At 39.0% G+C, this 72089-nt stretch overlaps 7 protein-coding genes and 2 pseudogenes across 11 annotated transcripts in view; 2 read left to right on the plus strand and 7 right to left on the minus strand.

Annotated features, from left to right (window-relative positions):
• LOC126795609 (protein FAR1-RELATED SEQUENCE 5-like) overlaps positions 1-669 on the plus strand; it is a 16894-nt gene extending 16225 nt beyond the window's left edge. The window contains 1 exon segment of the mRNA XM_050522417.1: positions 505-669. Coding sequence (XP_050378374.1) covers positions 505-669 — 165 coding nt within the window.
• A 15474-nt stretch (positions 670-16143) lies between these two features.
• Positions 16144-21023, minus strand: LOC126793594 (pyrophosphate--fructose 6-phosphate 1-phosphotransferase subunit alpha). The gene is made up of 19 exons (XM_050520158.1): positions 20858-21023; positions 20126-20298; positions 19819-19931; positions 19599-19673; positions 19395-19508; positions 19247-19314; positions 19044-19127; positions 18740-18793; positions 18496-18576; positions 18297-18390; positions 18147-18220; positions 17827-17937; positions 17698-17742; positions 17562-17618; positions 17298-17402; positions 17102-17218; positions 16821-16927; positions 16561-16726; positions 16144-16363 (listed from the first exon to the last, which is right to left on the minus strand). The coding sequence occupies exons 1-19, from the start codon at positions 20945-20947 to the stop codon at positions 16235-16237; spliced, it is 1857 nt and encodes a 618-aa protein (XP_050376115.1). The 5' UTR covers positions 20948-21023; the 3' UTR covers positions 16144-16234.
• A 9533-nt stretch (positions 21024-30556) lies between these two features.
• LOC126795610 (F-box/LRR-repeat protein At4g14103-like) lies at positions 30557-33231 on the minus strand (annotated as a pseudogene).
• A 233-nt stretch (positions 33232-33464) lies between these two features.
• On the plus strand, positions 33465-35525 carry LOC126793608 (uncharacterized). Of its 2 annotated transcripts, none has more exons than XM_050520173.1 (2): positions 33465-33527; positions 34763-35525. In XM_050520173.1, exon 2 carries the CDS (start codon positions 34778-34780, stop codon positions 35210-35212), a length of 435 nt encoding a protein of 144 aa, XP_050376130.1. In that variant the 5' UTR covers positions 33465-33527; positions 34763-34777; the 3' UTR covers positions 35213-35525. The 2 variants fall into 2 exon arrangements, with proteins under 2 accessions (XP_050376130.1, XP_050376131.1); XM_050520174.1 differs by lacking the exon at positions 33465-33527 and adding an exon at positions 33553-33917.
• A 334-nt stretch (positions 35526-35859) lies between these two features.
• On the minus strand, positions 35860-37727 carry LOC126793601 (bZIP transcription factor 60). The gene is made up of 2 exons (XM_050520166.1): positions 37162-37727; positions 35860-36616 (listed from the first exon to the last, which is right to left on the minus strand). The coding sequence occupies exons 1-2, from the start codon at positions 37632-37634 to the stop codon at positions 36136-36138; spliced, it is 954 nt and encodes a 317-aa protein (XP_050376123.1). The 5' UTR covers positions 37635-37727; the 3' UTR covers positions 35860-36135.
• A 1788-nt stretch (positions 37728-39515) lies between these two features.
• LOC126795611 (WPP domain-interacting tail-anchored protein 1-like) lies at positions 39516-42108 on the minus strand (annotated as a pseudogene).
• LOC126793591 (pentatricopeptide repeat-containing protein At3g02330, mitochondrial-like) lies at positions 41926-45347 on the minus strand. The gene is given in 10 exon segments (XM_050520155.1): positions 41926-42151; positions 42458-42840; positions 42842-43462; positions 43464-43526; positions 43528-43941; positions 43943-44403; positions 44406-44476; positions 44478-45123; positions 45126-45239; positions 45242-45347. Coding segments are annotated over 9 exon segments (2520 nt in total). The 3' UTR covers positions 41926-42151; positions 42458-42816.
• Positions 45348-60602: 15255 nt separating this feature from the next.
• LOC126793603 (splicing factor U2af small subunit B-like) lies at positions 60603-63574 on the minus strand. Of its 4 annotated transcripts, XR_007672081.1 has the most exons (4): positions 62660-63574; positions 61398-61461; positions 61139-61292; positions 60603-61034 (listed from the first exon to the last, which is right to left on the minus strand). XR_007672081.1 is itself a non-coding variant. In XM_050520169.1 (2 exons), the coding sequence occupies exon 1, from the start codon at positions 63460-63462 to the stop codon at positions 62680-62682; it is 783 nt and encodes a 260-aa protein (XP_050376126.1). In that variant the 5' UTR covers positions 63463-63574; the 3' UTR covers positions 60603-60910; positions 62660-62679. The 4 variants fall into 4 exon arrangements, 2 of the variants coding, with proteins under 2 accessions (XP_050376126.1, XP_050376125.1); XR_007672082.1 differs by lacking the exon at positions 61398-61461; XM_050520169.1 differs by lacking the exons at positions 61139-61292; positions 61398-61461 and having other exon boundaries at positions 60603-60910.
• A 1570-nt stretch (positions 63575-65144) lies between these two features.
• Positions 65145-69071, minus strand: LOC126793599 (mitotic spindle checkpoint protein BUBR1). Its single transcript, XM_050520163.1, has 12 exons — positions 68915-69071; positions 68520-68732; positions 68353-68412; positions 67548-67692; positions 67274-67431; positions 67094-67178; positions 66938-67004; positions 66798-66852; positions 66042-66198; positions 65845-65930; positions 65610-65687; positions 65145-65444 (listed from the first exon to the last, which is right to left on the minus strand). The coding sequence occupies exons 2-12, from the start codon at positions 68729-68731 to the stop codon at positions 65381-65383; spliced, it is 1167 nt and encodes a 388-aa protein (XP_050376120.1). The 5' UTR covers position 68732; positions 68915-69071; the 3' UTR covers positions 65145-65380.
• Positions 69072-72089: the final 3018 nt, after the last annotated feature.

Raw genomic sequence — 72089 nt, forward strand, 5'->3', positions numbered from 1 at the left:
TCTTTTCTTTCTTTCTGAAACTGTTGTTCTGTTTTGATCAAATTAATGTTCTAGAAATGAGCTTGGAGATTAATTAATATTAAAGTCAATTGTAATAGGAATGTAGATTTCAGTTTCATAATCGATGCAGAATATATTCGTTATGACATTTTTCATATTGGTTCTTGGTTCTTGCTTAAATTTCAGAATATACACTCTAAATCTCTATCCATTGATGGTATTGAATGTAATTCTGCAAGCAATCGGAGTATAATAACTGAAAGCACATAGAAGTAGACATAATCCAATATATGTAGTTTCAGACTATTCCAGTTTATCAGGTTTAGGAGACATAATCCAATATATGTAGTTTCAGACTATTCCAGTTTATTAGGTTTATCAGTTTGATTTCTGCTTGTTGTCTTATGCGTTTGATTTACTTTGTTTTATTTCTTCTTTTCTAGTTTCACACCAACATGCATGTTTGCTTCAACTACTTACCATCCTTTCTTGTGAATGTTGTAGGATCAGGATAAGAAAATTGAGGAATTGACAGCTGAGTTGGAAATTGCTAGTCAGCGATGTGAAGCATATCAAGCAAAACTACATACTATTTTGAAGGATATGGAAGAGCACAAGTTAAAAATATCAGTGAACGTTCGGAATGTTAAGCTAAATCTCAAAATGTAGGACCTTTCCGCCCCGCTTTCATGAAAACTTACCATGACCGGTTGAAGAGTGCAATTGACTGCTGGGTTAGCTTTCACCATCTTTACTCCCCACTTTTAGTTACTGGGTACTGATAGGAAGATTATATACATTAAGGATCAGTTTTCAACCCCTCGTTGTTGTTTAGCACTTACCTATTAAAATGCAAATTATGCAGAGCTATTAACAGTAGTATAACTTGAATAAGGTGATTATATTGCTTGATATTAATATTTGATCTTGATACAAGTCTAGCCATTTATAGGAAATGAATTGGACAATTGCATTGCTGTTAGCACTATCTCTAATGATGAATCTAGCTGTTCTACCATTATGAGTAACATGTTTGTTGCTTTACACAGCTCACTCACGCTAACACTCCCCCTCAAGTTGGCGCATACACATCAACCATGCCCAACTTGTAAAGTGAGTCATAAAAAACCTTCTTGGACACTCATTTGGTGAGTATATCCGCAAGTTGCTCTTCTGTAGGAACAAACGGAAAGCAAATGATCTTAGCGTCTAACTTCTCTTTTATAAAGTGACGATCAACCTCTACATGTTTTGTACGATCATGCTGCACAGGATTCTGTGAAATATCAATAGCTGCCTTGTTGTCATAGTACAGTTGTATAGGACACTTAGGTTTAACACCCAAATCTTGTAGCAAATTCCTAAGCCACAACAACTCGCACACTCCTTGAGCCATACCTCTGTATTCTGCTTCAGCACTAGATCGAGCTACCACATTTTGTTTCTTACTCCTCCATGTAACAAGATTACCTCCAACAAAGGTAAAATACCCTGATGTAGACCTCTGATCTGTAATATTTCTAGCCCAGTCTGCATCTGTGAAGCCACAAACCTCAAAGATATTGTTGTGATTAGAAAACATTACTCCTCTCCCCGGATCTGACTTCAAGTACCTCAAGATCCTTACAACAGCATCCATGTGGTCTTCACTGGGATTATACATGAACTGACTTACTACACTTACTGCATACGCAACATCTGGTCTGGTATGTGATAGATAAATCAGGCGTCCAACTAGCCTCTGATAACGAGGTTTGTCAGTAGGGACTTGATCTGGATACTCTGCTAACCGATGGTTCTGCTCAATAGGAGTATCAATGGGAGTTGATAGAGCGTTTTGTTAAAACGTCTATAATAAACCCTGTAAAACATCATCGTTAGTATAGAATAAGCAGGGATCGTTCTTTCCGGGGAATTGAAGGGAACTCTAAACTTTTAGTGTTAACAAATAATGGGGGGTTTGAGATTGATTATTAACTACTTTAATAAAACCTAAATTACTATTTACATGATCGACTTCTCTTTAACAAACTTAAATCAAATTTACCATTACACCACATAATTACAAGTTCAAACCTATCATGCATTCTAATTTGACCAATTACATATTTTTTAGACACCAATACAATTAGAGCCTTAGGGGAACATCTAATCATGGAAGATTTCAATTAACATTTAGATTGACTTAGGGCCTAATCTAAATTTGCATGCAATCAAATTCAATAACACTTAGAGTGGAAATCAAATAAGATTACATTTAAGCACCAAATCTTTGTTGGAGACATGTTTCATGTATGGCGTCACCCACCATGGTTTCACATGCAAATTTCCAGAATTTTTACCACTTTTAATCAACACAAACCGAACCTACTTAGGGCATGATTCGATTTGTGTCAATATGGTTGATGAATCTAGCACTTAAACACAATCTTAGGGACTGCATCCAAGCACTAAATTCATATGCACATATCTGAAAATTATCTAAAAGTATGAGAAAGATGATTAGAACACAATAATAGAAATACAAACTCATTAATTATAGGAAACCATCAATTTGGCAAAGAACCAAAAATCCAATAAAACAATCTGAAAATTTTGATTCTTAATACAAAACAATAATCCCACACAAACATCATACTACAATCTTCATAGACGAAGTATTGTAAAAAAATCAAAAACGAACAAACCCGTGGAGAAGAGTTGCGAGAATCACACGTTATAGGAACCTTGGAGGTGTGTCTTCAATGGTGATTTCGGTGGAGATGGAATTTGTATATGGGGGAGAATGGCTTGCTATTTTGGTGAAGGATGTTTGAGGTAGTATTTTGGTAGAGGTTTGGCTCTTGAATGCAAATGAAAAGTGATGATATTTGAGAGGTGAAGCCATGTATATATAGAGGAAAGATGGAGGGTTTGAAATTGTTTCTTTCTTCATATAATAATATCATGCTTTAATCCCTTAAATCATGGAAAGTTTTATTCCCTAAAACATGCCATGCTTTAATTCCTAAAACATGCCATGTTTTATGCCTTTAATGATCATCTTCTATTTAATTGTTGCATGACTTGACTCCATCTCTTTTTCTTTAATTATCTCTTCAATCAAATCTGAAAATAAGAAAATAAAATCATAAGTAAGAGATAATTAGTTTCAAAACCTAACAAGGATTCCTAGTCAAACTAGGACTCTAGACCAATTATGCGTTTTTAACTCATGTAAGCACAAAAATGCATCCAATACCGCCCAAGACTCTTACTACGACTTAATGACTCAATAGTACAACAATAAGGGCTAAGAAAAGTACAAATTGAGGTAAAAACATGTTAAGAACGTCGCACAAAGTGCTCCTATCAACTACCCCACACTTGGCTTTTGCTAGTCCCTTAGCAAAATAAAACTAAATAAGACACTATTGCCCCTAAATGATTGCCTCAGAATCTCAAAACACATAGCTTTCAAGTTTAAGCATTTGAATGTAAGCACATAAATTCTAAGTTTCATAAACATGCTTCATAGTATGAATAAGTCAGATACGAGACAATAAGCATTTAACATGTTTAGTCAATCCAATCCTCCTCACAAGGTATAATCTCTTCTTTTCACTCAGATTCATGGTTATCATTCACACACAAGTATATGCAAGAGAAATGATATTAAGGCCTCAAATAACTTGCATATTTCAAAAAAATGAAAGCACTTTATGAATAACATAGGAAAACCTCATTTAACAACTAAGTGCACAAATGGACCAAAATTATATGCTCAACTTTTGTGATCATCTCCACAAACCAAGATTTGCTCATTTTAAGAATCATTAGGATCATTAGATAAGGTAAATGTTTAGGTGTAGCTAAAGGCATGGAATATCAAGGAATCACAAAGGTAATCATATAGACTTAGCAGAGTAAACATCATCCTTATGACACCACACACCATCAGGGGCCGAATATAACAAGTTGGGCACAATCATCATTCTAATCACAAAGTGAACATGGACAAAGGTCAAGTAAAAAATTTTAGACCTTCAATTACAACTCAACTCCAAATCACAAATGAAAGACAACATAACATTTTTTCTTTTCTTGCCGAGTTCATCATTTTTTTTCTTTTTCTTGTTTTTTTTTTCGGCAATGCTTGCTTAAAAGCTTGTTGATTTTTTTTTTCAAATGTCTTCCACCTCACACTTATTTCATGTATCATCACAACATCATCTCAATAAGAATTCTGCCAAATCTATAGGACAAGGTAGATGTAACTATACTAAGCATGGTGATAACATAGGTGATGAATAAAAGGCTCAATGTAGGCTCAAATGTGGTTCAACTAAGGGGTCCCAAACAAGGCACATATATGGATACGTGGTTATTTGGCTAAAGTGGTGGTATTCCTAGAAATGATCCATAAATCATTTTCAAAATTAGAGCATTTTATGACTTAAAATGTTTCAACAATCACCAAAGTGAGTTCTAGTAAATTCTAGAGTCCATTAAAAGCTATGACACATAGTTATTGAATATGCAAAGAATAATGAGGTTCATGAATAATCACGAAATTTCAAATTACATCTCATGAAAAAAAAAAGTACATATAGGCTCAAAAACTCACAGGTTGTTATGGACTTTAAACTTACCAAAACATGTATGTCATAATCAATCAATCGAAATCTCACATATTCATACCAAATCCACATCATCAATGAAACTTACAATTCAATTCGTATGAAATGCAAAACTGTAACGACCCCAAAATTTCGAGCTTAAAAACTCAAAATTCTAAAGTCGTTAAACACCAAATAATCTCAAATAAATCGAAATCATTAAAGCGTAACAGCGGATCATCTCTGAGTTCCAAATACAACTCAGTCAAACCGATTATTACAAACCAACTTTATAATTTGACATTACAATATGATGGAAAATGTAATAAACCTCACAAACTCTCACAAAGCTTACAAATAAATTCACTCAAATTCTCACACAAATCCACGCCAGAAATCTCACCACAACAGGGTACGAACAACTTCGAATCTCCGGAGTCGTCACTCAATCTCCGCTAATCAGTACCTGCGGATTTATCCCCTACACCATTGAATTGGTGCACCGGGATTGTAAACACAAACCCGGTAAGCTTATAGCTCGTATGAGTAAAATCACAATACAGTTCGCATATCAATATATACGAAAGATCACAAAACAACAAATATAAATGCCCTCATGAGTCAATAGTCAGCCCATCTGGTTGACTCAAAGAAATATGAAATAAAAACGCTCATGAGGAAATTAAGTAATACCCAAAGCATTTATAATACGGGTACCAAGAACGCTGGTACACATCTGTTACCCCTCTCGTAATACACCGTTGATATTGGATAGCCACCCGCTACCCAACATCCAAAATACACCGAGTACCCATGAGCAGATAACCACCCGTTACCTCGCATGCAGTACTAAGGCAGACAGACTAGAGCTCTAACTGTATCGTAACTTTCGCCCGGCCAAAGGCTAGGTTTCGACTTGCCAAACACGTACAATAATCTCACATCATATTGTACCAAAAATCAGGTCCGAAGACAATTCACATTTTAACAATCTCAATGTTAAAAATCACGTACAATAATCCCACATCATATTGTACAATTCAAATCACATGCTCAATATAATCACAATAAAATCATAACAGTATATTATATAGCAAACTATATATATTCGTACTTATTTACCATTTATACAATATATATATAATCCACTATATCTTATACATGTCATATTTCACTACACATGCTCATTTCTCACTTCCGTCATCGAAATGACTATTTTTAATGAATTAAAAACAGTACGTAATTTAATGAACTATATATATAATATGTACTTATTACCATTATACTGTATATATGTAGTCCACTAAATTATATACATGTTGTAATTCATTTGATAAACACACTTGCAAAAATGTTGAATCATCACGAGGGTAGATTCGTAATTCAGTGAGATTTTACTCACCTTATTGACTTGAGCGTAATTCCTCAATTTCCGATAATAATCTCTTTCCTCGATTTAGCGATCACCTTAAAAAGATAAGACAAGCATTTAGAATCGTTTCGTAAACCTTTAAATGCCAAAACAGTAATAATCGGTTACTGTTCAGCAATTTTCGGTTTTACGAAATTACTGTTCACTGTTACTATTCACGGTTACTGTACAAATATATGATTTATACGTATTTCTGTACGTATAAATAGCATATACGTAATTCTGTACGTATAAAAATTAATACGTATTTCTGTACGTATAAATATTAATACGTATTTATGTACGTATAAATATTAATATGTATTTCTGTACGTATAAATATTAATACGTATTTCTGTACGTATAAATATTAATACGTATTTCTGTACGTATAAATATTAATACGTATTTCTGTACGTATAAATATTAATACGTATTTCTGTACGTATACGTACGATTTAAATGTAAATACAACTCAGTAAATAAAATTTACTAAATTACCCTTTTACAAATTACTTTTTACATTTACTGAAAGTAATTTATAATTACATTTTACTGAAGGTAAAAATTAATTACATTTACCGTAGTAAATAAAATTTACATTTACATTTACCGTTACACAGTAAATTACCAAAATACCCTTTCAGTCAAAACTAATTACACCGCCTCACCCGGCGGCGCGTGTGGCACACGCGCCACCTCCGGCCGGCCGCGCGTGGGGCCCACGCGCCACCTCCGGCCGGCCGCGCGTGGGGCCCACGCGCCGACGCCAACCAAGGCGCGTGTGATGCCACCGCCGCCCCATTCTTCTCCTTTTCTTCTTCCTCCTCCTCCCCGCGGCCTAACGCCGCCTCGTACCCCCTCCTACTAACCTCACGCGCCGCCTAAAGCGGCGGTAACCTCCCCTCCCATCTCTCCCTCCGATCTCCACCAACAACCTCCCAAATCAACCAAAAACATCACACAACAAACACACAATCCATCCTAGCACGTATCTCACCTCAATTTGATGATGGAAAGCTCGTTTGGAGCTCGATGGTGGCGATGAAGATCGTTGCCGAAACTTGCAGAAGCTTGGCAACGTCGGGCGTCCTCACGGCGGCGAGTCTCGAGCAGGCGAGCTGAAGGGTGGCAGCTGTGGTCCTCGCGACGTGGTTGAGTCGAGCGGTGCACGTCACGGCAGCCCTGTGTGGGAGATCGCCGGGCAATTCTTCGAGGTGAGGGTGGGAGTGTTTCGGGGAGAGAGCGATCCGAGGGTGAGGGAGAGAGAGCTCGGGAAGAGGTGAGAGTGTTCGATCGTGAAGGAGAGGAAGATGGGAGAGAGCTCGGGTTGCGAAGGAGAGGAAGATGGGGTTTCGGGAGAGAGAGAGCGATCCGAGGGTGAGAGAGAAGAGAGTGCGGCGGGTTGAGAGAGAGAGAAGTGAGATGAGGGTTTCTGATTAAGGAAACCCTAATCCTATAATTACCTATTTATACTAGTTTCCAAATCGGAAACTAACTTCCGACGTTAATAACTTTTACCTCCAACGTCCGTTTCGAACGCGTCACATATCCACGAACTCGTATCGACGAGCTCTATAACTTCCGTGAAGAAAGTTTTCACAACCGAGCGACGAAGTAAAAGTCGATAAATTCATTCGGAAACGTAACGTTTTCTTATTAAACGTTCTCGGAACGTTTCCGTTCCCGTTTCGTAACATTTGCAAGCAATCATGTTCGGTTTAAATCAAACTTCACAACTTAATAGAATTTAATTCAATTCAAATAATGTTTGAAAACGAGGGTTATTACAAAAACCAGCATTTATGTATTTTCGAGACATAATCATCCTAGACTTTAGGGGCATCCTAAGACTCAATAAAGCAATAATTTTTATTTTTTATTTTTTTTAGATTTTTTTTATCATGACACAAATAATCAATGAACTTGCAACCCTACCCCACACTTAGAAAATTACATTGTCCTCAATGTAAGCTCAATAGTAAGAATGTAATTCACAAGCATAGAATAAGATCACATATCAACACATATACAAGTCAACCATAAGAGTGAAGGGATGAGAAAATTCAAACTCTCGTAGACGACTCCTCCACAGATACGGTTGAAATGGGTTGCCTCCCATGCAGCGCTTGAGTTTTATAGTCTCTCAGCCTAGACTTTCTCATGTTCATTCTCCGTTAGGCGCATCTCTCACAATTGTCTCCTCATGCGTGTGCTCCTCAAATGGCTCATAGTAGGGTTTAAGTCGATGCCCATTCACCTTGAATGTCTTTCCTGTTTTATCATTTTGAATCTCAACTGCACCATGAGCAAACACGTTAGTAACAACAAATGGGCCAACCCAACGCGAACGAAGTTTCACTGGAAACAACATAAGCCTCAAATGGAATAACAAAACTTTCTGGCCCACTTGGAACTTCTTTCCTCTAATCATTTTTTTCTTTTATTCTTCATTATTTTTTCTTTTTCTTTTTATTCTTTTTTTTTTAATTTTTTAATATATTTTTTATGTTACGAAATCTACAAGCGTAAAGTATTACTAAGTCTAATTGATTTTATTCACACACAATCCTAATATTTAAGGTACGTGGAGCAGAAAAGCTAACTGTGCAATGGACTGAAACAGCCTCAGGTAAGGGTCTTGCTTTATCCGATATACCTCAAAATGATACAATATTATTTTCTTTTGAAACTATATACATCTATTTATACAAAGTTATTTTCTAAGTTATAAAGTGAGGTGGACGTGCGGCCTGAGTACGTCGTCTAGACACAAACTCATTCCTTTATTTCAGAAGGCTGGATAGCTAGAATCAGAGATAGTCACAAGTCAGGACTCATTTGTTGGACACCACGGGGGCCACATCCTCGAAAGGATGCTTTCCCAATCGACTCCATCACCGAGATGTATGTCAGTCTATGGGCCTCTAAGATCCAATTTTGTAAACCTTGAACCAGGGTAATGAAAATAGCATACCCCTTACTCAGCTCGGAATAACTTTGTGTGTCAAATTGACCCCAAAGTGTTAATAAAAGCCGCCATCAACCCCAAGTGACCTTAGCAGGGTACAAATGGAGGGTTAAGGCTAATATTAACAAAATGGACTTTACCTATTCCGTTCACTTTATAACTTACAATAAACTAAGTATAAATAAACATTTAGTTTCCTTAAAAATTATCTAAGTGTAACAAGTATCCTATATGCATACTACAACAAAATTAAAACATTTATCACAAAAACAATATTTAAAAAAAAATTAATTAATTTTGTTACTGTTACCTATTATTGTTCACATACATTTAATTTTTTTTTCGATTTTACTATTTATTGTACACAAAATTTATTTTTACAAAGATAAAGTTTTTTTTTACTTTTTATTTTTACAATTTATAAGTATTTTTACATTTTTACACTTTACAAAAAAAAGTAAAAAAAAATTACAGATTTACTTTTTTTATAATGTAAAAAAAAACTTATAATTGTTTTTACTGAATGTTACTGTTCACCGTACTATTCACAGGAATTTATTTTTACAAATATACAATATAGTACAAAATTAACACTTCAAAGAATTGAGATTTTCTCAATTCCCCGGCAACGGCGCCAAAATGATAGAGCGTTTTGTTAAAACGTCTATAATAAACCCTGTAAAACATCATCGTTAGTATAGAATAAGCAGGGATCGTTCTTTCCGGGGAATTGAAGGGAACTCTAAACTTTTAGTGTTAACAAATAATGGGGGGTTTGAGATTGATTATTAACTACTTTAATAAAACCTAAATTACTATTTACATGATCGACTTCTCTTTAACAAACTTAAATCAAATTTACCATTACACCACATAATTACAAGTTCAAACCTATCATGCATTCTAATTTGACCAATTACATACTTTTTAGACACCAATACAATTAGAGCCTTAGGGGAACATCTAATCATGGAAGATTTCAATTAACATTTAGATTGACTTAGGGCCTAATCTAAATTTGCATGCAATCAAATTCAATAACACTTAGAGTGGAAATCAAATAAGATTACATTTAAGCACCAAATCTTTGTTGGAGACATGTTTCATGTATGGCGTCACCCACCATGGTTTCACATGCAAATTTCCAGAATTTTTACCACTTTTAATCAACACAAACCGAACCTACTTAGGGCATGATTCGATTTGTGTCAATATGGTTGATGAATCTAGCACTTAAACACAATCTTAGGGACTGCATCCAAGCACTAAATTCATATGCACATATCTGAAAATTATCTAAAAGTATGAGAAAGATGATTAGAACACAATAATAGAAATACAAACTCATTAATTATAGGAAACCATCAATTTGGCAAAGAACCAAAAATCCAATAAAACAATCTGAAAATTTTGATTCTTAATACAAAACAATAATCCCACACAAACATCATACTACAATCTTCATAGACAAAGTATTGTAAAAAAATCAAAAACGAACAAACCCGTGGAGAAGAGTTGCGAGAATCACACGTTGTAGGAACCTTGGAGGTGTGTCTTCAATGGTGATTTCGGTGCAGATGGAATTTGTATATGGGGGAGAATGGCTTGCTATTTTGGTGAAGGATGTTTGAGGTAGTATTTTGGTAGAGGTTTGGCTCTTGAATGCAAATGAGAAGTGATGATATTTGAGAGGTGAAGCCATGTATTTATAGAGGAAAGATGGAGGGTTTGAAATTGTTTCTTTCGTCATATAATAATATCATGCTTTAATCCCTTAAATCATGGAAAGTTTTATTCCCTAAAACATGCCATGTTTTAATTCCTAAAACATGCCATGTTTTATGCCTTTAATGATCATCTTCTATTTAATTGTTGCATGACTTGACTCCATCTCTTTTTCTTTAATTATCTCTTCAATCAAATCTGAAAATAAGAAAATTAAATCATAAGTAAGAGATAATTAGTTTCAAAACCTAACAAGGATTCATAGTCAAACTAGGACTCTAGACCAATTATGCGTTTTTAACTCATGTAAGCACAAAAATGCATCCAATACCGCCCAAAACTCTTACTACGACTTAATGACTCAATAGTACAACAATAAGGGCTAAGAAAAGTACAAATTGAGGTAAAAACATGTTAAGAACGTCGCACAAAGTGCTCCTATGAGGAGTGCAGTCCAACATACCTGTCTTTGTTAGTAGATCAAGGATGTACTTCCTCTGACACAGATAGATACCATTACTTCCCCGGGCTACTTCAATGCCTAAGAAGTACTTGAGTGTACCTAGGTCCTTCATCTCAAACTCTGTGGCAAGCTGTTTCTGTAATCTATCCACCTCAACAGTATCATTCCCAGTAACTACCATATCATCAACATATATAATAGGGCTGTTACCTTCCCTTGTTGATGTTTGAGAAATAACGTGTGGTCTGAATTACTTTGTCTGTAGCCAATTTTCTTCATGAATTGTGAGAATCTTCTAAACCAAGCACGAGGTGACTGTTTAAGACAATACAAAGACTTTCTCAATCTGCATACGGAATTACTTGGGGAAGCGGCCATATATCCAGGCGGAAGATCCATGTATACTTCCTCTGTTAGTTCTCCATGAAGGAATGCATTCTTAACATCAAACTGCCTAAGTGGCCAGTTCAAGTTAGCAGCGACAGAGAGCAATACCTGGATAGTTTCATCTTTGCAAGAGGTGCAAATGTCTCATCATAGTCTATGCCATATGTCTGGGTGAACCCCTTCGCTACTAGACGTGCTTTATACCGGCTTACTGACCCATCTGGATTATGTTTCACTATAAACACCCAACGACATCCTACAGTCTTCTTGCCATATGGTGGAGGTACAAGCTCCCAAGTATTGTTATTTTGTAATGCTTCCATCTCTTCCTCCATTGCTTTCCTCCATTTTGGATCTCCCAATGCATCCTGCACTTTGTTAGGTACTGATATAGTAGATATTTGATTCACAAATGACTCATATGACTTAGATAATCTTTTGGTAGATATAAAATTTGCCACCGGATACTTGGCTTTAGTCTAAAGGGTAGGTTCATATTTTTTTTGTTGGTTGTCCCCGAGTAGACCTATTTGACAAAACATATTGTCTACTATTAGCCCTAATAGAATGACTAACCTCAGATGGGTGATCTTATGTACCAGGAGAGCATTAATCAGGGGTATAAACAGTGGTACAGGAGACATGAGGGGCAGTTGTGTTGTCAGCTTCTGGTGCCTCAATCTCTTGAGTGACGACCTCCGGTGGTGCCTGTGTGGTTGACACATTGGTAATATCAACGGAACCTGTTACCATATCGACTGACTCACTTGTCTCCCCCTCTCCATGATACAGCTCTTCAAAATATGAATTCTCCCCTGAAGAGCAGTATCAGAAGAGGAAAAATAACTCATGTCCTCAAAAAAGGTAACATCCATAGTGACATAGTACTTTCGAATAGGGGAATGATAGCACCGGTATCCTTTCTGATGTCCGCCGTACCCAACAAACACACATTTAACTGCCCGGGCATCCAACTTAGAATGCTGATGTTGTGGAAGATGAACAAAAGCAACACAACCGAAAACACGGGCATGAAGATTATGAAAAGAGGGTAATGAGACATGAGATGCAAGCACCTCATAGGGAACTTTCCCCTGAAAAACACGAGATGGAAGACGATTAATAAGGTGGGCGGAAGTAATGACAGCATCACCCCAAAGGTATTTAGGTATTTGAGCACTAAAAAGAATACGTCGAGCCATATCAAGTAAATGACGATTTTTTCATTCAGAAACCCCATTTTACTCAGGTGTGTAAGGACACGTTATTTGATGAACAATCCCGTGTGTGTTAAAGAACTCCTGAAAGACATGATTCACATATTCCCCCCCCCCCCCCATTATCAGAACGAAGAACTCGAATGGTGGCATTATATTGTGTTTGGAGAGAGGTATGGAAAGCACGAAAAGCTGGAAAAACCTCATCTTTATTTTTAAGAAGAACAATCCATGAAAGATGTGTGCAATCATCAATAAATGACACAAAATATCGCATTCATGATACAATAGACTCTTTAGAGGGTCCCTAAACATCATAATGAATTAATTCAAAAGAAAGAAAAATTTTAGTAGAAGTACTAGGGGAATAAGTAGATCGATGACTCTTGCCCAAACCACATGTCTCACAACATAAACAAGACTCGTCCACACTAATAAATAAAGTAGGTATGGATTTTTTCATAACACTAAAAGATGGATGACCTAAGCGACGATGCCATAACCAAACTTCACTTAGCTTGTCAGAAGTGGAGAGTAAAGCGGTCCGAGACTGTCCCCCTGGTTTTTCCCCTGCGTATGTCAGATCCAGATGAAACAACCGGCCCCTCAGATACCCCCGACCAATTACCCGTCTGGTGAGAAGATCCTGAAATATCACATACATGGGAAAAAAAGTCACAGAGCACTGAGTGTCAGCGTTCAATTGGGGAACAGATATCAAATGATGAGATAAAGCAGGTACATAGAGTATATTGTGAAGCTCTATGGTGGGAGTAATACGAACAGACCCTATCCCTAACACGGGGAATGCCTCACCATTAGCTTTAGTAACATAGGGTATGGGTGGAGGGGACAATACGGTAAAATAAGATTTGTCATAAGTCATATGATTAGATGCACCAGAATCAATAATCCATGTATCAAAACTAACAGAGTGAGAAATATTGAAAGCCATACCAATTTGACCACGGCCAACGACGGAGGCTGTAGGTGCTACTCCAGCAGTATGATGATCATGCCCAACCACACCATAAATATCGGGTTCCAGAACTAATTCAAGAGCTGCTTTTGCCCGGGGAAGAAAATTAGGCCTCTTAGGCCTAAGGTGTTGATATAATTTCCAACAGGTCGCACGAGCTTGGTTAGTATCATGGCAATAAGAGCAAGGAGGACGAGGCTGATTCCCGAAGCCTGGTGGTGGTCCTCGTCGGTGAAGGGGAGCGGAAGTTGCTTGTGGAAGGGGTGGTGCTGGAGATCGAGCATGAACAGTGAGACTGGAAATGACAACCGGTGCCTGAAGAATACTCTCCTGCTAAGACTCATCCTTTCGGATATAGGTGAAAGCGATGAGTAGGCTAGGTGGTTCGGTCATTCAGAGTAATTCGCCTTTCGCACTAGTATGCTTTGCATCAAGACCCTTTAGGAAATGGTGAACTCGTTCAAGCTCCTTCTCCTTTTAGTACCAAACAATATCCTCTTGATTTTTTATCATGCAAGGACGTTTCACATCAATCTCAGCCCAAATATTTCTTTAGTTTGGTGAAATAGTGCGCCATCGGTTGCCCATCCTGGTGTATTGTCAAAGTTGTGCACATTAACTCATGAACCTGTATGAAATCAGAATCATTAGTATATAAGCCGGCCAATGTCTCACATATTGCATGCGCAGTGGTACATGCCTCCACCAGATCAACTATCTCATCATTCATAGCTTTCCACAAGACAGACATAAGAAGACCATCATCGTCGTCCCATTTATTATAGGCAACAATATCCTCAGGATTAGGAGCCTTAGTGACGCCGGTGACATGTCCCATCTTGTGCATGCCTCGAAGATGAGCAGCCATAAGTCGTTTCCATTTACGGAAATTGGTTCCGTTGAGTTTGGCGCCTCCAAATGAACCATTGTCAGAACCTTTGACAGATACTTCAAAGGTCGGAACATTAGGGAGCTGAGAACTCTCCTCTTCGTGTCCAGAACCCATTGAAAATGAAACAATGTAAAAAATCAGCGATTAGACAGCAAAAAAACACAAGAAATGGAGAACAATCTGTCGCCGGTGCACTTGCACTGTCGGTGAGTATGCACTGACTGAATCTAGCCGGATCGGGTCGGGTTGGGTTGACTAGGTCGGGTCGAGTTGACCGGGTCGGGTCGGATCCGTGTCAAATCTGTCCGGGTCGGATATGGTCGGGCCGGGTCGAAATGTTTCTAGGCCGGGTGGTGTTGAAATTTGACCCGGGTGGTATTTAGGGTTGAATCTCCGACAAAATTCTCAAACCCCTCCGAAAAATTCCCAAACCCCTCTTGCTTCTGCCTTTGCCCGATTCGATCCGAAAAATTGCTCAAGAGCTCGGGCGGCGCGGTGGAGCCGGAAATCGGTGCGGTGGAGAGCTCGATGCGGGAAAATAAAAGGCGGGTCGAATGGCGACGTCGGGGGCAGTAGCAGCGGAGAAACGATGACGTCGGGTTAACTGCGGATCGATGAGCGCCGGTGTGAGCAGCGGTGACGGAGCAGCGGTGATGGCGACTTCAGGCCGAGTGCGGAGGGCAGCGACTTCGGGCCGAGTGCAGAGGGCAGCGACTTCGGGCCGAGTGCGGAGGGCAGCGACTGAAGGTCAATGAGCGAGGGGCAGCGAAAGGTTGATGGCGACGTCGAGAGGCGCCGGAGTGCGGCGGTGAGCACGAGAGGACGACGACCGGAAAAAAAAAAAAAAAGAAAAGGAAAAGAACAGAGCGTTCTTGCTCTTATACCAACTTGAATAAGGTGATTATATTGCTTGATATTGATATTTGATCTTGATACAAGTCTAGCTATTTATAGGAAATGAATTGAACAATGGAAAAAACTTGCGTACAAACTAGTATGTACGCGTGCGTCCAAACTCTCGTTTATTTGCACACTTTGCGAATATAAATACATGATTTTAACCGTTCAAAAGTTTAGTTTATTACTAAAGATCATTTCTGTAAAATATCAACATAAACAAAAATCGTCTTCATAGTCGATTGCATCAAACAAATTGACGGTTGATCATGAGACTACTAACTTTTCCCATAACCGTTCATTTGTTTGATGCAATCGACTATGAAGACGATTTTTGTTTATGTTGATATTTTACAGAAATGATCTTTAGTAATAAACTAAACTTTTGAACGGTTAAAATCATGTATTTATATTCGCAAAGTGTGCAAATAAACGAGAGTTTGGACGCACGCGTACATACTAGTTTGTACGCAAGTTTTTTCCTTAAAATCATATTCTCTGTGACAAAATTTAATATAACTCAATTATTTTGCACAAAATAGTTAATAGCAAAAGGGAAAAAATCAAAATCTGATTATTGCCATAACTTAACACTTCCAGAGACCTATAGTTCCTCGTATTAGACATGGGAGATGTGAAAACATTTAGCACACTCCCTGTACAGCAGCTTGATTGATGAACAATAAAACTGCTATCAAAGAGATGACGGCCCATTCAACGAAGATGAGGACATAACAGTCAGGACTTCAGTAACAGAGCCCATAACACTCAAAGCTGCTTTCAGAACCTCCTGTGAGCACCCAGGCTTTACAATGGTTCGAATCTGAAAAAGTGAGGGGGGTAAAAATCTATCAGAACCAGCCATATATCTAAAAAAGCCACACCAATCAGCAATGATGTCTACAAAAAAGTTGCAGGAACACATATTTGCAACACAACATATAGGAATTACAAGACTGTCGATATTGATTACGTAGTATTCACAATGACAAACTCTTAATGAGTTTAGCGTAACCCTACCTGGTCAAGATATTCTTTCAGTTTCTTGATGCGGCCCATGTAATCCTGGTCCTCAACACAGAGACTTACAGCCTTGGAATCGGCGCCTGGACCTTCAAATTGAAGAGGCCCTGGATTTCTGTAAATATCTTCCAGAAGGAATTTTGTAGCGTTTTGCCTCAACAACCTGCATAGATAGTCAAAAAGTAAAATAGAGCGAGGGACAGGTGAGTATCCTCAGATTTGGAATGCCTGCAACCAAGCTTTCTATCAGTACTTACTCGTATGCTTTGCCTTTCAAATCAACTGTAGCTGGAAAAATGCCAGGTTTTCCAACGGATGCGGTAGACCCAGGATTTTGAGACCAGCGCTTTACGGTCATCATGGCCTAAATGTAATACAATGTGGTCAAAATAGAGTTATGATCCTATTATTTGGTGGATAGTGAAACAGAATTAATGTCTTCACCACTAAAACACAGAGGAAAACTTAAGGGGCAGGAAAAACAATATACAAAAGTCAATGTAAATAAAAAACAATAATGTAATTAAAAAAAACCTACCGTAAATGGAGCAGCACCACAACGCCACTTATTCACAGGACTTTTCAGGTTAGTTACAGTTGCCATGTAACCATTCAGACCAGCTGCAAGCATGTGGTAGCAGATGTACCCGAGAACCTGCAAGAACATAAATCATATTAAGATGAAGCATACTACTACAAATTGGGATGAGATGAAATTACCCTAGGAAACTTACATAAGCATAGTCACAATCGAATTTCGATGGTAAGGACCCCCGAGCCTGATAACCGAAAAAGTGGCAGATAGCATTAAACTTCTTCCCCTTGTATGTGCCTTCTTTCTGTTGAAAACCAGACATGAGAACTAAGAGTCGGACAAAGAATCCAACATCTTCAAAGGTACACCATCTTTAATTGATTAACTTTTTACCAATGGAAAAACTATAAATTCAAATGATAAAACAAAAATATTAGGCAAGAGAGAGTTGAAGGAAGCATACCTGGCGCTTGTTCATCTCCACCTCTACCAGATGTGCAAGAAGTTTCTCTGTCTCAATCTATAGAACAAAACAAAAAAAATCAAGAATCTGTAGTTCGTATTTCACTAAGAAAGCAGGAAAAATTACCGTCAGTTACCTGAGATAACTGTGCAGAGTCATCTGATTCAGGCAAAAGAAGCAGCTGTCACAAAAAGATGGACCCCATTATCCTTCAAGAATGCTAAACGGCAAGTATTTTAAAAACATAATAAAAGCAAATAAGAACCTCTTTCTTGATAAAATATGGCAAAAATTCAAACAAAGCGGATGCCCATGGTGAGAGTTGTGTAGCAATTTTATCAGCAGAAACTCCTTGCCTATACAAACTATGAATTTCCTGTCCAGTATTAACATATAAATACCATTAGGATATACATCAAAAGGAAGAAAATTTGAGACAAATTTTAGATATTGCATGAAAACATCAACACTTAATGAGAACCCATGGTTCTTAGTCAAAACAATAACCCAGAGAAGATTCATTAGACTTGAAATTTGGACGTTCATAAGAGATAAGCATACGCAGGAAAGAATGTGTTCAGTTACCTTCAAGAGGGCATAAACTTCAGGAATGCTTTCTATAAGACCTTCTGGTAATAGAATGACACCATGATTCTTGTCTGCACGGGATAAGATGAATAAGGACAGATACATAAAACCAAACAAGGATAAGAAAGCAACAAAACTTATTGGGACCTTGTGCGCCACGATCTTGGATTGCATCACAGATTCGGGTTGTAATATCAAACAGTGTTAGCTTGGATGCAGCCACCTCCTCACCAAGAATTACCTGCAAAATGCATATAATTTAATACGGCGAAATTAATTAAGAAAACTAAAGGATGAATAGATATAAAGATTGTTCAAACAAAACAAAAGATATAGAGATACTAACCAAGTTTGGATGAGACTGGAGAGTGCACTCCAAGGCAACATGTGATGCCTTCCGGCCCATAAGTCGAATGAAATAATAGTACTGGAAAAAAAAAAGATAGTTTCAGAGGTTGAGTGCATGCAGATGAGAAAACTTGATCACCATAAAGAGGTAGATCAAAAATATACATGCAAGTAATAACACACAGATAACACTTAAAATGATATATTAACTTGTAAAGAAAATTATGCCAAATGTATTATACCTTTTCAGCAGAAAGAGCATCTGTGCACATATTGCTGATAAGCTGGGAATTGACCTGTGTACAGGAAAGAGCAAAGGTTTGAAATGTCAAACAAGGCCAAAGAGTATCATAAATAATCAAACCAGATGCCAGGTACAGAGAAATGGTTGTTCTATGAATAGCATTGAGAAATTAATCAGTGTATGTAAGACTGCCTGTGCCCCTACATTTAAAAGTCATTTTTACAGCAATGTGGGATACTATACAGAGTTTAAAAGGGACTTCAGAAAGCTAAGAGAGAGTGTCCACATTATATGTCTAATACCTTGCATACTGTATCAAAACCAACATTAGCTTCCACAAACTGGTTCTTAAGATCTCCATTCATAGTGACAGGAACCCCAACCACCTGAAAAAGATTTGGAAGATGCCAGGTAGAATAATAAGACAATTGCATAGAAAAGACTTTATTTCAACATATATGAGAAAATAAAATGATATATTACAAAAGTACTAATTGCAAAGTACCTTTGTTTGGCATTTTGCTTCAGCAAATGTCTCCGCCAGTTGGGCTGCGTCGGTGTTTGATGTCACCCCTTGAAGAATATCAAACATTAGAACTCATGTGTGTGTAATCATATAATTGAACTGGCACAACCTTACACATGAAGTTTACCTCCAATTATGACAAGGCCGTCCAACTTCAGAGCGTTGCATGCAGTTAATGTAGCATTAACTTGCTCCTTTGTTTTGATTTGATCTTTTGTCCGTCCAAGCAAATCATAACCACCTGGCCACACACAACAATACCATATAGCTCTTAAGTTTCAAATATATAACAGTCCAAAAAGCAGACAAAATTCATGTTATCACCACCAACCTTGATTTTTGTAGGTGGCAAGAACATCATCTGTTATCTCAAGAGTTTTCTGTACAAATAAACCTTCAGAACCACCTATGAACAAACAACAGCATCATCTTTAGTAAGGGAAACCTCCTTGATCAGAAAACAGATGCTGAGTTGCACATATACATATCAGAATACAGTGCAAAAAAAAAAAACCTAGATACAAAGACCAAAATTAGTGAACACAGCTTACCCAAAAACCCAAGTAAGGTACTTTTGGGATTATGGGATTTGAGAGCGTTGAGAAGGCCCCAAATGACGTTGTGTCCTCCAGGAGATTGTCTCCCACAAAAGACAACTCCCACTCTGTTAGGACAAGATAATTTAACGTTAGCATCAAATAATAATATGGGTGAAACAACATAAATACCAGTATGCTAGACTGCTAGTGCATTAGTATGCAATGGAATTGATAGATATCCACGAGAGGAGACCACGCCCATTCACATTGAAATAAAAAGAAAAGATGAAAAAAGAGTAAATACTTCAGTACTGATTACCTCATGGCCGGATGCTCAGAAATAACCTGAGCACCAGCAACCTTGGCAGTTGCCCTGAGAAAGTGAGCCAAGGGCTGTCCATAAGTGTGTGGAAAGTATCGACCAATGGTATGGACATCTGTGGGGTCTGCAGCTGTAGTTGTGTCCCCAAATTCAACTCTAACAGTAGTCCCCTGCACAACAATGTTTAAACACAACCTCAGCAAAAGAAAAAAGCTTCATCACTCTGGAATATAAAAAGTGCACCAGGTTCAATTACAGTTGGTCTTCATCAAAACGAAAAAACATTAAGTTAAACAACTAAATAATCCTCAAAGAGTTTAAAGATTGCACAGTAACACACTCAACTGCTGCGTAGTAATTCAATACATCTCCGAAAGTGTTACACTAAATCAAGCATGCGAATCTCATTAGGTAGACACTGTAGAACAGTAGAACCATCCTAGTCTAAATTCATACATACAACAGTATTTCCGCAACACTTGAGTCAAAACACACACAATGCAGCAGACTTATTTCATCAACAACAATCGCATCCAGAAAACCAAAACACACAGATTCAATCACAGCGATTTCCACCTAACTTCTCCGATCATAAATACACAACAGATCTAACCACAACCGGATCTGAATCTCATACAGAGAAAAAAAAAACAACGAGAACAAAACAACGACGATGACGACCAAAAAATCAAGACGAAAACGAGATTGGAAAAGAGAGGAGGGATGGACCTGGAGGCAAGGAGGAATCTCCGGGTGGTACTGAGATCGGAGCTTCTGGACGTCAGAGAGCTCCCGGGGAATGCCGTAGTCGGAATCCATGGGAATATTGAGTGAGACTGCGGAGGAGGAAGAGAATGAGAGAATGAGAGAATGAGAGAATGAGAGAATTGGAATCGGTTGGCTTGGTGGAAAGGTCAGTAGCAGCACTACAGAGTGAGAGCGTGGGCTTCAAAAGAGCGCTTTATAGGGTGGGGGTGCAAAAGACAAATGGACCAGGCCACCCCTGGCGATACGACCAACCAAATAGTCCGGTTTTGGTCATTTTTTACCCACTGAATCTCCCGATATGCCCCTAGTTTTTGTATTAGTTACGTCATTTTCCGTTTACTACCCTCCTATGCTTATCTGCTGACCAAGACAAATCTGACCCACATCCAAGAAAATCAGACCAGATAAGCTTGCCAAATTTTGCTCGTAGATTCATTACGTTTGAGTGGTAATAATCAGGATTTCATTATTACCCGACTACTTCTTTTTGGTTTATTGGCCTTTTACCGCTTTTTGTTTTTGTTTTTACCATTATATTATAATGGAATTTGATGTTTTATCAGATCCGTTATTTTCTCTATCTACAATTAGTATTCAGTTGACTATAAGATCTTTCTTCTATTTTTTCTTTCACCTCAATTTAATTGGTTGTATTTGGTTATTACATATCAAGATCACACGCAAACATTACTACTAGGAGATTTTGTTTCATGTCTAAGTTAAATGATATATTGTGGGACTCATATTCTGATAACCAGATAATTTAATTTTGATATTTTCATGAGTGCATTAGAGAAAATTGGGAAGTTATTATTTAAAAATTACTAATTTTGTGTTAATCATTTGACATAAATGGCTTCAAATTGGATGAATTGATTCGTCAATTTTTCTTTTTGTCTAGTTGTTTTAACTACGTAAAAATTATTTAGCATATTAGTATGCAATCTGTTAAATTGCATCAACATTAACAAATTAGTGGAATGGTCATCTATTGTGACATATCCAGAAAATTATTTATGTGGGAACATATTAATATGTAGTATGTATTTTAATTTTTTATGATGGCATATATGTTGATATTTAAGCAAACCATAAGATAACACTAAAAATTTTACTATATTACAAAATCAGTGGGGTCATGCACCCCCCCCCCCCAACCCAAGGTCCACCAGTGGTCATCTATTTACTAAAATGTATGTATTTACTATTTAGTCACTTAGATTCTTCCAAAGGCTTCACTTTTAAGTTTTTAGATATATCAAAAATATAAAATAGACAAATATGATAGTTCTACTTATCTTGAGAACGTCATTTTCGGGATAAAACTTTTGAAACGGTTGTCATTCATAAGCATGGCATTATGAAACTTTGTAGTTTAGTGTTGAGCACTTGCCCTTTTCTGTTGGTAGCCGAAGTATTTCAAAGTTTTCACTATTACAAAACCATAGGTACCAAAGAGAAGGCTTTCCATCACCAAACCAGGGACATGGTTTTCACATACCATAGAAAATTAACGGATGGAAATATCATTTTCAATTTTTCCTCAAGTTGCTTGATTAAAATAAGCAATCAGAAATTCAGAACCATGCAGAACAAAAACCTTCGAAGCTGAAGGGCAATTCCGTAATCGCCGTTTGATTTCGTAATGCCACGTCGGCCAAAGCTGACTGGAAGATGGACGATTTTGGGCAGAGGCCGCATAGGACGGGAGCATCCACGGACGCACATTCGTTTTTAATACGCGGTAAAGGGCATTTGCGTAATTCACTGTCTTCTCTTACCAAACTAACTGCGTTAACCAGACAATGAAGAACACTCGTCATGCATCTCTATACCTAACATTCAGCTGTGGATCAAATTTTCAAATTTTTCTTGCTGCGATGAAGCATATTTTTATTTCGGACCTAAATCTAAGTTTAGAATCATTTTCTATCCTTTCAAAATAAATAAAAACATTTCACATTTTCACATGGTGGATCTAAATCTGTCGATCAATTCCCATTTGCACATACTTACATGAGTACATCTGATGTTTGCCAGGTTTTTGAGTACTAACCTAAAATATGCAGCTGCTATTTGCTCTGCTATCTGCATATGTTGATCCTGTACTAGAGTTACACTCGAAAAAGGTAGAACATTTCACCAACATAAATAGTTTCCACATCAAGAAAGTAGAACACTTTACCATGTCTACAGAAACATTAGAAACAAAGCATTCAAGATTTTGATTCCTTTTCAAACAAACCGCACTCTATTTGATGAACTAAACCTTCTATGCTTTAACATCCAACAGAATGTTTAAAACATCAAAATACTCTTTGATAAAGGAAACCTTCTATAGGTTTCTTGCAAAAGTCAATCGTGGCAGAGGAGACCTTCTTGCTGTTACTCACCTTATCAATAACATGTTCTTTTGTGGGTGGATAAAATATGGTCATCTTCTCCAAATTCTGAGCATGCTCAAGAATAATCCTTGCCAGCTGCCATGAATTATTACCATTTGACAGATCTATTGTTACCTCCTCAAGCTTATTTACAAAATCCAGGTTTTGGGATTTCCAGTATTTCCCATTAAATCCGCAAGACTGGAGAGGTGAAAAGCAAAATAAATTAGAGGGGTACTCTATAAGAATACAGATGGTGTATTTATCATAAATTCCGCAGAGGATCGTACATAACTGTAAGACTATAATGTAAGATGAATAAAAATAAATAAATTTGAAGTGCAAGTTAAATAAAATCTAATTCAACTAAGGAACTTTCATCAAAATCAATATGTTCTTCAATCTAGTCTGTATGCATTTGTATGGTGTGTGAGTGAGAGAACAGAAACATACACTTTCAACTTACTTTCGTTCTGCGGATTAAGAAGGGAGGGTCAGATTTTATGTCCAAAGTATTCAAATTTGACATTCCTCTCATAAGAGAGACCATTGCCGGGACTTTTAATCTATGTATTCTTTCATGGTGATAATTGGAACTTTGTTTTAGTCTTTTCCCCCTTTCTAACATAGGTGGTCTCTTTTTTTACTTGTTGATTGAATGTACTCGCTCTTATGTGCACGGACAATGATATAGGTAGTCTTACAGTTCATAAACTTATACTTGGCTATGCTTAAATAAGTCCTAAATCCTTCATGTTTGGTGAAATTAGTAGCATTAGTGAAAGTAGGGGATGAACTGTAAATATCACTCCCCCCCCCCCCCCCCCCCCCCGATCTGGAAATACTATTGGTATTTTTTTTTTCTTAGTAATAATCATAAAGGTGCATGTCTTGCAGATCAGAGAGTTTTGATGGAGGACTTCAAGTTCCTCAATGTGCTGTGGCATCTTATTTCAAAGAGCAATCTTCTGGACTCCAATTACCAGGGGATGTATCAGTAGAAAATATCATTGTTGGCCGTCTTTGTGACGACCGGTTTCATTCGAGGGAGGTTAGTCTGTAGGCATCTTGTCGCATCATAACGATAAGCTTTCTATTTCCATGATACAGTGTTTAGGAGCACTTTGATCTTCATTCTACTGGAATAAGGTAATTAAACTGCTTGATATTGATTATTTGATCTGATACAAGTCTAGCTATTTATAGGAATTGTTTTGAACATTAGCACTATCACTAATCATGAATCCTAGCTGTTCTAGCACTATGGGTAACATGGTTGTTGCTTTACACAACTCACACACAGCTCATTTATGCTCACACTCCCCCTCAAGTTGGCGCATACACATCAACCATGCCCAACTTGCAAAGTGAGTCATAAAAAACCTTCTTGGACACTCCTTTGGTGAGTATATCTGCAAGTTGCTCTTCTGTAGGAACAAACGGAAAGCAAATGATATTAGCGTCTAGCTTCTCTTTTATAAAGTGACGATCAACCTCTACATGTTTTGTACGATCATGCTGCACAGGATTCTGTGAAATATTAATGGCTGCCTTGTTGTCACAGTATAGTTGTATAGCACACTTAGGTTTAACACCCAAATCTTGTAGCAAATTCCTAATCCACAACAACTCGCATACTCCCTGAGCCATACCTCTGTATTCTGCTTCAGCACTAGATCGAGCTACCACATTTTGTTTCTTACTCCTCCACGTAACAAGGTTCCCTCCAACAAAGGTAAAATACCCTGATGTGGACCTCCGATCTGTAATATTTCCAGCCCAGTCTGCATCCGTGAAGCCACAAACATCAAAGATATTGTTGTGATTAGAAAACATTACTCCTCTCCCCGGAGCTGACTTCAAGTACCTCAAGATCCTTACAACAGCATCCATGTGGTCCTCACTGGGGTTATGCATGAACTGACTTACTACACTTACTGCATATGCAACATCTGGTCTGGTATGTGATAGATAAATCAGGCGCCCGACTAGTCTCTGATAACGAGGTTTGTCAGTAGGGACTTGATCTGGATACTCTGCTAACCGATGGTTTTGCTCAATAGGAGTATCAATGGGAGTGCAGTCCAACATACCTGTCTCTGTTAGTAGATCAAGGATGTATTTCCTTTGACACAGATAGATACCATTGCTTCCCCGGGCTACTTCAATGCCTAAGAAGTACTTGAGTGTACCTAGGTCCTTCATCTCAAATTCGGTGGCAAGCTGTTTTTGTAATTTATCCACCTCAACAGTATCATTCCCAGTGACTACCATATCATCAACATATATAATTAGAGCTGTTACCTTCCTTTGTTGATGTTTGAGAAATAACGTGTGGTCTGAATTACTTTGTATGTAGCCAAGTTTCTTCATGAATTGTGAGAATCTTCCAAACCAGGCACGAGGTGACTGTTTAAGACCATACAAAGACTTTCTCAATCTGCATACGGAGTTACTTGGGGAAGCGGCCACATATCCAGGCGGAAGATCCATGTATACTTCCTCTGTCAGTTCTCCATGAAGGAATGCATTCTTGACATCAAACTGTCTAAGTGGCCAGTTCAAGGTAGCAGCGACAGAGAGCAATACCCGGATAATGTTCATCTTTGCAACAGGTGCAAATGTCTCATCATAGTCTATGCCATATGTCTGGGTGAACCCCTTTGCTACTAGGCGTGCTTTATACCGGCTTACTGACCCATCTGGATTATGTTTTACTGTAAACACCCAACGACATCCTACAGTCTTCTTGCCATATGGTGGAGGTACAATCTCCCAAGTATTGTTCTTTTGTAATGCTTCCATCTCTTCCTCCATTTTGGATCTCCCAATGCATCCTGCACTTTGTTAGGTACTGATACAATAGATATTTGATTCACAAATGACTCATATGACTTAGATAATCTTTTGGTAGATATAAAATTGGCCACTGGATACTTGGCTTTAGTCTGAAGGGTAGGTTCATATTTTTTTTGTTGGTTGTCCCCGAGTAGACCTATTTGGCAAAACATATTGTCTGTTAGTGGCCCTAATAGAATGACTAACCTCAGATGAGTGATCTTCTGTACCAGGAGAGCATTGGTCAGGGGTATAAACAGTGGTACGGGAGACATGAGGGGCAGTTGTGTTGTGATCTTCTGTACCAGGAGAGCATTGGTCAGGGGTATAAACAGTGGTACGGGAGACATGAGGGGCAGTTGTGTTGTCAGCTTCTGGTGCCTCAGTCTCTGGAGTGACAACCTTCGGTGGTGCCTGTGTGGCTGACACATTGGTAATTTCAACAGAACCTGTTACCAGATCAACTGGCTCACTTGTCTCCCCCTCTCCATGATATAGCTCTTCAAAATATGAATTCTCCCCCTGAAGAGCAGTATTAGAAGAGGAAAAATAACTCATGTCTTCAAAAAAGGTAACATCCATAGTGACATAGTACTTCCGAGTAGGAGGATGATAGCACCGGTACCCTTTCTGATGTCCTCCGTACCCAACAAACACACATTTAACTGCCCGAGCATCCAACTTAGAACGCTGATGTTGTGGAAGATGTACAAAAGCAACACAACCGAAAACACGGGCAGGAAGATTATGAAAAGAGGGTAATGAGACATGAGATGCAAGCACCTCATAAGGAAATTGCCCTTGAAGGACACGAGATGGAAGACGATTAATAAGGTGGGCGGAAGTAATGACAGCATCACCCCAAAGGTATTTAGGCATGTGGGCACTGACGAGAATACATCGAGCCATATCAAGTAAATGACGATTTTTTCTTTCAGAAACCCCATTTTGCTCAGGTGTGTAAGGGCATGTTGTTTGATGAACAATCCCATGTGTGTTAAAGAACTCCTGAAAGACATGATTCACATATTCCCCCCCCATTATCAGAACGAAGAACTCGAATGGTGGCATTGTATTGTGTTTGGACAGAGGTATGGAATGCACGAAAAGCTGGAAAAACCTCATCTTTATTTTTAAGAAGGACAATCCATGAAAGACGTGTGCAATCATCAATAAATGACACAAAGTATCGCATTCCTGATACAGTAGACTCTTTAGAGGGTCCCCAAACATCAGAATGGATTAATTCAAAAGGAATAGAGCTTTTAGGAGAAGTACTAGGGGAATAAGTAGAGCGATGACTCTTGCCTAAAACACATGTTTCACAACATAAACAAGACTCGTCCACACTAATAAATAAAGTGGGCATGGATTTTTTCATAACACTAAAAGATGGATGCCCTAAGCGACGATGCCATAACCAAACTTCACTTAGCTTGTCAGAAGTGGAGAGTAAAGCGGTCCGAGACTGTCCTCCTGGTTTGTCCCCTGCGTATGTCAGATCCAGATGAAACAACCGGCCCCTCAGATACCCCCGACCAATTACCCGTCCGGTGAGAAGATCCTGAAATATCACATACATAGGAAAAAAGGTCACAGAGCACTGAGCGTCAGCGTTCAATTGGGGAACAGATATCAAATGATGAGATAAAGCAGGTACATAGAGTACATTGTGAAGCTCTATGGTGGGAGTAATACGAACAGACCCTGTCCCTAACACGGGAAATGCCTCACCATTAGCATTAGTGACATATGGTACGGGTGGAGGTGACAATACGGTAAAAAAAGATTTTTCATAAGTCATATAATGAGATGCACCAGAATCAATAATTCATGTATCAAAACCAACAAAGTGAGAAATATGTAAAGCCATACCAATCTTACCACGACCAGCTATTGATGCTGTGGGTGTTGCTCCTCTTGCTGTATGATGATCTTGTCCAACCACACCATAGATATCTGGTTCCGGAACTAATTCAAGAGCTGCTTTAGCCCGGGGAAGATAATTAGGCCTAAGGTGTGGATATAATTTCCAGCAGGTCGCACGAGCATGGTTAGTATCATGGCAATAAGAGCAAGAAGGGCGAGGCGGATTCCCGAAGCCTGGTGGTGGTCCGCGTCGGTGAAGGGGAGCAGAAGATGCTTGTGGAAGAGGTGGGGCCGGAGAAGGTGCTAGTGGAAGAGGTGGTGCCGGAGATCGTGCATGAACAGTGAGACTGGAAACGACAGCCGGTGCCTGAAGAATACTCTCCTGCTGAGACTCATCCTTTCGGATATAGTTGAAAGCGATGAGTAAACTAGGTGGTTCGGTCATTCGGAGTAATTCGCCTTTCGCATTGGTATGCTTTGCATCAAGACCCTTTAGGAAATGGTGAACTCGTTCAAGCTCCTTCTCCTTGTGGTACCAAATAATATCCTCTTGATTTTTAATCATGCAAGGACGTTTTACATCAATCTCAGCCCAAATATTCTTTAGTTTGGTGAAATAGTGCGCCACCGGTTGCCCATCCTGATGTATTGTCAAAGCTGTGCACATTAACTCATGAACCTGTATGAAATCAGAATCATTAGTATATAAGCCGGCCAATGTCTCCCATATTGCCTGCGCAGTTGTACATGCCTCCACCAGATCAACTATCTCATCATTCATAGCTTTCCACAAGACAGACATAACAAGACCATCATCGTCGTCCCATTTATTGTAGGCAACAATATCCTCAGGATTAGGAGCCTTAGTAACGCCGGTGACATGTCCCATCTTATGCATGCCGCGAAGATGAGCAGTCATAAGTCGTTTCCATTTACGGAAATTGGTTCCGTTGAGTTTGGCGCCTCCAAATGAACCACTGTCAGAACTTTTGACAGATACTTCAAAGGTCGGAACATCAAGAAGCTGTGAGCCCTCCGCTTCGTGTCCAGAACCCATTGAAAAAGAACAATGTAAAAATCAGGGATTAGACCGCAAGAAAAAAAAACAAGGAATGGACAACAATCTGTCGCCGGTGCACTTGCACTGTCGGTGAGTATACACTGACTGAAGATAACCGGGCCGGGTCGGGTTGAATTGACCGGGTCGGGTTGAATTGACCGGGTCGGGTTGTGTTGACGGGTCGGGTCGGATCCGGGTCAAACTTGTACGGGTCGGGTCGGATCCGGGTCAAAAACTTTCTGGGTCGGGTCGGATATAGTCGGGCCGGGTTGAAAATATTTATGGGCCGGGTCGGGTTGACCCGGATGGTTGTTTAGGGTTAAGGATTCGACAGAATCCCAAACCTGCGAAAAAACCAATTTCAAACCCGAAAAAAAGGAATTGTGGAAGGAGGGCGGCGCGGGGTCGGGGCAGCAGCAACTTCGGAGAAGCGGCAGCGGCGGAGCGGCGACGTCGGGAGCAGCAGCGGCGGCAGAACGACGACCCTGGGTTGACTGCGGATCGATGAGCGTTGGAGTGCGGAGGATAGGCGCGGTCGAACGGCGACGTTGGGGGCAGCAGCAACTTCGGGGGAAGCAGCAACGGCGGAGCGGCAACGTCGGAGGTAGCAGCAACGGCGGAGCGGCAACGTCGGAGGTAGCAGCAGCGGCGGAACGCGGAGGGCAGCGACGTCGGGCCGAGTGTGGAGGGCAGCGACGAACGAGGAGCAGCGGAAAGTTTACGGCAACGTCAAGAGACGCCGGAGTGCGGCGGAAAGCACGAGAGGACGACGGCCGGAAGGAAAAAACAGAAAAAAGGGAAAAGAACAGAGCGTTTTGGCTCTGATACCAACTGGAATAAGGTAATTAAACTGCTTGATATTGATTATTTGATCTGATACAAGTCTAGCTATTTATAGGAATTGTTTTGAACATTAGCACTATCACTAATCATGAATCCTAGCTGTTCTAGCACTATGGGTAACATGGTTGTTGCTTTACACAACTCACACACAGCTCATTTATGCTCACAATTCTATGTCTCCCTCTTCCCTCCAATTCAGTGTACATTGTAGAAAATTTTAGTTTTGATTTTTGTATGTATAAACACGTATCATATTTATATAATCACAATTCACAACTACTTGAGCAGAATCTCCTACGTTTAACTCGGATAATATATTATGATATTTGAAGTCACGTTACAGAAAAAACTTCAGCACAAATGAGACCTGTGAGTTTCTGGAAAGTGGATATCCAAAGCTCCCAAAACTAAAATCTGGGTGCGTGATGAGGGTACCTCTTGAAATACTGTAGATTACTTACAAGCAGTGAGAACATGAGATCCCCGTAATTCTATTTGCTGCTGGTAGCATAAAACATGCAACTGCTATTTGCTTTTGCTGTGAGCATAGATTTATCAACTCTTGTTACGGATCAAGAGTTGGAGAGTTGCCCTATAATCTACAGCATACAAACTATAATCTTCCTCATTGTAATTAACTTGAAAGAAATAGAAACAGCGCACCAACAATATGTAGTATCAAACATCCAGAAAGTAGAAACAGTTTACCCTGTTGACAGCAACATTAAAAACAACACATTCAAGATTCTGATCCTTCCAAACAAACGCCCTCCTATGCTAACACCAAACAGAAATTTAAAACATCAACAAATTAGTCCTTGATCTGTCCACCCTTTTCTTGTGAAATTTGACTATGGCAGAGGAGACCTTTTTGCTGCCCCTCACCTTATCAATAGCATGTGCTTTTGTGGGCAAATAGAATATGGTCATCTTCTTCAAATTCTGAGCATGCTCGAGAATAAACCTTGCCAATTGCCATGAATTGTGACCATTTGAAAGTCCTATCGTTGCCTCCTTGAGCTGATCTACAAAATCCAGGTTTTGGGATTTCCAGTATTTCACATTGAATCCACACGACTGAAGGGACAATAAGCAATATAGTTTAAAAGTATTGTTTAAGGAAAAAGATGATTAACCATATATTTTCAAGAACATGTTATTCCCATAAATTCTGCAGAGGATCATGCATTACTGTAAAAACTAAAATGTATTTCTATCAATGGAACTTTGACCAAGATCAGTATGCTCCTTATTTTAGTCTCCTTGCATTTGTGTATGGTGTGTGAGGGAACAAACAGGATCGTATACTAGCTTTTAACTTACTTTCGGTTCCATGAAAAAGGGGGAAGGGTCGCACTTTACATCCAATGTATTCAAACTTGACATTCCTCTCATAAGAGAGGCCATCGCTGGGACTAGAGTATTATTCAAATTCCAAGTATTTATACGCAAGTAAGAAGTATCAAACATTGGTACATTCATGGAACCTTCACTAAACAAAGCCTGCAGAAATGTGAAGGCAAACTATCACTGGGATATGTACATTCACTCTTAAACCTAAAACTATAATCAGTTGCATCTAGCCACCCTATTTCCAAAATCACAAGTAGCCCCTGATCAGTCAATAGCATTATAGAAAAACCAATGACATCAATAGATCAAAAAGAATTAAAATTAACTACTAGCGACCCTACTGTGCATTCAAATGATTCAATGCGCTCATGGACAAGGTTTGATCAATGTAAAAGTCTTTAAAAAAAATTGTAAAGTAGATATATTCATGATCAGCATTCTTGCTTTCGCTAAAAGAGGATAATTCTGCTGTGTAAGTTGCATACCTGAAAGTCACAGAAAAAAGTGCCTGACCGGGACTCTAGATTAAGCTCAGCCCTTTCTAAGCATAATAACTCCCCCAGTTTTGGGTCACTTAACAAATTCCCAGTCCACTTCAAATACGTTAGATTTGGAGCACAAACATGTAATGATCTGCTGCCAGGCTCATGGAATTTCCACTTTAAAATGTATACTTTCAAGTTTCTCACCAGAGATTTTAAGACAGCGGAGGTTGGAACTGGCTTCAAAAGTAAATGATGTTAAAGATGAGTTCTCAATGGTTACATTTTCTATGCGAACCGAGTTAAGCTCCATTTCCTTAATGCATTTGCAGGAACCAGAGATCCATTCAGAAAACCCCTCCCATAATCTAACATAGGTCAAGTGCAAGCTTTGGAGGTTATTTGGACAAGGAAAGGATGGCACTTTGAAAATATCACCCATGTCCACCAATAGTGATTTCAAGACCACAACTGAATATGGAAGCTGGCAATCCTACCACATTCCCCTTGAATACAATATTCAACCGAAGATCAAGCACTTCGACACTGCAGCTGACTGCTCTATCGATCCAACTCATGACTCGGGGTAACTTACAGGAGAGGCCTTTCAGGATATTCAAAGTAAGACCAAAACGATGCATCTTATTATTCCCACGACGACGCAGGAACTGATTGAAACAATTCATCTTGTTTGATGTGATCTTGATGGTATCATTACTGCCGTCCAGGGTTGAGAGATAAAACTCATAACATCTCTTTGACACAGCACCTACTCGAGTGAGATCTCTTAGGTTCAGGCTTTCAGCAATGATAGTATGTCAAGAGCAATTTCATCAGGCAGAACAGTGAATCTATCTCTTAGAGTATCAGCACAAACTCCAAGAGCTTGAGAACTTCCAGTTGCTAATACCTTATGCTTGTTTTCCATTCTACTTGGCCACTACTTGTACTTATAAGATCACCTTTACACCTACTGACCTACATGCAATGACTTATAGACATGAGTACCAAAACTATGCAACTTTTCTGTTTTTTTTTTTTAAACAAGAGAACGTTATTACTGAAACATACGATTACAATCGTAAGAGATGGCATCCAGAACAAACTCTGGAGCATTAGAGAACCATTCACTTTGAATCTCAGAATCAAATCCATAATTATGCAACTGTACTACATATGACCATCTGGCCAACTCACATCAAGAGTACCAATCCTACAACTATTGCTATCTCTCGTTAATCCTTCTCTGGTTAACTGGGTCATTAGGTTTATTTCCAAAATTTGGTTAAACAGAATATAAATTCAGAAACAGGCGTTTTCTGCATGTCACCCTTACAGAGATCAGCTGACTATAATGCTTCTCTCTAGTCTCTAAACACAATTCAAAATGCCCAACAAATATCTGCCAGAACCAAATCAATCAATGTATCAAATCAAATAACCATAAAGCTAGAAGTAGGGGAGGAACTTACCCAAAGTTGATATAGCTCCGAAGTTGAAGTATGCATTCTGCAGCAGCACACAAGTGAAACCACACTGAAGATTTAGAATATTAAATACCGAGCCAAAAAGAACGAAAGAAAGAGCGCCAATTCGTCTTTCCTTTTGGCCTCAATCCCGCCCAAATGAATAAATAAAATATTAAAAATTAAGTCTTATTCTCCAATTTCCTTAAACGGCGTCGTTCCTCTTTATTTTTATTTTATCAAATAATAGTGATTAATTTAGAAGGAGAGAGAGTTTCCAGCTACTTCAATCAGCCGCCGACTTTTCGTCGCCGCCGTCAACGAAATCTCGCCGCGGTAAGTCTCAAATACTTGTTTTAGGGCTTATACATGGCTGCATTGTTCTGATTACGAACCACATAATCCAGCTTTCTAAATTGTTTATGCTTAGTTAGTTGTAGTTGAATTTTGCCTTTGATATTCTCTTTAGCTTAGGTTATCAAAATTGTGCATTTCTGGATTGAAATATAGTACTTGTATAGCTGTATGGGATATCCTTTTATGTGTTAATATACGAGTTTATAAAACCTCGTCCCATCAGTTTCAGATATAGTTTGTTGCTAAGAGGCTTAAGGGGAGAAAAGTAAGAAGGATAGCCCTGATTTCGAACTCCACGCATATGAGGATGCTAGTTTGAGTATCTGAACATATTGTCTAATTTACGTACTTGGTGCTTTGAGAAGCCCTGTGAGCTTTTATACTGGGTCGTTGTTGTCCATGGTCTATAATTCCATTTTGTGGTTTTTCTTTTTATCTTTTTTTTCAATTATAACTATTTGTGAGATGCACTGTCACTCTGGCCTATGTCAATCCTCAGAAGAGATGGATTGTTGTGCACTAAGTTGCAATGTCATCATTTGTTTTTTTTTTTTCAAATGCGGGCTGGTCTTTGCTGTTTACGAAAGTTGTGCCAAGACTATTGATCAGAAATACACCTCCTCAGGGGTGCATTACATTTGGAATGTTATATGGTGACAGAAACTAGGTACCAATATTGACCCGTTTTCGGCTTTGTTTGTGTAGACTTACTGTCACCTTGCATGATGAAATATATTGGTCCAGACAGTTTGTTTCATTAATGGAAATGAGAATATGAATATTGGTCTAGTTTTAGTAACACAGCATTCCTTGATGGGTATGAAAACTCTTGTTCTCTTTCCATGATGATGGGTTGAGCTTAATTACTCAAGAGTACAATGTGGCTAAGGTCTTTTCATATTCCTGTAGCCTGTTTTGCTCTTGGTGATTGGGATTGATTGGGGACATATAATCTTTTGACGAACTGAGGTCCTGGAATAATAAACCTTTCTCTTTGATAGCTTAAATGTGACATAGTAAGGTCTAAGAGAGTCTAAATAGTTCTACCATTTTGTTCATCAATAACCATTTGTATAAGTGATATAAATAATCATTGGCCTTAACTCTTGTGGCTGTCATTAACTCTGTAAATTGTATATCTTCTTGCAATTACTTCAGTTATATCTTTCTGAATATTATTGACACCATGTTTTTATCATATTGTCATGTTTAAGTGGCTTTGAGCATCCATGGAAGGTGCTTCCATCACAAGCGTACCTAACTCTTCCAACTCCACACTTCCGCTCCCATCAAAGCAAGATGAAAGCCAATCAGAGAATGTCAGAGAAGAAGATGAAGATGAAGAAGATGATGAAGAAAATGGAGAGGAAGAGAAAGATGAGTGCGGGTTTTGCTTATTCATGAAAGCAGGCCCATGTGGAGAGAGATTCGCAGCTTGGGAACAGTGCGTTAAAGAGTCTGAGAAGAACAAGGATTATGCCGCTGTAAAGTGTGTTGATGTCTTCAAAACTTTGAATGAGTGTATGACAAAGAACCAAGATTACTATGATTTTTTCTTCGAGGCTGAGAAAGCAGAATTGGAGAAGGAAGAAGATATTATGAGTAAGAGCTCAGAGCACAAATCTAATCCAGCTGGGGATTCGACTGACAGGCAAGAAAGTTAGCCAGACCGGTGCTCCTTAATTTAGCATCAACAATCGGAAATAGGGTAATTTTTGCCGGGAAGTAGTATTTAGATTCCAAGTCATTGTTAATTACTGTTCTTGCTGAGATGAACTGTTATCAGTGGCGACATTTACTTTTCTTAAAAACATACATTGAATTAAAAACATACATTGAAGAGATGCCCCCTAGGGATCACTATATAGGGTTATCGAATGCTAACAGAGGAAGCGCTGCATTGATAGATAATTACTTGTTTAAGGCAACATTGTGACATTTCAGTTCACCAGAGAAATATATGATATATGAATATAGTGCCTGATGTGAAGTTATTGTAATTCATCAAATGGCCTCAACCCTTTATTTTCGTCTGACCTCAATAAAGATCCAAAAGGAGAAAGCACAAAAACTGACACTGAAGGGGCTGGACGAGCCGATGCAAGTCTTCTAAGGGCAGGATTCGAATTGAAGTACCAGATATCGCTGCCACTCAAGTTTTCATTAAAATTGACTGATCACTATAATCCTCGGTAAATCATAGCTATCATCCACAACACTCAAGTGGTCAATTGGATAAATCTGAACTGGAAACTCTTCCACGGGCAACAGAAAGAGCATGCAACGGCAGAGGCTAAAGCAACATCATAAATGTACGAAGAAAATCGAAATATATTTGACATATCCAAAGTGATAAAGAGCAGAGTTGCAAGGTTTCATACATACCTAACAACATACTACACATAGATCATGGTTCAAATAGTTCTCTCTGCCAGGATTTAAACATAATACACCTAATACCTAAAGAACCAGCATTGAAGGAAAAAAAAAAAACGAACATAGAACCAGCTATACGGCCGAGTCCATCACAGTAGTTCTTGTAGTTCTTCATGTTTGAGGGAGGGGAGAGCAGAGCTCAGTCAGATACTCAAGAGACAAAAATAGCATATTTCATCTTCGTCCTGGAGGCCTTACACCTCCTAGTCATTACAAAAGATTGAGACTGAAGCGCCAAGACCATCTTATTTGCTTCCCCTCTTGCTCTTGGACCCACACCTTCTAGAGCTTTGTTTGCCTGCTCTTGATTTAGAGTTAGTAGTAGCAGGTGGGGCATTAGAGGCAGGGTAAATAGGCACATGGAGTCCAGGAACCAAAGCAGGGAACCCAACAGCAGGAGTTCCAACAAGAGCACAGCAGACTCCTGCTTGGTACCAGAAACATCACGGCCACATGCATTGCCCATCTGTAGACTAAGTCGCAAAGCATGGTTCTCGGCATAGCAGCACTGAAGCAAACGCCCCAGCCTCCTGCATTCGCCTTCCAAATACTTGCTTTTCATCTCCAGATCTGTGACATACATTTTTCTCCTCTCCCTTGATCTCATCGCAGCATCCTTATTTCTCAGCTGCCTGGAATGATTACAAACCATATTCACTACTATCAGATCATATCATATATAACCAAACACAGATTTCTTTTGCATTTAGATAATTCGGAGATCATCTCTACACTCAAATTTCATACTCCTTAGATTTATCATACATTATACTTATTTCTAGCTCAGTTACCAAAGTATAACAACACCAAAAAATTCCGTTGTTTTTTATGTTTCATTCTTCATCAATTTCTCCATTAACCAAAGCATAACAACAAGGACTTATTTTAGTTTTCCACATACGTAAACTTGCTTTTACAAATGCATCAATAAAATTGAACAAACATCACAATAATTACAGAACACACCAGACTCTGAATAAAAACAAATCAGTCATAAATCTCTGAAATATGATTACACTTATTGATGACATATAAGCATACATTCAGGCAAATCGTCAAAGCCATATGAATATCTTACACAAATAAAATAAATAAATAAATAAGTCATAAATTTCAAGCATTCTTCTCGATTTCAATAATTTATTGAAGACTAATATGATTAATAAATTAACAGTACCTTCTCCGTTTCTTGGAGACATGATCGTCAGCGTCAGCGTCCGTATCATTATTCAACGGCGACCCGTCGGTTTTCTCCTTCTCCGACTCGGCGGAGCCGTTCGAATTCGAGTCCACGTCGGCCGGAGACTCCGCCACCGGCGGCGGCGAGTCGACGAGTACATCCGCCAGAAAATTCTCATAATACTCCTTCGGCGGCTCCTCCGAAGCCACCTTGCTGACGTCGTCGTCTTTCATCAGCATGTCCTCCACCTCGCCGATCCACGTGTCCATCGATCCGGTCGCCGCGATCGCCGGAGAATTCTCCACCGTCGATGACGACGAGGAAGAAGGCGAAGCCCCGTCCCCCGCCGGCGTGAGGGTCGGGCTGAGCAGACCTAACCCATTCGCGTCGTCGAATACGAAATCCCAGTCGATGTCTCCGATCACGTCAACGCCGGTGTCCAGAAAGTCAAGGCTTCCGTCAAATTCCATAAGCTGATAAGAAGGTGTGTGTGTGTGTATTTACAAAACCCTAATTCTAACCGGTGGTGGCATTTTGTGGGGAGAATTTATAATAGCGCACAAAGGGAGAAACGCGTAGTCTGTTTCAAATGCTTCGCCGAAGCTTCGTGGGTAAGATAAAAAAGGCTGGTTGGTCACGTGTCGTGACTTTTCGCATTGATTTTTGAGGTTCTATTCTCAGCCACGTAGGATTTGATCATTTGAGGGGATGTTGTCATTGAACCAATAGGGTTGCGCCAAGTAGGTAAAAACAAACCTCTCCATTGCCTGACACGAGAAATTTTCAGTACAACGGGAGAACCACGTCATCAAGACCAGTGGTCCTCTCTAACCAATAGTATGTCGCCACATGGTATTTTTTAACTCGTCAATCTATTGTTTCACTAATGTGACCTTCATTAAACTACTCTATCTCCATTATCTCTTCCCCTCTATTGGGTCTAAAAAAGCCGAGACTTGATCTAGATCTATCACTTCATCGACTTTGTATATACTCCCTTTAAATGGCCAATGTTCGTTCTGGTTTTCATTTTTTATGCCTTAAACTCATCTTTGCATTTAAAAAATGTATGATACGATCTTGAGTTCTTGTTTTTGTTCTGAAGAGCTTTTTTTTAGAATTTATTTAGTTAAGAACTGTAATCGTACTAAATTAAATGAATGGTTAGATTTCATTAAGTATATATATATATATATATATTTTTTAATGAAATATTTATAGATATTAATAGTTGAGATTGCATAATAAATACTAGGGGTGGGCACGGATGGGACGGGACGGAGCTCATCCCACGTCCCGTCCCACGTCCCGTCCCACTCTTTTGAATCGGGACGGGATCGGGACGGGACGAGGGTTTTTAAGAATGCATCCCACTCATGATTAATCTCGGTTGGGACGGGACGGGATCGAGACGGGACTGGACTGGACAAATCCCACCTTCCTATAAAGTTAAATAAAAACCTATATTTTTACTTTTTCATTAACAAAATAACATTTAATAATGAAATTTTAACCAAAAAAATACATATTATGTTAAAATATTATAATTTACCATTATTATTTGAATTGATATAATTTTGGAGTTATTAAGAACATAAATTAGTTTCATTTTGATACAAATATATAAGAATTTTTAAGTTTTCATTAAAGGGGGGACGGGATAGGACGAAGCGGGATAGAAATTATTCGTCCCACGTCCCATCCCACTATTATGAAACGGGACGGGACGAACGTTTTTAGACCTCCGTCCCGTCCCGTCTCTATGAATTTCGGGACAGGATCGGGACGGGATCGGGATTTTCGTTTTTTATGCCCACCCCTAATAAATACTAGTCCGGTTGCATTGTTGTGCATTGAATAATTTTCCTTTTTTTTTTTCATATTGTTAGAATTGTTTTTGGCTAAACTGCATTTTGACACTCTTACTATAAGTAATGTTTATGTTTAAAATCCGGTATTCGAAGTTTCAAGCGTGTCAGCAACATGACAAAATTATAATATGTTTAACTGATTTAAATATATATATATATTAGTTAACTCAATGGAGTTATTATGCCTTGCATGGCAAGCAATCTCAAAATTAGGTTCGATAGTATGATGTTCAAAGTTTTTCTCAATGCTCAAACAAACACTCGCAAGAATTTGGAAAGGTAGAACTTCCTGCTGATTTTTATGTTAAAAGCAATTTTACAAGTGTCGATTGTCAAGAACTCACGGTCATGCACTTATACGTAATATGGTGTAGCGAAGTATTAATTATTTCTATTCCTGTCCCTGGATTTTCTTTTCCTTCGAGATTTAACATTTTTTCATTTTTCGACATCAAAAGAAGACCATCTTACAGAGGATCCATCTGAAGATCAGGACCATCAACTCAACCATCTATCTTAAGAAATTCTATCTTAAAATACAACTGTAGTAATGCTGAAGGGAATTTAGACACAAACAATATGGCTATCTTGCATTCTTCCTTTTCTCTTTTCCTCTACAAGATCCGTAGAGCTCTACATACTGGTTTGTTGACGACAAAGCTATTGTAGGGGTCAATGATAAGAAAATCCCCTGCAACAGCATCAAAATGGGTATTCTTGTTGAGCAAAGCAATAAGTTGCTGCAGCTGAATTCAGTACGTTGAGCATTGCCATGAGTACTATCAGTCTCCCCCATAGAAGCATTTTTCCGAGTACTATCCAGCTGGAAAATACAAATGAGGCAAATTTAGTGACTACAGTTGTCCTGGTTACGCTGCAGACATCAACAGCACAAAGTACATACAGGAATGCGCAAAGCAATGATATTGAATACCATGACATAAAAACGACATTTCTGGAGTATGAGGTAGAATACTACATCAGAGCAAAACAGAGGTACAATGGTAGATAACATCAAAGAGGACCTAAACCCTATTGCTATTATACTTCATTTACCAAAACAGAAAGCTTTTATATAAGATAATAAAACTAATAATCAAAGAAGATTCGGGCTTGTGATATATGTTCTAGCATGGGATAATTATAAGTTTTTAACCTAACAGCTAACCTACCCGGCGGAGGGAGAAACAAAAATGAGAGGGGGCAAATTTTTTGAATCAATCACACAAAAAAATATGCCTTAATGAATGAATACATGCATGAACCATCTCAGATTCAAACATGAACCAATCTTTTAATTAATTTTAACCCCCAATTGAGGTTAATGCACAAATTGAGAGTGTCTTCAACTCATAAAAGATAAACACAAAAGCTAAGACTCTAAAAGAGATGCAAAGCTATTATCCAGCAACAAGTATTTTTATCTCTTGGATCCCTCCAGCTCATTAAATATGTCACAGAGCATTGCCTTAATCCTTCTCCAAAGGCTCCGAAGTTGATCATATCTCATCTTTAGTTTGTTAAAGCTACTTTTTGTGATGGAAATTAAATGGATCAAACATACTCTTAAGCCAAGTCTTTTGCAGATGTGTTGGAGGCAGCCGATTGACAATGTGATATATATGTATACGTACAATCTGTCTAGACCTCCTCCTAAAGCTCCAATCCAAGGCCACAAAAATATAAAAACATAGCGGGAAGTATCACATTAGCAAAGAAAAGCATAACCAAGAAGATGATACATGAATATGACCATGCATATTGGCAATTGATTTCTTTGGCATGGTGAAATTAGTATTTGAGTGGGGGCACAAATGACTCAAACGTGAAGAAAATCAAAAAGTCAGTGTGGGCAAAGGCTCTCACTGGTCCTATGCTGCCTCCGCCAATTTTAAACCCATGGCAAACCTCCACCCTACAGCCTGTCACCCTAAGTCCCCAAGCAGATACATACTTACAAATGAATATGAATACGAACAGATGAAATGGAAACATATATGCACATAATGTCATGATTTATTATTAATCCTCTAGCTTTACTTCACCTGGATGACACCTGAGTGTAACATTTTTATTCGTATTAATCATTATAAAGTTGAGATTTGCACATCTAACCTAAAATCTACATGGTAACAATGATAACAAGCTGCTCAGTCATGTGACAGACAACAAAATAAGACATAATTCCCAGATAACAGTGAAATTCCCAATCTAAATGAATATTAATAAGATATAATATGGTAAAAACCTGCTTATGAAGGCACTCTTTTTCAAAAGCAAGTTGCACAATCAAGTTCGTAATAACTTGGTTCGGTTATCAGTTGCAGTAGCTATTTTTGCTTCCTCAGCTTGATGCAAAGCTGCCTCCATGCGTTTCAATCTGACAGTGAGAAAGCTTACTTCCTCATTTAGTGCTGCATTAGATTCGGATATTATTAAACACTTGTCAACTACACTGTCAGCCCGATATCAGCTATTGAAACCTTCTGCTTTAGATCTTTTATCACATTTTCCATATCCCTAGTTTTGCTTCTCCTGGCTACCTTCAGTTTTTGATTGTTTCTCTTTCAAATCTGTAATCACAGTTCCCATATCACTGATGTCGTCTTCAAGCAAACTCACCTTCTCGCTCAGAATAAAGACCTCAGAATTGGCAATAATTAATTTATCTTCACCTTCCTTCAAGCTGTCCTTTAAGCTCTCTGTCTGTGCGTGAAAGAAGTCATTAACTTTTGTAAAGAGTTTTGTTTGGCTTTAAGGAGCTCATCCACCCTCAATTGTAGCTCATTTTCTTGCTGAACTGAACCATCTAAATTAAACTGGAGAATTTGGAGTCCAGCCAGCAGTTCCTTTGAAATACTAGTTATGACCCCAGCCGCATTATCTGCCTCTAACCAACTCTAGCAAACATCTGCTGCTTCATCCTCACTGCAATATGACTCCCATTCTGAAGAGAGTAATCTCAATTTCAGATCCTCTTCAATGTGTTTTGATTCAGTTAATTTAATTTCAAGATCCCACTCACCAAAGATTTGTCCAACATCTGCAAAATATGTCTTCGGTGTTCAACAGTTTACACATTCTTGCTTTAATGGCACACTCATTTGTCATTATTCCTGACCAATACGCAAGCTTTAGAATATGGACAAAATCAACAGTTATAGTCGCTACTATATCAACATATACAGTAAAGGTGATTAGAGAAACCTGCCTGGTCATATGCAAGCAATAAAACAGAATGAAAGCAATAGTATCACTCCCTAACAATTCAACTTAGGAACCAGATGTGGTTATTTAACCTACCTTGCTTACCATTACAAAACCCCAACAACCCCCATGACCTTATACCCAATAAGAATGGGAAGCTTTAATTATTTGAAATACCATCACCAAAAACATTCTGAATGAAACTGTTAGCTTACAATTTTCTTTTCCATCAGAGCATGGAAAGGTCCATTCGAACTTCAGAGATTGCATCCTCAGTTCAGACACCTGTTCTTGCAACTACTCTAAACGCTGCTCAGATTTTGCAGCTCTTTTTCCATTGCAGCAAATGTTTCCCCCAAGTATGTGTACGGAGATAGTAGCTCTTGGGCAGCTGTGATCTTAATTTCACTCACCTCAGAGTCTAAAATTTCACATGATAGTGAACTCTAAAGCCTTCTCAACAGAATCAACCGCTTTCTCCTCCTCCTTGGATATAAAAGACTCAAAAGTCATACTCCTTGGTTGCCACATGCATTATAAAATCACTCAAACCAAAATTCAATAACTGCCTACTCTAGAGCTCTTCCATCTCCTCATCAAAGCACAAACTCAATTTCAATCTTCATCATCTCAGCGACTAACAAATCAAGTCTGTCATATACCTCCATACTTCTTGGATGAGCCGTGTCCCCAACAAAAAATGCATGTACTTCATCTTTTACCTCAATCCAGCTGCAACCCGGCTCTTTCTTCATCCTATTTTACCTCATTCTTTTCCTCATCTTTGACACCTCTCCCCACATTCCTGCTTCAGCATATATATTTGACAACAGAACATAGGTAGAAGAGTCTTGTGGATCCAATTGCCAAATCGAGTTTGCGGCTATTTCAGCCACTTGTACATTCCCATGAAGCTTGCAAATGCTAACCAGAGTTCTCCATATGACATCATCCGACCTTCCTATAATATCCACCATACAACAGTAATGCTCCAACTGAGGCTTCAAACCGTAGTCTGAAAGCATTGTGTGGAAGTAGTGTAAACCATTTACAGCATTTCCTATGTGTCCACAGGCTTGGAGGACAGAAACAAAAGTTACGTGGTGTGGCTTCACATTCTCAAGCTGCAGACTTTCAAAAATTCTAAGGGGATCTTCTCCGAGACCATAGTTCACATAGCCAGAAATCATGGCATTCCATGTAACAGCATCCCGCTTCTGTTGCTTTCTTGAACATTAGATGAGAGTCTTGCATGTTACCACACTTGGCATATGTATCAACAAGAGGTGCTGGTCACATAAACATCTGATTGCAATTCATGCTTGATAATTTGAGCATGGATCTGCTTTCCAAGTCCCACTGTAGCCAGATTAGCACAGGTATCGAGTACTGTTGCATATGTGAAATTATCAGGCTTTGTTCCCATCTCCAACATCTGAGAAAAGAATGTCTGCGCATCCTCATTTTGCTTAAGCATTGAAAATCCAGATATGATCGCATTCCATGGGACCATCGTCTGTTCCGTTCTTTGATGTAATGTTTTGGCCTCTTCCATCATCCCACACTTGGAGTACATGTCAACAAGGGCACCTCCAACAAACAAGTTGGCACCCATTCCAGATTTAATTATTCTGCTATGGATTTCCATACCATGGTTTGAAGAATGCTGACCTGCACAAACTCTTAAAACACTGCCATACGCTGAACTCGTCAGGTTCCATCCTTGACCGAAGCATGGAAACAAAACAGGAAAGTGTATCCTCTGTATTTTCATTTTGTCCATGAGCTGCAATTATTGCATTCCAAGACACAGCATCTCTTCTTACCACCTCATCAAACAAACGAGAGGCTCTCAAAACATCTCCACATTTACCATACATGTCGAGAACTGCATTTGTTACATGTACATTGGATCTGAAACTACTCTTAATAGCTGATCCTTGTAGCGGACGGCCCTCCAAGTGTCCTTTGATCATTGCACAAGCACCAAGGCCACCAGACAACGTTATTTCATCAAAAACAATACCAGACTTGTACAGAAGCATAAAGATCTGCAGAGCCTTAAAACCTTTCCCATTGGAAGCATACCCTACTACTATTGCATTATATGACTGCAAACTCCGGTTTCGCATCGAGTTAAATACCTTTCTGGCATCAGTTACATGTCCAATGTTGCAGTACTAACTACTACATCAGAATGAAACTGCGTTTTGATAGCATGCCCATGAACTGAGTGCACACGACCTGAAAACACTAGCATAGGTAGACTGGCTCACCCCAACGCCTGCTTTCTGCATCTCATTAAACAGCTCTATACCCATCACAAACCTCTCATTATGAACCGAACCTGCAATCACAGCGCTCCAGGATACTAAATTTCTCTCAGGCAATTCACGAAAAACCCGGAGCGAACAATCTAGTCTTTTACACTTGCCATACATGTCAGCCAAAGCACTCCCTGTGAACACATCAATGTCGAAAGCCATTTTGACCGCGACACAATGAACTTGCATCCCAAGTTGAATCTCCTCCATCCCTCCACACGCTTTAAGAACAAGAGCAAATGTCGTACGGTCAGCAATCTCCCTCATCTCGACATAAACACCAACAGACTTGAAACAACCCATATCCTTCAAGTAGCCCGAAATCAACGAGTTCCAAGAAACCACATCTCTCACCGGCATTGCATCAAAACAAGCACGCGCAGAACCCATGTCGCCGCTCTCGGCATACCCGATGATCATAGTGTTCCACGACACCGTATCCCGTTGCGGCATTTCGTCGAACAGCTTAGCTGCATAACGCAAGACGCAGCATTTGACGCAAATTTGGAGGAGACAGTTGGAAACGAAGACGGTGGGGTTGAACCCGGAAACGAGATGCGGGCGTGGGCCTGTTTCCCCGGGATCGGAGCTCCGCCGCCGCGGGAGCATTGCTGGAAAATGTGGGAGAAAGTTTTGAAGGTTTTGGGGGGTGTTGTTTGGTAGTTGCGGCGAGAGAGAGAGTAGGGAATGGGAGAGAAGATGTTGGGTGGAGAGGTTTAAGAGGGAAAGAGAAGAGTCTGAATAAGCAATTGTGAAGGAGATGATGGTGAGGAGTAGCCATTCACTGTGGCTCTCATTCTTTTGGCGGCCTCATTCATATTGTACACTTGTCTACTTTTTTACTTATGGTAAAATGTTGTACATCTTGAATAAATTTTTGGACAAAATGCCATCAAGTATTTTGCACAGGTTTAAAGCTGTGCCGTGGATTATTATTGAAGCCATATGAGTATGAGTAAGAGCTAAGAAGTGCGAACACAATACGATACGTGGATAAAATATGACCTCATCAATTGGTCAATAACTATAACAATACAAATAGGCAGAAGGAAAGGGGATTGGCAAGATTAGCATGTGCTAAGTGGCATCAGCATTGCAGATTAGGTAGAGGGTAAAAGTGGTCCTAACAAGTCCTCTCCCCTTGAAAACAAGCTTGTCCTCAAGCTTGAGAAGTTGGAAATTTGCAGATCAGGACCATCATATGATAGTGTTGAGGCCTGGTTAAACAAAGGAACTGACTGCTCGAGCACAACCAGTGAAGATTCATAGGTAGTTGTAAATTCAGTGAGATTACTTGCTAGTTTTGTAGGAGGGATGTCAAGCTTAGGCTTATGACACGCATGTAGCGACATACAAGGGACTTTCGAGGCTGCGATGTATGAACTATGTAGAAGATGGCTCAAAATCACAAATGCCAGTGTCTACGAGTGTAAGACTTCCCACAAGAAGACAAGCAAGAGCCTTGCATTTGGTGGCATGGCCACTGGAAAGTGTATGGGAGGAACCAATGTATCATCACTAACAACATTTGTTTCAAGCCAAATTGGATATTTGTAACAGTGTAAGTAGGGGAGTATATAGAACAGCTCGTCGAAGAAACACAGGCTGCAAAGGTCAACAAACTAGCCATAGTAGGAGCATCATTTTAACTTTCATGAGAAAAAGTATGACATTGGGAAGCAACAATCTGATACACCGACGAAGAGCTACCGGAATCAGAAAAATCATCATACCAACATAAGCTATATCCACTGAAGAGACTGCTACAATACCTCAAGTCCTGGTCTCTCCCATTAGACCATGATATTTCTCCATAATCATGAAGCCTACTAAAAAATTTCTGCTCGAACTCCTTAATGAGCTTAAACTTTCCAAGTACCAATAACTGATTTCCATCATTAATTCCAAGTGAAGTTGAAAAATCCAAGAGTCCAATGAACAAGAGAAATCATTGATCCAAGCATGTAATGCAATGAGAGCTGCCCCAAAAGAGAGAACCTTAAGATGCAGAGACCACCAAAATAAGTCATCAAACTTGGTAGAAGACATGTCACTTGTTATGTCCAGGTCAAGATTTTCCATTACAAGTTCCATCATTCTAGCAAAATGATTATCATAGCAGACATCACAATTGTCTAGCACAAGTTCAATGCTCATATTCAAACATGGACTCCAATATAGTGGGTAAAAAATATGTCATGCAACACTACAACTTGAAGTTTGTATGAACCTTCTTGTAGTTTCGCATACGTAGCACTAAGTAAGAGTACTGAGAAGCTGTCTTGATTGAGACATTTGATAACATACTCAATGATCACAATTAGATGAACAGTAGCACCACAGAAGACATGAGATATTAAAATTGACCCCATGTATAGTGCCAACATACTATGATAATATATGGGCACGCCAATCAAATCTCATACACTATAAGAGTGTTTGCAGCAACATAGCAATTGGAATGGTTCAAACAAGTGGGCAATGAATCTGGCATGGCATTAGCACCTAACACATGGACATCACTCCATTGAACTTTCTCAAACCACACAGAAAGAGGTAAACGTGTCTTCCAATAGCCATAATCATAAACCATTACCACAAAAGCAACATCCTCAAGATGTAAACCCGTCTCAAAATTCAAGTGTCTTTTGAACTTGAATAAAAGTGCCTTTACCACATAAAGCATGATTCGAGGTGTACCTGACATAGAGAGAAACCCTCCAATAGCAGTAGCCGTGATAGTGCAGTAATATTGGCTGGGACCATGCTTGGTTTGCTCCATGTCCTGAGATGGAAGGTCCGTGGGAAATGGATTCAGATGATCCCCAACTGCACTAAGTAGCTGAAAGGCAAGCTCAATGTTGTGGCAAGGGAGTGTGCACACTTCAAATATGTGAGATTTGAAATTGGGTTCATAAACACACAAACTAAACTTCGCCTTCGAGATGTGTTCTTTAGCAGGCTTATGGTACCTCTAATCCAGTGTAACAACCGAAAACCCATTAGGTTCCTTCGCAGTTTCATACTTTTCAACAATCATAACAGAATCAAGTGGAGCAAGTGAGAAGGTGCTCTCAATTCCAACAGAGGAGGATGGATGACACTCACCTAATGAATCGAAACCTAACACTAGAGTCGCATTGGACCTCATGGAAGATCCTTCACAGTTTGGTGTGGAGACTGGTGATACGTAGTGTTATAGACGAGCGCATCCAGTAAGAGGGAACCGGGCTTCGCGTTAGCATCCGCAAGCAACTGTATTCTATCAATGGAAGCTTCATGTGAAACTACAACATCGTCGCTTTTCAAGTTTCGGTGAATCGAAACCGACATCTTCGGCGACTGCAACAGAGAAGAGTTGGGGAAGAGTCTCGAGCTCGTCAATGAGTGGGGGTGAGAGACATCCTTGTTTTCTGGAAAATCGAGGATTAGTGGTCAAAGAGATGGATTTGGTGCTGACAGATTTGAAATACAGGTTGGAGTTGCTGAACCCATACAACGTTGTTGGTCATCGGCGGCGTATGGCTGAGGGTGTGACTGAATGGAGACATCAAAGGCAGTGGGAGTCGGTGGAGATGGAGAAGCTGAAGCAACTTGAGCCGTGGTGTTGGTAATTGCAGGGGTATCAGTATTGTGGTGGGTAGGGGTAGGGTGGGGAGATTTTCAGGTAATTTCCCGAAGCCGACGACTTTCCGCCCTAAACTTGCGGTCTTCCTCAAACCGACGCTCCTCCTCTCTGAATATTTCGTGCATTTCATTCCGGAACTGCTGAAGAGCAGCCACAAGCTGTGCTTGTGCATCGAGAGGGACACTCACGGCAAGTATCTCAGATTGAGGATGGAAGTTTGGACATGCGGAGAGGGTATGAGGTGGTTGAGAAAACAGATCTGGAAAATCTGTAATGCAACCCCAAGTTTTTCAAACTAAGTGTGATTCGTCTCAGTGTTCCAGTAGTAATAGCGGCCAGTAACACCATCAAACAACTCTCGCCACGACGGTGGAAATTGCGGTGGGTGGGAGGGATAATCAGGGGCTGGAAACACTTCACCCGTATGGATCGAAGGTCTCTGAAACCAGATAATAGGATCATAATCCATCGAGCTAGGTAACGAAGGAAATTAAAGGAAATGCAAGCTAATAAATTAGATAAACATGATATTCATTTCATTCATAATCGACTTCATGGCTGAAGTACAGATTTAAGGAATAGAGAAGGGATTGCTGTCAAGCAATAATACAAAAGAGAGTCTTGGATTCTAGGGGACAAAATATGACCTCATCAATTGGTCAATAACTATGACAATACAAATAGGCAGAAGGAAAAGGGCTTAGCAAGATTAACATGTGCTAAGTGGCATCAACATTGCATATTAGGCAGAGGGTGAAAGTGGTCCTAACATTCTCTATCTGATCTGGAATTGACCAAACTTGGCATATGCATTGCAGGTGCCTCCATTGGAGCAAATCTGAGCGTATCTTCAGCTGCTCGCCTTCCTCAGACAGAAAGCTATGATAATTGAGAGACAACTCTTTTTTTGATAATGAGGCCTAACTGCACAAAATGTGATCGATATTGTTAATATTTACCATAGAAAAAGGCACCAAATATAGCAAGTTGTAGCATTGGTTTCTCATCAGCTTTAGCTTTTATAATGAAGTAAATTTTACTAACATCGGAAAGATTGTGCCTTCTGAAAGATATAACCAGTCATTTGTGTACTCATCAAACTCGGCAACAATTACGATCACGTAGGTCACACCTTTCGTGAAAGATATTTCCTTCCTTCATCAATTGTTAGAGAATACATCATTTCATTTATCATGGAAAGCAAAAGAGAGAGCAAAAAAAGAAAAGATCATAGTTTACTAAGAGCAAATCTGATATACTACAACTGCTGCATATAATCCAACAAAAATACTGGAGACAACTGTGAGTATGATATTCCAACAACCACAATTGGCCATATAAGGATAATCAAACCAACAATTAGGATGCAAGTTACTTCAAGAAATGGTCCTTCTCGACTAATCATATCGTGGATCAGTCGATACCAGCCTTTAAACAACATATATGGTCTTTTTACAACAACAATTACAGTGTAAAGAGGAATCGCCACCATTAGCCCCAAAACTCCTAAGAAAACCACTTAGCCTATATGAGATTACATAACAGTCTAACTCTAATCATTTTCTCCAGCATGTATCACAAGAGTACTAATTTAAATATGATTACCTTAAAGTTCGTGACACGACCCGCCTCAAAATGTACCATACTTTCGAGGCAGATCGTGCGGGGACCACTATCAAAGGAGATTTACCAAAATTTCGGCATAGTCTCCCCTGAAAGTAGCCAACCATACCTGCGCGAAAACGACACTTTAATATCTCAAAACCACCCTGAACTCCCGGAGCCATATACTCCTCCAATCAAAACGGCCTCCACAACATTTAGACAAATTCAAGAATCAACAATAAAAATTCTCAACCTATAATATTGATAAAAACATCCATTACGCTATGAGACGTTAGGACATGAGACATCAATTGATCCCTGGAGCTTTCCGCTCCTCTTACCACAACTTCTCAACCCACGTTACGACCACCAAAGTCGTCATTTAACGTAATATATAATTCATGAAATAAATTCTAAAATCCCGGAACTATCTAATCAATTTAGGGGATTTCCCAATCTCGAATAATCATTCGGAAAATAATAATAGACTAGCCCCGCTAGTCAAACTAATAACTCAATACACAAATGGACTAGTCCCGCTAGTCAACTAATAATATTTGATCATTCTAGGGAACTGACTAGCCCCGTGTAATAACCCGATTTTTCGGAATGATTTTTGGATCACTTTTGAATTGATAAAATATGTGAAATTCATTAAACGTGTTTATGCCGCCTTGCGAAGTCGGAAATTGAAAACGGAAACGTTAACGGAACGTTTATTTAGAAAAACATTACGTTTCCGAGACGTGAACATCGACTTTTACTCCGTCGATCGTTTGTGAAAACTTTCTTCATGAAAGTCGTAGAGCGCGTCGATACGAGTGCGTGGACGTATGACGCGTTCGAATCGGACATCGGATGTAAAAGTTATTAACGTCGGAAGTTCGTTTCCGATTTTGGAAATAGTATAAAAGGAACGAGAGGAGATTAGAAATCAGAAAATCAGTTTTTTTTTTCCAAAAAATCCGCTCGGGTACTGTTCACCCGACCCAAAAATCTTCTCCGGCCGATTTCTCCACCATCCGACGTCGTCTCGTGTCGTGCCACCTATCAAACTGACGGGCTCGACGATCTCCATCTTTTGGGCTACGCTTTGCACTCCGGCGACAACCACACACGGTGCAGCAACCACCGGAAGTTGCTGCTGTGTCGGCGCCGCCTCCTCCGGCCACCATAGCTCGAGATTCTTGGGGGGTTTTACTTGTCTCAGTCCCAGCAACATTCCCACAAAAGGAATCGAGCCAAATCGAAGTGTAAGTACCCGAATCAAATTTTCAATTTCTAGGGTTTGTGAATAGTGCCTAATTTATGTTCTTCGTGGTTTGGACTGTTTAGGCTCGGATTTAGACCTTGGTGTCAACTAGAAAGTTGTTGGAAATGTTGTTTAGGTTGTGGTGGTGAAATTTGGTGATGATTGGTGGCGGTCGGTGAACAGTGACGCCGCATGAATAGTACTGTGATTAGTGATCTGTAATAGTAAATGTGAACAGTGAAACGATAAACAGTAACTGTGAACAGTGGTTTAGAAAAAATAGTGATTAGTGAACATGAACAGTGTTCTGTGAACAATGTTTTATGAATAACATTTAGCTCTGCTGAAATCGTCACCTGATATTTTAAGTATCATTTTCTAAGCATTTATCATGCTATTAGGTGACTGACGAAACAAGTGAAGAAATTACTTTCAGTGTCGTGGAAGTTGCACGCAGGAAGGAATGTGAGTAAAACTCACATATTTACGAATCTACCCTTGCGGAGATTCAAGATTTTGCAAGAGTTTTTAATATTGAATTACGACATGTATACAATATAGTGGATTATATATATATTGTATAAATAGTAATAAGTACATATATATAGTTTGCTATATTATATACTGTTATGGATTCATTAAAATTAGTCATTTCGATGACGAGAATTAAATATTGAGCATGTGATTTGATTTTTGTACAATATGAGGTGTGATTATTGTACGTGGTTTTAACATGAGTTTGTTAAAAGGTTTTGTCTTCGGACTAGTTTTGTCTTCGGACGAGTTTTTGTCTTCGGACGTGTTTATGAAATATGACATGTATATGATATAATAGATTATATATATATTGTATAAATGGTAAATAGGTACATATATATATATATAGTTTGCTATATAATATACTGTTATGATTTTATCGTGATTATGTCATTTTGATGACGAGATTTATATATCGAGCATGTGATTTTGATTTGTACAATATAATGTGAGATTATTGTACGTGATTTTAACATGGAGATTGTTAAAATGTTGATTTGTCTTCGGACATGATTTTTGGTACAATATGATGTGAGATTATTGTACGTGATTTTAACATGGAGATTATTAAAATGTTGATTTGTCTTCGGACATGATTTTTGGTACAATATGATGTGAGATTATTGTACGTGATTTTAACATGGAGATTGTTAAAATGTTGATTTGTCTTCGGACTTGATTTTTTTACAATATGATGTGAGATTATTGTACGTGATTTTAACATGGAGATTGTTAAAATGTTGATTTGTCTTCGGACTTGATTTTGTACAATATGATGTGAGATTATTGTACGTATTTGGCAAGTCGGAACCTAGCCTTTGGCCGGGCGAAAGTTACGATACAGTTAGAGCTCTAGTCTGTCTGCCGGAGCACTGCATGTGAGGTAACGGGTGGTTATCTGCTCATGAGTACTCATATTTTTGGATGTTGGGTAGCGGGTGGTTGCCCAATATCGGCGGTGTACTACGAGAGGGGTAACATATGTGTATCAGCGTTCTTTAGTACCCGTATTATAAATGCATTTGGGTAACCAGAATGGTTACTTAATTTCTCATGAGCGCTTCTTTTCATATTTCTTTGGGACAACCAGATGGGCCGTCCATTGACTCATGAGTGCATTTATATTTGTTTGATTTGTGGATTTTCGTATATATTGATATGCGAGTTATATTTTCATTTTACTCATACGAGCTGTAAAGCTTACCGGGTTTGTGTTTACAATCCTGGTGCACCAATTCGATGGTGTAGTGGATAACTCCGCAGGTGTGGATTAGCGGGAACTGACGGACTGCTCAGAGGACTTGAAGTTATTTATCTCCAGCTTGTGTGAGGATTTTGTGTGACTACCTTGTGAGGTTGTTGTGAGGATTATACAATTCCATTTGTTATATGTTGAATTATAATTTGGTTTGTAATAATCGGTTTGACTGAGTTGTATTTTGAACTCAGAAATGATCCGATGTGGCATTTTAATTGATTTCGATTTCATTGAGATTGTTTGGTGTTTAACGACTTTGAAATTTTGAGTTTTTAAGCTTGAAATTTTAGGGTCGTTACACCCCGCTAGTCTACATAAGTAATTAGAGCTAGCTAGAAACCGACTAGCCCCGCTAGTCAACTAAATGACAACGTCATACAATAAGCCCCCGACCAAAATATATATACATAATAAATCTCAAGTTTTCAATACCATCACGTCACGTTCACGGAGAGGGTAATGAATCATCATATCCTAGCCGGCTATATATCCTCGCCTCTCAGGCGGCATCGCCCTCTAGGTGGAAAAATAATACCATGTAACCTCGCCCCTCGGGCGGCATCGCCCTCCCGGCGGAAAAGTGATATCACGTAACCTCGCCCCTCGAGCGGCATCGCCCTCAGGCGGAAAAATAATATCATGTAACCTCGCCCCTCGGGCGGCATCGCCCTCTCGGCGGAAAAGTGATATCACATAACCTCGCCCCTCGGGCGGCATCGCCCTCAGGCGGAAAAATAATATCATGTAACCTCGCCCCTCGGGCGGCATCGCCCTCCCGGCGGAAAAGTGATATCACGTAACCTCGCCCCTCGGGCGGCATCGCCCTCAGGCGGAAAAATAATATCATGTAACCTCGCCCCTCGGGCGGCATCGCCCTCCAGGCGGAATAGTGATATCACATAACCTCGCCCCCCGGGCGGCATCGCCTCTCAGGCGGAAAAGTAGAAGAGTATGCTAACATAGTCACAAAAATAAATGTCATTCATATCCGTTGATCATGGCCCTTTTTGATGTTGCGAAGGAGAGGATACCAAATAGAATGGAATATGATTCCGTTGATCGTACCTCCTTCATAGGATTAAAGGAGAGGATATCGGAATAAGATAGAAAATCATTCTTATCCATTGATCGTGCCCCCTTTAACTTAACAAGTTAGAGGAGAGGATACCAGATAAGAATAATTATAACGAGTACTGTTCCCAACCGTACGTATAAATCTCAATATGAATATAACAAATCCCGAGAACCCCGTTCCCGGATAAAAATCCACGCTTTCCGATTAAATCAAATAAGGCGTTATAAATATATATATATATATATATATATATATCACATATATATTTCCAAGTCAGCCAAATATCATTGCAAAACAATTAAATCATATAACGCCCGAAATCACATAAATAAATATCCATGCATGCATATATTTAATTGAACGTCCACTCGTAACCCAAAACCTAGCATCAAATTTAGATACTTACAAACGTAAACCGATATCTAATCTAAAATAATTGTGGCTGCACCCAAACCTTATTTGGGCTGCCTACGTACTATTTTTCGAGGGATCAAGCCATTCGTAGTTCCCTTAATATTTAACTAAAATTACTATGGACACCCAACACACCGAGTTTAGCAAATCACTCCTTCCGGCATTTCTAAGCCCATGCATCCTTACACCATTAATATCGTAAACCTTTCCCAACCAACACACATCAACACAACCATCATCATAATCATCATACACCAAGTATACCATAATCACAACAATCACAATAATCCTTTATACGATAATCTAAATTATCAACAACATACGACAACCAAATTCATCGATTAATATGTCGATAAGTTCGTATCGACGAATACTACACAAAGGAGCAACCCACTGCCCTAACAATGTCACCACACGCCGCCGCACGCGCCGCCACAGTGGCTGCGCATGGTCCCCACGCGCCACCCCTCTCTGACCTCACCAAAACGACTCGACTCCAACATCAAAGTTGTAGATCACAAGAAACCATACCTTTTTCACCACGGCGTCGAAGTCCAGATCGGCCGGGAAGTGGCCGGAAAACGCCGATGAAGGTCGGAACAGTGCCCCCGATTCCAAGATCACGATCTCGCCCGATTCGTCGCCCAACTCTGGTCGATTCATGCCCAAAATGGAAAACCAAGTCGAACAATGGTAACCCCGAGCTCCGGAGTCACCGGAAAACGGCCGCACGACGGCGTTGACTTCGGCCGGATCTTTCGGGCGTTGCTGCGCGGTGCACGGTGGTCGGCAGGCGTCGGGGCCGGTACCAATCGACGGAGAATGGAGAGGCGGTTCGAACAGGACCGGTGGCGCCCCGATCAGTGGCCGGACGGCGGAGAACGGCGACTGCGAAGTCTCGGGTCGGGGATGAACAGTGGTGGGAGAAATTCGAATTTTTCGGATTTCTCATTTTTCCCAATTTCGACCCCTATTTATACTAAATTCCAAAAAAAATGACCCAAATACATTTTGATTCGTAACTTCTTCATACAAACTCCGTTTTAGGCGTGCCACGTGTCCACGAATTCGTATCGACGAGCTCTACGACTTTTGTGAAGTAATTTTTCTCGGAAAACTTACGCATCAAAAAGTCAACTTTTAGAGTCGTCACACTTAGTACGACTCTCGTTCCAAGTAAAAGATTAAACTATTCTTGCCACGAATCGTAAAAGATTCGGGTCGTAACAGTTCGAACTTCTTCTGAAGCAGGGGATTCGCGCAACTCCTTCAGGTAGAGTGGATACGAATGGTAACACAAGTCTGCAATGTCTCTAACTACAGTGCAACTTCCTTTAGCAATTCCCCAAGTTCCATCCTATGTATTAATCAAGGAAGCATAGTGAGTGTTAATATTACTAAATCAGATACTACAACAAAGATAGAACCAAACTTAAGACTTCACCGGCTACTTTGCGGCATAGCAAACACATCCACAACTTTAACTAATATAGTCATCCACAAACTCTCCCAGCATCAAGCCCATCACCTCAAGGAACCCTAGCTTTTCCGATTATCCAGTAAGTAAAACACCAAATCAAATTTAGTTTCAAGTCTATAAGAATCAAACCCTAATTGAGAGATCTAAAATGCACAATTTCGCTACAATCTACAACCCTAACAGCTCAGATAGGTTTTTAAAGTCCATACATCGATTCAAAAGCTAAGCAATTATATAACCAAACCCTAATTAGGGATTCAGATTAGAGCTAAACAGACGCGTACCGTTCTCAAGCACCTTCAACAGCGCGAGTGAGATGTAGACCTGTTTTGAGGTATCAAGAGTAGGCGAATCGGGCGGTGGGTGACCCAGAGCTCCTCCAGCACCGACGAACATCCAATGGAGCCTCTCTATCCTTGACATTCTGGAGTGAAACCGGTGGTGACAAGGAAGAGGCTCGGAGGTTGGAAGCAAGGAGTCTCAACAAGAGGCTCGGAGGTTGGAAGCCTCTCTATCATTGAGACGTGAGAGGATTTTTGTCCAGCAATTTTGTAAGGACAAAAATACATGTCCTCCTTAATTGTGTGTCCAAAGACGACACACGCGTGTCCATTACATATTGCAGCGTGTCCGAGACGTGTTCATAATCAATTCGCGTGTCCGAGCGTATCCGAGCGTGTCTGTATCCGTGTCAAACACGCAATACGCAGCCTAGGCAGCGTGTCCGTGCTTCTTAGGTAAAGAGTAAAATGTGTTTGAACTCTTAATAGTAACAATGTGGTACCTCAGACTTATAATTTGATATCAAAGTGATACTTCCGTCCAAAATCACTAACTGAGACGTCAAAAAGGTCACGTGCCGGGCACATGGTTTAAAAAACAAGGATAAACACGTCTTTGTGTCCAAAATCAACCCCACTCAATCTACACCTCCATTTCCCTTCACTGTCGATCTCAGTGTCTCATACCCTCTTCAACGATAAATTTCCATCTAATTCATACCTTAATCCTTATTCCTCACTTCTCAAAAAAAAAAAAAACCCCTTATTCTCCAACATCATTTACAGACCTAGACTTGGAAACTCTGAGGTTCACAGTCGGTGTGGAGAAAGAGACGACAAGATAGAGGGATTTTATCAAATCAAAGTAAGTCTTCTAATAATACTCTATTATCTCCTGCTTTTCAGACTGAAATGAGCTACCAACACAAGCACCGTTTTAGATATGGAATCTAAAAGAGAATTTGAGTTTTGTCGAATGTTTTTGGGTTTTGATAAGATGAAGATTAAAAAATTGGGGTTTCTAATGATTTAGTACAAAAAGAATACCCTTGAATCGATTAGTGTCCCTGGGTTTTATATTGGGTGTGTCATTGTGAATTCAACTGTTTTTAAATTGCAATGTTCCCAATCCAGGAAAGGAATTAATTTGGGAAAAGTTTGAATAGATTTGTATGGGTAACTCATCTGACATTTTCAATGACGGTTTCACAATAGTTCTCTCTAATTTTGTTTCTTTACAATGACCAAGAGGGTGGAGTGTCTAGATTCATTTGGATGATGATGACATGAATTGATGATTATATAATTTTGGTTGCTTCTATAAACCTCAAGCAAGTATATTCAATTTTCTCTTATGTCTTTCTTTGACGATTATGAGATTATGTAGACGTTTTAAAGTCATTGTTTTCCCAGATAAGGAAAACAAAATTGTTCTCATCTTATTAGAGATTGTTATTTAGTGTTCATATATTTTGTTTTTGTTGTTTTTGCGGTGAAGATCAACTTAGATGGGCTACATTGTGAGATCTCATGGGTGCAGATTAACAATATTGCTCATGACTTGGGATGTAGAGAGCCGCCTATACAATTCTATTTCGAACTATTGAAGTTCCATTGGATACATATTTGAGCTTATCTTTTTCTTGAACTATAATGAAATGGCACCTAGCCTAGTAAAACAGATGGAGGGAGATGTGTGTGGAATATTGAATTTTGGAGGGAAATTGTTGTCAAAGAATTGTTAGAAGTGCGGGAAATCTGGTGTTGGTTGAAGATAAGGGTAATTTCTGATATTTATCCTCTTTATTTCACCCATGTGTTGGGCACGTGACCTTTTTGACATCTCAATTAGCAATTTTGGACGGAAGTATCACTTTGATATCAAATTATAAGTTCAGTTACTACATTATTACTCTTAAGAGATGCACAAGAGTTCAAACACCAATGATGCATTTTACTCATGAGTAAATTAAAATTCAATTCTCATTTTAAGATACTCTAGTTCCCCTCAAGAACAGTAATTAACAATGACTACTTCAGTCATCGGTCGTCGTGTTAACGAGAGGCTAATTTTACTGTAAATAAATTGGCACACACTTGGCCCAACTTCCTAAGTAGATAAATATCTTAATCTCCTATAAAGTTTCACAACCTATTTAGTGTTACCGAAGTTTCACTTGCATCTGAGAAAAGGGAGTAGATTGAGGTTGTCCTAATGTTGTTTTTGTTTTATTTATGACCAAAATATATATCAGATAATATAATGAAGACACTAAGACAATTCTCCGGAAAGTTGATCTCTCACAAATCACAATCCACAAAGAAGATGCACCATGTATGTGGAGCTAACATAATGTTTATGTAGGGCTGGCAAAGTAATTTACATTCAATACCAACATCAATATTGAGCCATCAATCCTTCTCAAAAAATATTATATATGACTAGTACTTACCGTCTATCAAAATATTCTAATTTTACTGATCATACCAGCAATCATGAGTGTCCGACTCCCTCCGAAGTTGAGCTTCCCCTAAAAAAGTATTCTAATATTTTACCACCCACCTGCGTGCTTTTGCACAGCCTATCTGTACGATGGTGTTTCAGAAATGCAGCAACTATTCCTCGATACAGAGAATAAATCATTTAAAAGTGTGTCGGAGATGAGAAAAACTTGCCACCAGACCAATAAACCTGTCAAGGTCAATATCTGACATATTTTCCGTGTTCAAATCTGCCGGCACAAAGAGTACTCCTAGGACACGTTTGTTACCCAGGACTGTCTAAGTGAGGACTATTTCTTATAACAGTCCTAGACTATGCAAGCTTCGGACTGTACTGCATTAATCCCTAACCCAGATTTGGTACTGCTTCGGACTAAAGAACATAACAGTCAAAATAGTCCAATCTTACGTTTGATGATGCACTGGACTAAATTTTGTAACTCAAATATTTTGTTACTGTTGGTTATATCTTTTGTTCATAAGTAATCAGCTCAAACACAATGCAGGAGGCCAAAAAAGAAATCATAGCTTTCAGTCTTATTAAGAGAACTCCATTTTATTCATACATATTATAATTGAACAAAACAGAGGACCATCCTGAAATATAGAAACAACTCCCTTCTTACTTTACTATGCAGAGACTATAAATCCAATAAAATTAGCTTCTTTTCAAAATAAAGTCTTCTTCTTTCTTTATCAGGTAAAGAAGAAAAAAACAATATAAACTATAGGGAGGAAGAATTTGCTAGAGCTCTTAATCTGATCACAATATTCATTGTTGACCATGATAATATGGAACTCGGTCCAAGATCTAAAGGTGATAGATGACTCAGAAAACTCTCAGACTTAAAACAAAAAAAATACTAAAAAAAAGCTATATGAGACAACATATCACCCTCATCATACCCAATTTATTGTTCCAGCTGGAGACAGTAAGTTCTTTTTCCTTAAATACAGGAAGCGATTCTCCTGTGAGCATGGACTCATCCACAACACTTCTTCCAGCCAGAACTCTCCCCTGTGGAAGCAGTTTATTTTCAACAAAATTCACCACAAAATATAAGTATCACAGTACACCAGTAGGAGCCTTTGGTCTAAATCAAAGACAAAAGAGTATTAATTAAGACATCTAAGGATTTACACCATTTCAGCAGAATTTTTCTGGTTTTTGCTCAAACTTTAATGGGTGAAGTCTATCGGATTGGAGAAGTGATTTAAATGCTTACATCCACGGGTATAGTTTCTCCTGGCAATACTAACACAGAATCTCCAACACGAACATCATCAGTTGGGACCTCAATGCAAATTGCATCCAAGCCAAGTACGGTGTCACTGGAGGAATCATTTTCAGAGGATGCAACTACTAGTCTTGATTGAGTGTTTATCAGTGACTGCCAAGAATATTCCAATCAAACATGTGTTCATTATGCACCCCCCATAAACAGAAGAGTCCTCTAATTTCGGCTTGATACAGCCTAGCTTATTAAGAGAACTCCATTTTATTCATACATATATAATTGAAATCAGATCAAGCAACCCCGATCAAGAAGACGACCAAGAATCATTCATCAATCAATCAAATAAACACAACCCATAAACAATAGTCAAGTAAATCAATCTATTTTAACCCATACCAGATCGAGAAAAGAAATCAAGATAGAGCAAGGGTGAAGACGAGAGGGAGAGAGAGAGAGAGAGGTAGAACCTGGAATAGGGGTGTGTGAGAGAGTCAATGAGTGAGAAAGCACCAGAGCTGAGTGAGAGAGGCGTGAGAGTGAGACGAAGTCTTCTGGAACCCTACGTTTTTCTTCTGCAGTGAAAGCTTATCGAGTCCCCCTAATTTTGGGGCCGCTCCGTAAGCCGAAATATGGGGGACGCGGGGACTGCGTAAGCTCATTAAATGAAATTCCGTGTTTTCACCAAACGTGGGTTTCGGCTTATTTTTGTGTGTAAGGTAGTCCAATCCAATCCAAACCCAGGAAACAAACGTGGCCCTAAGGGGATATAAGTGAGGCTGGACGAAGAGGTCACTACTACAAATTATAGTTTAGCATCATCATTACATTCATACCACCTCATTGCTACCAGAAACCATTTCAATGTAAACACGATCCAAGACATGTCACAAGTGACTTGCGTGCTAGAAAAATATAATCTAACTGCATTACATTTGTAGAGCACCTTTTGCGACTGGAGTGATGATCTATACCCACAGAAGAAATTACCTAGTACCAATCAAACCAAAGGAGGACCTAAAGACAGCCTACACCATAGCTAGTCTGTTTCTGACCTGTTTTCTTGTTCAGCTAACCCTAAATCCATACACGGGCAATAATATTAGTAAAAGAGAAGGAAAAGAACGCAAGAACTTGCACTTGATAAAATTAGGAAGAGAAAACCCATAAGCTTGACAAAACTTCTAGGTCCCCTGGATACCTACACAATGATGTGACATCATAAAAATGAGAAAATTCAGGCCAGTCAAACATGATATAAAAATGGTAATCGCCGGTCTGATAAAGAAGTAAGCAAATGCTGACCTATCACTGGTGAGCATTTGATACAAAATCATCTGGTGATATGGTGTGCTGAGAATCTAATACAGATCCAGCATAGGATATTCTATTATTATGGATGTCGATATGTTGTGTAGACTGTAGAAAAACACCCAGCATAAACTGCATATGTTATCACCTAGATGGAAACATCCTGTATTATTAGAAGCGGTAAAAGAGAAAGGAAGGCAGAAAAAAAGAACAAGAAGAACACAGGGTCGAGCTAGCCGTGTGATAAACATACTGCATTAGCAGTGGAAGTCATCAAAACTAAAGTCCACGACATGAGCTTTACAGGCCACTAAAAGCTGTAAAGACAACAAAGGAAACCAAATTGTGATCAGCTTCACCAGATGAATATTTCAAACTCGGATAGAAACTATTACTTTATAAAAGATCAAATTTATTAATGTCTTCTCTTCTTTTTTAAAAAACCATATTTTTGTGCTGAAGATTTTAGTAAGACAGTCCTGACTTCTCACATCTAATGGCAATGCATAAAACTCATATATTTTAAAATTCTCTTTAAATGGGTATGCTATAAAGCTAAACACAAGCATAGATAGCACCTTAAGCAACAAGCATCACACAGGTCGAAAACAGTAACAACTGAACACACATGACAACCATAAGTACAGCAGACAATGGTTTTGTTACTGAATGAGTGGATACCCAAGCACAATTAATCGCCATATAAAACAGGTAAAATGTAGTGTGTTTGTGTGTTACCTAGGCCACTATATATCCATACAACAAACTGTCAAAGAATACATAATGGCCAATTTAACTATAATTCTTGCAATTTGAATTTAAAAATCTATCAGTTCAAGGGCTTAAAAAGACTCATGCTTCATCTCTAAACTTTGAAACAAGTTTGTGAGCTTGTCTAACAAGAGATACTAATATATTAAAAAAAAAAAAGAGGAACTCTTCCTCACAAAGGTAAATTATGAAATGCAAAGAGACCCCGGAGGAATGAAACAATATAAGCTATTACATTAAAAGGTAATTTTCTTTTCAATGAAGATTGAAGAATCATGAAACAAAGAGAGTACAAGAACAACATATTTAAAAAGGCAGTTGTCTACTGCAAAGTCTAATTAAATTGAGTAGTCAAGCATTCATCAACCATTGAGAATGAAAGCGTCAAGACCGACAATAGGACATTAAGTTTACACATGTACATAATCCTGCTAATCCTTAAACCAATCACTAACTTATTCTAACTCATGCACAACAAGGCTGAGAATATCAAGTCTTTTAGACGAGCTTATATAAAGAAGCAGAATACACGCACAGAGAAGATACAAGAAGTAGAATAGTGTTTTCTCGACGAAAACTACTAGAGCATCACAAACAGAACCAAAAATGAAAAGTCTAGTACTGTTATAGCCAAAATCCTTACGTTACGACTCTAATCAATACTGCAAGCCAAGAAAGCAGCTCATCTCACACTACTAGTACATCAAAAAGTTTGAAGTGAAGACACAGATACAGAAACATTACCAAATCCCAGTGCCAAACAATCACCGCTTCTCCTCCCTCTCTCGATTCCACTGCTCAATTCTTGCTCGCCGCTCCTCGCTCCCTTCCCTCGCCGCCGCTACCGGGCTCCTGCTCCTGCTCCTGGTTCTGCTACGTCTCCTCCTGTCCCTGCTTCTCCTCCCATTCCCTCTATGATCTCTCTCCCTCTCCCTCTCCCTCTGGTGCCGCACCGGGCTCAAACTCCGGCTCCGGCTCCGGCTCCGGCTAGCCCGAAAGCCGCGGTACCTCCCGTACAGCTTCCTCCTCAGCTCCCTCCCAATCTGTTTCACATGCATAAAATTGCAATAACCGCCTCGGTTACAGCTGTTCTCCTCAAACTGGCGACACGTGGCCTCCCGAAAGTCCGTGACGGGGGAGAAGTCGGCGATAATCGGGCGGCCGTTGTAGAACCTGCCCTGGAGCGCGTGGAGCGCAGCCGCGGCCTGGTCCTCCTCCTTGAACAGGACGTAGACGTTGCCGATCATGTGGTCGGCGAGATTGTCGCAGACGTTGAGGCTCTCGATCTCGCCGAACTTGTCGAGCTCCTCGAAGATGTCCTCGTAGAAGTCCTCGAAGTGGTCCTGGATCTTGCGGGGGTCGACGCCGGGGGTGATCATGTCGGGGCGCTGGTACATGTTGGAGAGGAGGAGGGTGGGGCTGATGGTGGGGCGGTTGTGGAGGCGGGAGCAGCGGTCGCCGTGGCGGCACGCGCCGATCTTGAAGTAGAAGGGGCAGTTCACGCGGTCCTTTTCGGTTCCGAATATCGAAGCCAAGTGCTCCGCCATTGCTGCCGCCGCCCTCTTCTTCGGTCCTTTTCAATTCCGGAAGGTTCTATTCTGTTGTAGTTGTAGAGAGCGGAAAAAGCCAAAAACCCTGTGGCCGGTGGCCGGTGGTGGATTAGATGATTCGTCCAACTTACAAAGGCCTCCCTCGTGTGATCCAAATTTAACGACCAGGGACTTAATAATATCGTGGCCGTACACGTGTGACTTTCTTAGTCCAGATCATGGAACGACGTAGTTTTGATGCATTTCCAGTCTCCCCACCTTGATAGTCTGATGCTGGTTTGGAAAGCAAGACTGCAAAAGAGTGTCACAAATATAGAAGGGACATTTTTCACATCAAAATATATTTATGTTGACAATGGTGGTTACTGAAGAAGCATGTTGTGACAATAGGATATAATTAAGAGTGAGTCACGCTATGGCTATAAGGTATGGTTGTAAGCTGTAACATAATATGTAATGCGATGTCAAGGAGAATAATTCCTATCAAGAAAAACTTTGGTTGAGTAAGCGACCAGGAAGTTTGGTAGAGTAAGCGAAACTGGGAGAGAGATAAAATTCATGATTAAAGATGGAGATCTTTACTAATTGAAACCCACATTTCAGCTGCTATCTAGGAAATGTGTCCCGATAATTTTGACTAAGCAACAAAAAACATGTATTTCTATTTCTATTTTACAATTCATAGTACAATCACTGATTGTGAGACAACCAAAATCGTGTAATTGCAATAAACTTCCTAATGGTTTTCTTCCGACAGAAATCATCAAACTCAGCGTAACATGATCGCGAACTCAGAAGTACTTTTACCTAGAGTATATTACATCAAGACAATTCACCTTAACAATACCATCTTTATTTAGCGGATCTTAGTAACCAAATCTTTCATATGCGATGGAACCTAATATATTGATACAGCATCATCTTCAACTTCACTGATTTCAGCAATTAAATGACATTTGATTAAATTATAAGCATGTAGTATAAGACCATTTTTTTCACATGATATGCATGTACTCATAAGGTATAAGTGATCAAATAATTGTGTTTTTGCTCAAAGCTTGATAAGTAATTTTGCATTCAAATAGTCAATACTGTTGTAATTTTATCAGATCCACCGCCTGAAATTAACATATACTGTATTACTCAAAACTAGTCCAGTTGGATTCTCATTTGCCCCTACAATTCGATCATATCCTTTCAGCTTTTGCACCATCCTCCCATCCCTATGTAACAAAGACCTCCATTTTGTGGTTCATCACTACTTGCTTGAGCCACAAAACTCGGGTATCAAGCATTATGTGCAAGGCAGAGAAGGATAGGAAAAATATATAAGATGCTGACACGATCCGGATTTCCTAAAGACAATTTGTTGCTGTGGATAAAGAGTTGTGTAGCAATGAATTGGAAAAAATAAAACCCATCAGAACTCAGAAGGATGAATTGAAACCCACATTTCAGAGAAGCTGCCCTCCTATTAGGTGATACACTAACAGAGAAGGGCATCTAGGACAGCCAGAGTTCAGATCCTCCCTTTCTCCTCATTATAACAAAAAACACCCTGATTCCATGTAGTGACAAGTAGTAATTAAAGGTGGGATGAGAATTACTATAACGACTAGTTTACCTAGTAGTGACTCATCATACTTGGAACTTGACTTCAAGCACAATCAAGGCGCATATCAGAAAAATTGAATTCCATTAATCACACCAGCAATACAATCAGTTATCGTTTCTCATCCAATTAGTGTTCGCCATGAATTTATAAACCTTGAGAAATTCATGTGAAACTAAACAAATCCAACATGAACATTAAAAAGAATTGATAAAGCTGGATCAGACTTTAGAGATATAAAGTTGATCCGCCAATACACCGTACAGTACAACAATACGCGTACAACTTTTGCCTTCATCACCATCACCTGGGAAGACTACTTAGAGGGAAATTGCGTAATGGTTCCCGTCTCAACAATTCTGTTTCTCTGCGCAAAACAACAATGGATGATACTTGTTATAGTGGCTGAAACAAACATATAAACCAACTTAAAACCAACAATAAACAACTATAAATAACATTTGTTATTAGTGGCTGCAACAAAAATATATAACCAACTTAAAACTTAAGGTCTCATCAAACTAGGGCTTACTTCTTCAGCTCTTGCTCTTCACCCTGTCTAGGCTGCACCGTCGATGACTTTGCAACCTCGGCATTCATTTTATGTGTTCTGCAGAAAATTTGAACCAGTCACATAAATAATGATTGATCAAAAGAAATTGATACAACAGAATCTCATCCCTTACAACTACTGCAGAAGTCAAGATCGGTAACTAAAATGCAGTAATTGAATGCACCAAGCTGAGTGAACATGTCCTATAACTCACGATGCACATTCTTCATCAACGAAAATCTCAATGGGTGCACTAGTAGCAGTTGCTCCTCCGACTCGAGGTACAGGTTTTTGTCGAATCTGAAATAATTGAACCCAGTTAGGAGTAAGGAGTTTGAGAAGGCACCGCAATAACATCAAACTAGAAAATTCTGCATAAAAATATATATTGGAGCAGGAGAGCACAGGAACCTTGTATGATGTCCACTTGGAAGGGATTGCAGTATTTTCTTTATTTCTCTCTGCTCTAGGTCCAAGATTGTGCCAAGAATTCAGTTCTCTCTTTGGCACTTCTGATTGGTCAGCGAAATTTGAATCTTCTTTATAAATGCTAAGAGGAACACGATCCCTAAAAAACCAGTAAAACATAAAAATAAACCATAGATCATTGAAAAAAAATATGGTCACATGTAACACAAGTATATGCACATTGAACGAGCAAATCAAACTGAAGGGAAGAATATTGTATAAATACATACAGATGATTTATAATACAAACAGATACAGGCAAAGTGAAGTTTACATAAAGAGATGAAATTAAAATTACACATGCTAGAGGGGCTTCAGACACCATAATATGTATTCAACACACAGCAAAACTAAGACACTTTCAGAGTGATCTTTATTCATGAACATGAGTCCTGTGATGTAATGGCATCACAATGTGTTGAAAATCACTTTCACTGGGTGTTTCATAATTCAGAATCCAAACAAAATAAATTTTTGCATAGCAATCAGTTTCTACTTTTACAAAATATAATAATAATCATTAACAAAGCCCTTCAAACCTTCGTTCCAAATTAACATATAAAATAGGTGTGATTGAACTGATAATGGACAGTGAACTTATTTAGTTTTTAGTGAAAGGTTATAAGTTTACAAGGTTCATAATAGTTCAGGAGAAGTAAAATTACTTGGAATAACCAACTAATATATAGAAGTATGTACCTATCTAGCTTCATGTTCTTCTTCAACAAACCAGAGCTATCACTTGCCAGCGTACCTGCAACATCTCTAAGATTTGAGTAATGCAGGACAACAGTTTCATTTACATCTGAAGGAATATCATAATCCAGAAAGTAACTAACAGTTTTCTCCCTTGGCAAGAACAGTTCCAAAGCTTCGAGTGGGTAAGCATTTCTCTGCTGATTCCTCCTGACCGTCCAAAACGTTTGACTCATAAATGTCTTGTAGAATACCAGAACTAGAATACATCTAGCACAACAAATATAAAGGTAGCATACCTCTGGTGCTTTTGGTGGTTTTCTCATTGAGCGTGCAATAAACTTCCGAAATGCATCATTCAGCTTTTCTATGGGCTGAACATTCCTATGAACAGAATACTGATGGCTTAATGCATGTACGTCATGATTAAGAAATGGAGGAAATGCAATGTTGAATTAAAAAAAAAAACATATGAAGACCTTGATATCCCAATATTCAATAGTTCATTTGCAGCTTTCACTTTGTTCTTGGATTCCATGAGCAAAGCATACGCTATGTAAAACTGAGAATGTGTCTTTCCAATTTCATTTGCTTCTAGAAATTTAAATATCACTTCAGCATCCGCACAATTTTCAGCCTGCGAACAATTTCATTCACCAGACTACATTAGATTAAGAATATGAAATCACCTATAAGGCCAGAGCCAGAACAAATAATGGTAGATTTAATTTAATGGAAAGTAATAGAACCCACATATTCCAACCAGATTTTGAGATAACGGAGATCATCCTTGTAGCGGTCTGAATGCCAAAATGTACGCACACATTGCTCATATATAACAACTAATCCCGAGAAATCTCCACCAGGGGGAAATGCTTCTTGAACCCACTTGATGCACCTATCGCAACATAGGAAGACAAACATAAGGTTCCATTTGGATGAAATTATTTCAAACAAGAATTTGATATTGGTCTGAAAGAGAAAAAAAAACTAAATAACAAAGTAAATAAATATGATTCATATAGCTAATGCAGCACATTTAAAGTGGGTCTACAGACGATACCCAATGGATCGTTGACTGCAAAAGTTCTAACAAGCAATTTAACTGCAGATTATAAAACGAAAACCAAGATTTCAAATCAATCCCTTCGAATGAACCCTACACAATCCCTTCGAATGAACCCTACACAATTGGAAAGGATGAAAAAAAGACTTCAAATTTACACTGATACAATGAAAAAAGATGGAAATAGAACCAGTTATATGTGATATGAGAGAGGATTATGATCCCATCAGTAGTCAGTACTATATTAACTAATTTGCAATGCATTTGAATAAGTCCACAAATGAATTGCAACTCCCTGCTCTCCTCTATTTCCCTCTTATTCAGATCCAGGTTTAAATGAAATGCAATAGTTTAGTTAAGGAATTCAGCTATGTAACTTAATAGTAAAAGAATCCTAAATCTCAAATCAATCTTCCTAATGAACCGTAAGGACAAGACCCAATGATAAAGATGAAATGTAAACATCGAAAACTGAGAGTAGTCGTTACTCACTTGAGCCATGGTTGCAGAGGGTCATCTCCTTCATACTCATCAATAGCTTGAATCAACCGCCTTAACATTGAAAACAAAAACAAATCAAAATCAAAGCAAAAATGGGGCATACATGTGAATCAAAAACAACGAAGCGAATGAATACAAAGTATAGCGAAGAAGAAGACCTTCGTTGTTCAAAGAGGGACTTCTTGTGTTGATTGTCAGTCTGAGCTTTGAGAGCGTCGTTCAAGATTTCAACTTTACGGCCTCTCTTCAATGGCCTGACGTTCTCCTTAAACAGCTCCCACTCGTTCCCCGTCTCTTGATTCGACGCCAGGAACTCGGATTCAGGATCCAACACCTCTATTCTCTCTATTTCTATTCCACTGTCCGCCATACTGAATCAAATATCAAAAAATTCAAACTTTACAATTGAATCTGAGGAGAAATCGAAAACCCATTAAATTTGGAGAATGCCCAGAACAAGGAACTATATGATCATCAATATCTTCATGTTTGGTGTTCAGAGGTTTCAAAAATAACGAAAAAGGGGGAAACTTTGGTGAGATTTGAAGCTTACCTGCAGATACCGGCAATAGTGCAATTCAACGGAGATTGAAGAAGATCGGAGGGATAAGTGAGAGGAATCTTCGGTGGTGAAGAGATTTGAAGATAGAAAATGTAGGAAAGAGGAATGTGAGATGAGAATGGCGGTGGTGCTCTATTGAAGAAAGTTTTGTGCAAGTTTTGTTGTTTCCTATTTTAGCTTTATGTGAAGTTTGAAATAAAACGGCTACCCCCGAGATCTACAAGTAGAGCACACTCGTATGGTCCTCTCAAAGAATATTAAATTGTAATTAAGAGAATACTATTACTTAAAGGTAAGTTTTTATGAACTGAAAATTGTTGCATTTGAGACTACTTTTTTTTTAATAAGTAAAGTTCATTCAATAAAATTTGTCGGCATAAGGCAAGAGACTATACAATACCTTGAATAAGAAATGGGGGCTGAACAACCAATTCAGCTCACCATAAAAATGAGAGTCTAACTCATTACAAACCAATTCAGCTCACTGTAAGGAGAGTCTAATAAAAGCTAGAACAATCTCATTTCCTAAGACACATTACATCTATATCCTTACCTCGTCGAAAACACACAATTGTGACACAAACAATACAGAAGCACCCTAAAAAACATAGAGACTACCCTACTCCGTATCAGACTCGGAGAAGAAAACAACAAAATTAAAATAGCAAGAACTCCTCCCCTGTAGGGTTAGAGCCCATAATTTGTATAGTTTTCTCTAGAGGTGGGGATAAATTACTTGAATCCCGATCTCATCCTGATTCTGTCCTGAAATTTACCAGGACAAGACGGGATGGAAGTTTAAAAATGTTAGTCTCTTCCCGATCCCGTCCTGTTTTATTACAGTGGAATGGGATGTGGGACGAATAAATTGTATCTCACTCCGTCCCGTCCCACTTTAAATTTCATTTGAATTTCAACCATCAAATATTTTATCATCACCATACATTTATAATTTATGAGATCACCTTAGATGCATTTGATAAGGAAATGACTAACTTCAAAGAATGCATCTTGGACCTTGGTTCATTTTCTAAAGATAAACAAGTGCCGGTTAATTTATCATTAATATATAGTTCGAGTTATATGATATAAATAAATACGATTCGTATATTGTAAATTTATATGAACTTAGCAATTAGAACATATCTAATCTTATATACAATATATAATTATATATGTTTCCCATGTATGATAACACTAAAATTGTCATGTACAATATCTATAACGCTATAATTTAAATGATTAATTTAATTTTATAATAATTAAACTCATGGTATCGAAGTAGATGGTGAAATATATTTTGAACAATCTATATGTTTCTTCTATTACAATAATTCGTACTAAAATTTTATTTGTGGTAAATTAAGTATTTATTATTTAAAGTCTGGGAATGTGGGATAAGCCCAATCTCGATGGGATTGATCCCGGGTGGGACGAACTTTAAAATACGAATCTCGTCCTGATCCCATACCAAATTTAATGAGTGGGATTGACGCGGGATTACCTTCATCCCGTCTCATCTCGTTTCGTGCCCACCCCTAGTTTTCTCTACTTGAAACCCAAGCCCAACAAAGGGCCCATACTTAGTTACTATGGGCACCCATCTTCCAACTCTACAACCCCATTAGATCTGGCGACAAGCTTGAGACCACAACTTGGAGACTTGTAACGTCGTCTCCTTATGTCGTTGATCAGCCGCAACTCCCGAGTTGTGGAAACCCAAAGAGGCGTGACCCAAGCTCTACCGTTGCTTATCCTTCACCAATCAGAATCGGATTCTCGCTGATGTAAACTCTTGGCTGGGTTTTGATAAAAAACCAAAGTCCACTAAACTACTCACTCGAGATCTCATCACCGCCGATCTGTTGTGCTTTGTTCAAACCCAACATGACTGTCGTTCAACTGCTAATGGAACGCCGGCGTCTACCTCGAAACCGTAGGGTTCGATTGCTCACTCCAATGATGGCGACACTGTTCCCTTATCCTCAAAATTAAAATTACATGTACATAGTCAAAATGTTGCATTTAAGACTACTAATTTGGTTTGTAAGATGAATAAATAACTCATAAATGAATAATAGTTTCAAATAATAATAAAAATAATAATAATAATAAGGATAAAATACTGGTCACTCCTCACAGTTTTACAAATTCGACAGTTTACTCCTTCAAGTTTCAATTTAAACTTATCACTCTTTATATTTTTCAAATTCGAGCAATCTGGTCATTCTGTCATCTTTCCATCCAATTTGGGTGTTAAGTCCATCCAATTTATGTTTGCCCAAAAAAACAACTTAACACTCAAATTGGATGAAAAAATGACAGAATGACCAGATTGCTCGAATTTGAAAAGTATAAGGAGTGATCAGTCGAAATTGAAACTTGAAGGAGTAAACTATCGAGTTACTAAAAATTAGAGGAGTGACTAGTATTTTGTTCTAATAATAATAATAATAATAATAATACATCAACATAGATACTGTTTTGCTGATATTCTTCAAAAGACAATACAAAATATTGTATTCAAAATAATATGACATAAGAAAAACAAAAAACAGGTTAGTGACTCAATGATCGTCGATACACCCTCCTTTGTTCTCGCTCTTGCGAAAATTGGAGAAAGTACAACTATAATCTGTACATTGCACAACACAACAAGAAAAGGTAAAATTACTAAAGTATAATGTTTATATTATAAATAGCTAGCTCATAGTAACATACTTTTGTGCTCAAGAATTGAAAAGAACTCCTAGTTTTTAACCTCTATATGTAATAAAAGTGTTACAGAATAATGTAATACGCATCAAAATAGGGAGAAACAACATCTTTATTCATTGATAATAGAGGCATTTATATATGCATTACATTGAGTATCCCGTAGATTCAGTGATTATATATATTTCCTTATCTAGACTAGCATATACTAATTATGACTATATACACTAGAAGATTACGGAGAGTAATTCTCCTACAACACTCCCCCTTGTATGGCGATCCTAATGTGTCATGGTGCATAACCGTTGCCTCGGTAAAAACTTTGCCAAGCAAAACAAAAACCTCTTGGGTAAAATAAAATCTTGGTCGAATGGAAAAAAAGCACAATGCACCAACTACAATTGAAGATAACATGTGGTATAGACTCCCCCTGAAGTGTGCAAAATAACTC

Source organism: Argentina anserina, chromosome 5 (assembly GCF_933775445.1).
Source record: "Argentina anserina chromosome 5, drPotAnse1.1, whole genome shotgun sequence".
Taxonomy (NCBI): domain Eukaryota; kingdom Viridiplantae; phylum Streptophyta; class Magnoliopsida; order Rosales; family Rosaceae; genus Argentina; species Argentina anserina.

Bases quoted from the DNA above. Each gene is read 5' to 3' on its own strand.
- LOC126793608 (XM_050520173.1), top strand. From the start codon at position 34,778: ATGGAAGGTGCTTCCATCACAAGCGTACCTAACTCTTCCAACTCCACA.
- LOC126793594 (XM_050520158.1), bottom strand. From the start codon at position 20,947: ATGGATTCCGACTACGGCATTCCCCGGGAGCTCTCTGACGTCCAGAAG. The intron at 18,577-18,739 runs GTATAATACATT...TTTTTTTTCCAG, and splicing joins ATGCTCTTTCTGCTGAAAAG to TACTATTATTTCATTCGACT. The intron at 16,727-16,820 runs GTAAGTACTGAT...CTATCTATGCAG, and splicing joins TTGAAAGGCAAAGCATACGA to GTTGTTGAGGCAAAACGCTA.
- LOC126793601 (XM_050520166.1), bottom strand. From the start codon at position 37,634: ATGGAATTTGACGGAAGCCTTGACTTTCTGGACACCGGCGTTGACGTG. The intron at 36,617-37,161 runs GTACTGTTAATT...TAATCATTCCAG, and splicing joins GTCTCCAAGAAACGGAGAAG to GCAGCTGAGAAATAAGGATG.
- LOC126793599 (XM_050520163.1), bottom strand. From the start codon at position 68,731: ATGGCGGACAGTGGAATAGAAATAGAGAGAATAGAGGTGTTGGATCCT. The intron at 67,693-68,352 runs GTGAGTAACGAC...ATGTTGCGATAG, and splicing joins CCTCTGCAACCATGGCTCAA to GTGCATCAAGTGGGTTCAAG. The intron at 66,199-66,797 runs GTACATACTTCT...CTGGTTTTTTAG, and splicing joins AAGAACATGAAGCTAGATAG to GGATCGTGTTCCTCTTAGCA.
- LOC126793603 (XM_050520169.1), bottom strand. From the start codon at position 63,462: ATGGCGGAGCACTTGGCTTCGATATTCGGAACCGAAAAGGACCGCGTG.